We start from the raw sequence: 67,297 nt of genomic DNA on the forward strand, positions 1-67,297 counted from the left end.
TACAGCCGGCGGCGCTGCTGTGACGTCACAGGGGCTGTGAGGGGGCTCCGCTCCGGGAAGCGGCGCCGGAGGAACCGGGAGCGACCCCGGGGCGGCCCCGGATCCGCCCGCGCCCCCCCCTGGCTCTGAACCCCGGGCCGCTGGACCCGGACCCCCGCGCTCTACGCCCAGGTACGGCGGGCCCCTCCAGCGGCCGCTCTGATTCGTCCCTGGGCTGAGGAACTCTTGCCTCCGGGAGCGGCCCTGGGCTGCAGGAACGGCCCTTGCCTCCGGGAGCTGGACCAGGGCGTCCCAGAGGTCTCACGGCGGCTTTAGGAAGGTCAGAGGAGAGAGTCGCCGGTTGTGGGTGTCAGATCTCGGTTGAGGGACACGCCGTGGAAGAGGCTGGTGCTGTGCTGGTGCCGGGGGTGTTTTCCAAGCTGGCTCTGGTTGAGGCAGCTGCGGTCCTGTTCGTGTCCCAGAGCTGCAGGCAGCAGGAGAAGGGCAGAAACCCGGTCACAAATGCTCTGTAAAGGAAGAGTTGGAGGTGGTCAAGAGAAGGAACTGCTCCAGACTGTGCTTTATCCATGATGGGCTTCCCCAAACCCTGCTCTGCTGCTGGCTGGCAGCTGCTGGCACACCCCCCACACTTCCCAGCATGGAGAGGAGGAATCTGCAGCCCTTGCCCTGAGCTGGGGTGAATTCTGTGCTGATTTACAGCCGGATGCACCCTGAGGGTTAAGACAGACCCTCTGGTTGGCATACAGATCTCAACACGCTCATTAGCAGCTCTGTGCAAGCAGCACTTGCCCTGTGCAATCCTGGCAGCTTTTCAGGAGGATTCTGCAGCCTTGAAAGCAGGAGATAAGACAGGAGTGTTGCAGGAAGGGAGGGTGGTTGAGGCTGGGGACACGGCAGAGGCACACACAGCTTTCCAAGCAGAGCTGGGATAGAAGGGAATCTCTGTGTGCTGACAGAGGCTCCCTCTGACAAGGTGTCTTGGTTTGGAGAGACAGGAGTCTGCTGAGGAAGGCAGGAAAATATAAATGAAATGGAAAATGTAAACCCCCTCCCTCCAAATTGCTATAAATTTTAAATTAAGGGGCTCTCCGGCAAAAAATATAGGAGCAGGAATGACAGTTCTTTAATAGGGAAGAAAATAAAAGGATAAAATAAATAATGCAGTACACTAGAACAACACTGACAGAGTCAGAACCCAACCTGACACCCTGTGGGTCAGGGTGCTGGCAGCAGTCCCATTGGAATTGTGGCTCAGCCCTCCTGCAGTGCCAGGGGTGGTTCTGATGGAGCAGGGATCCTGCAGAAAGGTGCAGTCTCTGCCTCTGGAGATCCAGGGGAAGAGGCAGCTGCTGTTCCTGTGGGCAATCCAGTGCAGGAGCCGTGCTGGTGTTCCAGAATCTCCAGATTATATCCAGGCAGGAATGCTTGGCTCCTCCCTCTGGGCTCACATCTCCAATGGGATGCTGTAGTTCTTATCAGCCATGCAGGGACATTCAATAGCTGTTATCAGCAGGTGTCCCCTGAGAGAGGAGTGGCTGTGGAAGAGATAAGGTGTCAGGGTCTCTCGCTGCTCACAGTGACCCTGAGATGTGTTAGAAAGTCTCTTTTCCCAGCCTGGCGCTCAAAGGAGGAGTCAGGGCTCTTCATTTCTCGGTCTCAATGTTGTTTATTGTATCTTATCTATAAAATTCTTTCTCCTGTCCAGCTGAGGTCCGTCCAGCAGGACAGACAGATGCACTCTGCCTGCCCCTGGGCAGTGTTATCTTTTTATACTACAAATTACCTGTACAATGTTTACAATGACTTCCCAATACCTATCACCTGTGTTAGACAGTGAGCTTCTACTCTAAACCAATCCAAAAGTGCCAACATCACAGCAGAAGATGGAGGCCAGGAAGAAGAAGGAGAAAGGCTGCACATGCCCAGATTCCTCCATCTTGCCCCCTGAACCCCCATTCTAAAAACCCCAAAAATCTATTTTTCACCCCGTGATAAATTCACTATCATTCTACTTAAACTTTCGTGGCTTGTAATTCTTCGTATAAGGTTGGTAATTGTTTTTTCCAAGGGCTAAATCAAAGGCACAGGGGTCTGGGGCTCTGTGCCGAGGTCTCTGAGCCCCCTGGGCAGGGGCTCGAGTCCTCCAGGGCAGCCAGAGGGATTTCCTGGGTTCCAACAATAAGGAAAACTGCCCCCTGAACAGAAGACAACTGCCATAGATACAATTTGTTTGACAATCCAGGACACAAGGCACCTGCCTCTGATCATCCCTGCTCCCCTCCTTTCCCCTGCACACACAGGGCAGACATGGCCAGCTGGAAGGGGAGCACAGAGCCTGTGGAGCAGCAGAGCAGCTCTGTGACAGCCACCACAGTGTCCTTAGGGAGTGCCACCCTGGGGCAGTGGGACGTGTCCCTGCCCATGTCAGGGGCAGAGCTGGATGAGCTTCAAGGTCCTTCCAACCCAAACCAGTCTGGGATTCAGTAATTAATGACTTTGTGCTAATTACCCACAGCAGCACTGACACAAAGACTTCAGGCCCTCAGCTCACCTCACCTCCTTCAGAGGATTTTGCTGATTTTTTGGGGTGTTGGAAGGACTGAGTGCTGCACACAGGGCACTGCTGCCCTGCATTTAAATAACATTTATTGATCCCCTGCACTCAGGGTGGGCCAAGGAGACAAAGGAAGGCCTGGCTGGTGACTTCTCCTGGTTCAGAATTGCCCAGAGCTCTAAAGGTGCCTCATTTCCCTGGGCACGGACAGGCGGGAGCACTGATGGCCCTTCGTGGCTGTGTGAAACACCTTCCTGCCCGTTTTGTGGCTCTCCGTTCCCTAAAACCAATGGAAATGTTCAGTGTGTGAAGAAAACCCTTCAGAGAAGGCAGGGAGAGCCTTGGAACGTTTGCTGAGCCCTGAGTACAGCTTTGGTCAGAGCAGCGAACCCCAGGCTGCCTTTTGTGCACATTTTACACAAAATGTTTCAGTCTTCAGGTTTTGGCAGCTCAGTTTCGGGTTTTTCTCCTTGACAGTAACGATTCTGTGGGGTCACTGGTTTATTTCAGAGCACTCCTGAATTAAACAATGCCTGCTGGTGAAGCTATTTTTGTCTTGTGGGCTGAATTTATAAATTGGGATATTTTTGGGAGTGAGCACAGCTTCCTGCCTGCTTTCCTGTGCTGCTGCTAAAGATGAAGGGCATGCTGGTGCCTTTATCTTTGTATCTCTGTGCCAACAGCCCAAAATCCCAAATCCAGGGCAGTCTGTCAAGGAAGGAGCTGAGCCCCACCTCCTTCAGCTCTTTGTGGTCTGCCAGAGTCACAAAAGCAGGAGTTTGAAGTGCTTGTGCTCAGTGCTTGTGCAGTTGGCTCCTGGAGTGAGGGGTTATCTCTGCACAGCCCCTGAGCTGCACTTTTTACAGCTTTTGGGTTGTTCTGTGAAAATTTGGCCGATAAAACTTCAAAAATTAACAAGTTGAGTGTAGAGGATCTGTGAGCAGAAGGCTCGTGCTGAACAAGGACAGCTCAGAGCAGCTGCTGGCAGCAAGTGAATGTTGTCATTGTGCAGCTCGGTTAGAAACTGAGTTCCAAAATTGGAGACAACTTGTTCTCCTGCAAGAACATCAGGGAATTAGACAGATTTTATCAGAATATTCTGACTTTGGACCACTTTCTTCAAAACTCTGCTTTAAAAATAGAGGAGAGGTCCAGAAGGAAGGGGGGTGGGAGAGAAAAAAAACCATTTTAATCTCTTTCCCCTTTCACAGCTAATCAAACTTGGATTTTTTTTTTCTGTTTAATTGGGATATCTGAGAGTTCAGCAAGAAGAACAAAGAGGTAAAATGGCTCCAAATCCTCGTGGACCTTGGCACAGTTTTAGGGGACACAAAGTTACTGTCACAGCTTCTCCTGGGAATTGTTTTGCATGAATATAAAACGAACACACCCAGAGTCAGACAAAACTCTGCAATTAGGGCTTCAGGGTCTGACAAGGATATTTGAAATGTAAATAGAAAACACTTGTTAAAATCCAGTGCAAGAAGGAAGGGAGGTGGGTGTTTTCCTGACATATTTCCTGGTTTTAAAGGAGAAATCCAAACCCATTTTTATGTCTATGTTTGCTTTAAAAACTTTAAGGAATGGGGGGGAGAGGGGAAAAAGCTTCAAAAAGCTTCAGAACCTGGAATCCTATGGGACCAGCACTGCCTTTCCCACCCATCGAACAGTTCAAGGTTTGCCAGGGTGGAATTTCCTTGGAGCTGCCTGAAAGTGCCCGGTGCCAAGGGAGGGAGGCACTGAGGGGACACTTTCAGGATGGCTTTCAGGAGACACCCGAGGTGACTGATGGCTCTGGGAGGGGACACAGTGAAAAACACCAATCACTTGTTTTTAAAATTTAAAAAGTTTAATAGTAATAAAATGGTTCGAAAAATAGCAATATAATTAGAGTAATAAAAATTTGGATAATTAGGATTTAGGACAATATGAGACAATAAAAACAAAGAGTTTAGGACAGTCCAGGTATCTCTTTCTGGGCAAAATAAGCCCAAAAAAGGACCCACGTTACAGAGGATTAACCCTTAAATACAACAGCCTGTTGCATATTCATACACTTCATACCTGATGCATAAATTCCATTCAAACACAGGATTCTGTCCTGGCAGTGTCAGCTTCTTCCTCTGAATCCTAACAGCATCTTCAGGGCTGAGTGAGGTGGGAAGAAGTTCATTTCTTCTGATAATGGAGCAATAAATTCTCTTTCTCTGAAAGATTTAGGAGTCCTGTGGCTGCTCTCTCACTGCGAGTCCTTTTTTTAAAAAAAGTATCCTACATAGCATAGTTTCTATTTTAACATTATGTTATAACTTAAAACTGTATTTAACACACTACTTAAGAAAATTAATACAGCATAACTTTCCGACATAACACATATAATATTCATTTTAATATTTGCAAAAAGCCAGTCATAAAATATGCATTTTTCACAGACACCCAAGGTGATGGCCCCGGGTCCGTGGCAGCAGCAGCTCCCAGGATCTCTGGAAGCCAGGAAAGCCCAGCAGATCTCTGAGTCCACAGGTCTGAGGGAGCTGCCAGGAGTCCCTTCAGCAATAAACACATATAAATCTATATATCATATGTCGATTTCTATGTATGTGTCTTCAGCACAATTCTATTTGCCGTGAGGAAGTCAGGGTGGTTTAAAACACACCGTGGGACACAAGCAGGAATTTTCTTGCTTGCGAAAAAAAGAGAGAAAAGGCCAATTAACAGCATGTTAATTAGCTGGGGGCTCTATGCTCCAATGCACTTGAACGTTTAAATAGGTATGAGCCTGTGTTTGCAGCGGCAAAGCTGCTTCCTACGGCTTCAGGGGGCTCCTGGCGCCGAGAAATTTTGCCGCAAAGGTGCAAAAATCCAAGTCCCGAAGCAGTTTTGGGGGAGAACGTGCAGAAAATTGGAAAGGAGGGGGGAATGTTTCCCCATCCGACAGGAAAAATTGAAGCTTCCCATACCGGGAGTCGAACCCGGGCCGCCTGGGTGAAAACCAGGAATCCTAACCGCTAGACCATATGGGAGGCGTTGAGAAACGTTGCACCCGCGCGCCCCAAAAGTCTACTGCCCTCCCCGCTGACCGCCATAGGCAGTTTCGCCGGGCGCCGCTTTGCCGTTCCATGGGAGACACCGGGAGTCACCGGGAATTACCGAGACTCATCGGGACCCCCCAGTAAGCGCCCCCGCCTTGCCAGAGAGACGCTGCCCTCAACCAACATGGCGGCCGGGGCTTCGGCTGCCCCGCGCCCGCATCACGTGACAACAGGGGCGCGCGCGTGCGCGGGGCGGGGGGGGTGAGCGCTCACGTGACCGGCGGCGGCCGCCGAGCGCTGGGTCCCGTGAGCGGGGGGGGAGGGCGGTGGGACCGGGGCACCGCCACAGCCCCGGCACCGCACCGGGCACCGCCACAGCCCCGGCACCGCACCGGGCACCGCCACAGCCCCGGGCACCGCCTCCGGCCCGCCGGGCACCGCACCGGCCACCGCCTGCGGCCCGCCGAGCCCCGCACCGGGCACCGCACCGGGCACCGGCCCACACCGCCCGACCTGCCGGCGCTCACACCGGCAGCGCCCCCCGAGCCGGCCCCGAGCCGCCCATCGCCGCCGGAGGTACCGAGGCGCGGCCCGGCCCGGGGAGCGCGGGCACTGCGGGGAATCCCGGGGGAATCGCGGGGATGGGGCTGCGGGGAATCCCGGGGGAAGGGAAGGACGTGCCGGGAGAGGGGGCTGCGGGGATCCTGAGGAAGGGGCTGCGGGGATCCTGAGAGAAGGGGCTGCGGGGATCCTGAGGGAAGGGGCTGCGGGAATCCTGAGGGAAGCGGCTGCGGGAATCGTGAGGGAAAGGAAGGGGCTGCGGGAATCCTTAGGGAAAGGAAGGGGCTGCGGGAATCGTGAGGGAAGCGGCTGCGAGGCACCGCCGGCCCGGCCGCAGCCATCCCAGCCGGGCCGGGGGTTTCGGGAGCGCCGGAGGTTTCCCGGCAGCAGCGGGAGTTCCCCATGGGCCGGAGCAGGGGGAGGGGAGCCGGGGCTGTGTCAGCGCTTCCCCAGTACCGGGGGTGGGAGCGGCACTGGGATCGGCATTGGCATCGGGATTGGGATTGGCATTGATATTGGGATTGGCGAGCGGAGTGTGTGCGTGTGGGAAGCAGTGATCCAAGGTGGGCTTCTCTCTGCAGGTGTGTGATGCCAAGCACAGCCATGAAGAAAAAGGTAAGGACAGGGAGGAGAATCCTGTGTTTCCCTTCCCCATCCCCATCCATGAGCACTGTTTGTTGTCTCCATCCCTTGGCTGGGGCTCTGGTGCTTCTCAGGGTCAGCACTGCATCCTCTGCTGGAGGTGCCAGGCGTTAAACCCGGCTTTAATCCTGGCCTGGATGGGCTGGGTTAAACCCGGCTTTAATCCTGGCCTGGATGGGCTGGGTTAAACCCGGCTTTAATCCTGGCCTGGATGGGCTGGGTTAAACCCGGCTTTAAACCTGGCCTGGATGGGCTGGGTTAAACCCGGCTTTAATCCTGGCCTGGATGGGCTGGGTTAAACCCGGCTTTAATCCTGGCCTGGATGGGCTGGGTTAAACCCGGCTTTAATCCTGGCCTGGATGGGCTGGGTTAAACCCGGCTTTAATCCTGGCCTGGATGGGCTGGGTTCCTGCAGAGCCTTCCCCGGCAGTTGCTGTTCCCCGAGTGCTGCTGGGGCTGTTGCAAAACCCTCTGCAAAACCCTGTGCTCAGGGAGGAGGATCTGCTCCTGTCCCTTCCCTGTCCCTGCCACCCTCCCGAGGTGTCCCAGGAGCCCCAATCCCCTTAGGGCTCCAGGAGGATGAAATGTAACACGTGGGGAAGGAGCAGCAGCTCTGGGCATGGCAGGGGTGGGTGTATCCCAGCAGGAGCACATCCAGAGCTGTTAAAGGAATATCTGGCTGCTTTTCCATGCTGAGGTGGGGTTGGGTTCCCTGCCTGGCTCTCCGTGCTGCTGTCTGACCCCTTTGCAACCTCTGCAGCCTAAACTTTGGGAATTGGGGCTGGTTTGGGCTGTGCCTCAGTGGGATCGAGTTTCTGCCTGGGATTTTGTGCTGGTGCTGTGAAATAAGAGCTTGGCTGTTCCCTGGGATCAGCTCAGGGGACAGGACAGGACAGGACAGCATCTGGGGGGCCTGCCCAGCCCTCCTGGGTGTGGAACAGCCAGGAACACTCCTTGTTGCCAAATCCTGGAGCCTGTGGGCAGCTTCCCTGTGGCCAGGGTGCTCCCAGCCCCGAGCTGCTGCAGGGATGAGCTGAGCACACAGCCCTGGGGAGCTGTGCCTTGCTTCTGTGCCCAGCTCCTGCCCTGCTGTCCAGGCTGGGCAGCACCCACTGGGCTGCTCTCCTGAAATCCCTCCTGGATGGCAGACTGGCAGGGCTGCTGCCAGGAGCTGCATTTGGCTTTGTGACTGGAACTTGTTTAACAGCTGGGTTTTGTGAGCAGGGCTGTGTTGGCTGCCACTGATGGGTTTGTTTTGTTTAATTTTTATTTTTAGATCACAGTGTAAAGCCTTGCCTGATGTGACTGTCTCTGGTGTGACTGTCTCCCCTCATCCCCACCCCCAGCAGCATTCCCTACTTTTTGGTGCCTCTCCTTTCCCCTGGGCTCTGCAGGGATGGGACATCATGGAGCCAAGAGTCTCCTCTGGAGGGGCATCACTGGAGCCACAAAGGGTCTCCCCTGCTCTGGGGATGCTGACCTGGCTTGTCTCATCTGCTTTTCCCTTTTTTTTTTTTGGTCTTCTGGCACCTGAAAGTGGGAATGTCCCTGGTATTTAGGGAAAAGAAAACCAGTCATGTTGTGGGAAGAGCAGTATTAGGAGGTCTTTAAGGTTCCTCTCAACCCTGTCTGGTTAGGACCGAGTGTTTGGGGTGGAAAACCAGGAGCTGAGGGGTTGTTTTTGGTCTGGAGGAGTTGAGACAAAACTGTTCCTCATCTTTAAAGTCCTTTGGTGCCACCAAAGCCATCAGGTGGGAGTGGCTGGGAATGGGGAGGCAGCTCCTGCTTTTCCCAAGTCCTGTCCACGTTTTTGGAGAAAAGTGACCAAGGCCAGCAGGGAGGTGGGATGACCATGGCCAGCAGGGAGGTGTGATGACCATGGCCCAGGGACCAAGGCCAGCAGGGAGGTGGGATGACCATGGCCCAGGGACCAAGGCCAGCAGGGAGGTGGGATGACCATGGCCAGCAGGGAGGTGGGATGACCATGGCCCAGGGACCAAGGCCAGCAGGGAGGTGGGATGACCATGGCCCAGGGACCACCCAGGAGTGGCTGGGATGTCTGTCCTGCTCCCCACGTGCTGCTCTCTGTCTCTCTCCTGGTGCATTCGCAGCTGGACTGTGCTGTGCTGTGTTCAGTGCCTTTGGCAGTGAGATGTCAGCTCGAGGGAGCTGGGGGGGACTCAGTGCTCTGTGGGAGCTCATTTTTCCTTCTTTCCCTGTGTGCAGGTGCTGCTGATGGGTAAAAGTGGGTCTGGCAAGACCAGCATGAGATCCATTATCTTTGCCAACTACATCGCCCGGGACACGCGGCGCCTGGGGGCCACGAGTAAGGAACTGCCCCATTCCCGCAGCTCCAGCCCTCATCAGGGGGTGGGGCCGTTCCCTGCAGCCATCCCCGGGTCCCTTGGGTGTGTCCCTGCAGCTGCCACATCCCGCTGGGAGCTTCGGGATCAGCCGGGGACAGGCAGGAAGAGGAGGGAAGGGAGAGGCAGCACTGGGATCGGCTTGGCTGCTCTGTTGTTCAACTTTCATCCTTAACTCCCTGTTTTGGGATCAGGAGGCAGCCTTTGCTGCTTTATTGTTCAACTTTTATCCTTAACTTCCTTTTTTGGAAGCAGCCTTTGGTGCAGCTACACCTGCCAGAGCCTCCTCTGTGTTGATGGAATGTTCCTGCTCCTGCAGGGATCTCCAGCACAGGGATCCTGCAATGCCTCCATGGTTTTGGCAGGATGATGCACTGGGCTTAGTGAATGCCTTTCCTTTTTCCCTTTCCAAAGCCTTTGTTGGGAAAGAGCAAGAAGTGATTCCTCTGGGAGAGGTGGATGAGTGTTGGGATCTGGTGCTTCTCACTGGGAGGGGCCTGTGTGGATTTAATGTCAGGGATTGGTGTAAATTTCCTCTTTGCCATGAATTTGGCCTCTTCCTGAAGTTTACATTCCCAGTGTTCCTGGTTTATTTTGTCAGGGATGGCTTAAAGCCCTGCACAGTCATTCCTACAGTATCCCAGGGATCAGGGAATGTGTGAGTGAACAGGAACGCTCACTGCACTTCTCAGGAGAGCAGTGGGCAGGGAGGCCTGAGTTCTTCTGGGAAATGGGGTTTTGGTGGGATTTAACAAACGGGGGCTGCTTTGTGAGGAATGCCCATCCCTGGAAGTGTCCAGGGCCAGGCTGGATGGGGCTTGGAGCAGCCTGGGATAGTGGAAGGTGGCAGGGGCTGGAATGAGGGCTTTAATCCCTTCCAGCCCAAACCATTCCATGATTTGGTGCTGATTTCCATGATTTTTGGCTGCCCAAGCTCTGCCTGGGTGTGTGGTGCAGTCAGTGAGCTCCTGCTGTCTCTTTGCAGTTGATGTGGAGCATTCCCATGTCAGATTCCTGGGAAACCTGGTGTTGAACCTGTGGGACTGCGGAGGGTAGGTACTGATTATTCCTGGCCCAGCCTTTGGGGGAGGCTCTGGGGAATCAGGGTGGGTGGAGCAGGGTGGATTCTCCTCCCCCTGGGATGAGGTGGTGCCGAGGGAATGCTCCTTCTCCTGCTGTCCTGAGGTGCTGGAGTTGCTCACTCCAGTTCCATCCAGGTGGGATTTGTGCAGAGAGGCCATGCTGGAGGTTGATCCTGTGGCTCCTGGAAGCAGCTGTTCTCAAGGAATGCTGTCCCCTCCTCAGCTCCATGGCCTCTGGACCATCTCAGTCATGTTCAGCCAGAGTTAAAGGAGATTTAATCCTGGGATTTAAGGCTGAACTGATGCTTTGGGTCACGTTTCACCTGTTCCTGCTGCTGTGGGCTTTCACAAAGAGCTCCTGAAAGCCAGCCTGGGGCCAGAAGCAGCAGCACATGAGGGAAGCTTTGGTTTCCTGTGGGACTGGGGTGGCTGGTGCTCTCCAGGAGCATCCAGCTTTCCTTGGGAATGCCCAGGGCACGCAGCTCCAGCCTGGCCTCCCCAGTGGGGGCTGCAGCTCCAAATCCCAGCCTGGCCCTCCTGGCAGGAGGAGCTTCCCACAAACCCAGCATGCCAGGCAGGAGCTGCCCTAAGGGAGTGTCCTGCTCTGCCCCCTCAGCCAGGACACCTTCATGGAGAACTACTTCACCAGCCAGAGGGACAACATCTTCCGCAATGTGGAGGTGCTGATCTACGTGTTCGACGTGGAGAGCAGGGAGCTGGAGAAGGACATGCACTACTACCAGTCCTGCCTGGAGGCCATCCTGCAGAACTCCCCCGATGCCAAGATCTTCTGCCTGGTGCACAAGATGGACTTGGTGCAGGAGGACCAGCGGGATCTGGTGAGGAGCTGGCGGTTGCCATGGAAATGCATCCCTCATGCCCTGCGGGTCACACCTCAAAGGCAGCCCCTCGGGGCTGTTCCTCGAAGGCTTTCTCAGATCTCCTCAGAGCTTTTCCTGCCTTCTTTTAAAGTGTGTCATCCTGGAATCCAGTGGAGAGCAGCAGTGCTGGTTTTTAGGGACAAGAAAAGCCTTTCCTGCCTGGTTCCAGAGCTCCCAGCACACCTTGGTTCCTTCCAACCCAAACGATTTTGGGATTCTCCAGCAAGACATCCCTGGCCCTGCTGCTCCCTGGGAGGGTTCCTGGCCACTCTTCCCTGCAGTGTCCCAGAGATCCATGTGAAATTCATCCCATAAATCCATACAGCAGCCACAGCACAGGCAGGAACATTTCACTCAATCCCTCAACTCTCTTTGCTCCCCAGATTTTTAAGGAGCGCGAGGAAGACCTGAAGCGCCTTTCCCGGCCCTTGGAATGTGTTTGTTTCAGAACTTCCATCTGGGATGAGACCCTTTACAAGGTTGGTGCAGCTTCCTCTCCACATCTGCCTTCCCACTGGGAGCAGAGCAGGAGGAGGATCCCTGGAGCTGCTGCTGGTGTGTTCAGCTCTGCAGCTGCTTCTGCGGGGTGTCAGTGAAACCCAAATGAATCCTGGGTTTATTAATTAATTTTTAAAAGTCAGGAGTGTGTGTTAAATATCAGGAACTTGGCAGACAGGCATCTAAATATCCCCCTGGCTCTGGGAAGGATGAGTTTGCCACTGCCCCACACCTGGGTCAGCAGCTGGGCAGGGAGGGGAGGCTGAACTTGGAAAATCTGAGTGTGGATGAGCACAGATGTTGATCCCAACATCCCCCAGCCCCTCCTGTGCTTGTTCCTGGCCTGTTGGGATAAGGTGGAACTTTGTTTGGGTCAGGGATGAGCTGCCAAGTGTCCATCTGCGTGCTGACCTTGCTCAGGATTAAAAATCTCTGTGAACTCGAGTGGGAGAAGGAGACAGAAGCATTCCCAACTTAAAGCAGGGATGATTTTAGTCTGTTCAGCAGCACTGTAGTTGCTCTGCCTGCTGGAGAAGAACTGGAGCCAGGGAAGGGTCTCCTCAGGTCTGGGCTCCCTCTGGGACCTGGGCATGGAGGGTGGAGAAGCTTCTCAGCCTTGCCCAGGCTGTCAGCACCCAGAAGTGCCAAAAATCCCTCTGGGAGCACATTTCTCACAAGGGGCTGAGGAGAGGAGCTGGTGGGACGTTTCTGTGTCTCCCTGTGCAGGCCTGGTCCAGCATTGTCTATCAGCTGATCCCCAACGTGCAGCAGCTGGAGATGAACCTGAGGAACTTTGCTCAGATCATCGAGGCAGATGAGGTGCTGCTGTTTGAGAGAGCCACATTCCTGGTGAGTTCCTGGCATGGATTCCCTGGATGGAGCTTCCCTTTCCCTCCCCTCTGCTCTGGAGCCAGGCAGGAAGAGCTGGGGGTGCTCACCTGGAGAGGAGAAGCTCCAGGGAGAGCTCAGAGCCCTGCCAGGGCCTGAAGGGGCTCCAGGAGAGCTGGAGAGGGACTGGGGACAAGGCATGGAGGGACAGGACACAGGGAATGGCTCCCAGTGCCAGAGGGCAGGGATGGATGGGATATTGGGAATAGGGAATTGTTCCCTGTGAGGGTGGGCAGGCCCTGGCACAGGGTGCCCAGAGCAGCTGGGGCTGCCCCTGGATCCCTGGCAATGCCCAAGGCCAGGCTGGAGCACCTGGGACAGTGGGAGGTGTCAGGTTGGAACTGGATGAGCTTTGAGGTCCTTCCAAGCCAAGCCATTGTGGGATTCCATGGAAGTTGGGAGGTGCCAGCCCCAGTGCAGAGTGCCCTGATCCAGGCCTTGGGATTCTGAAAGCAGCTGCTGGGACCCTGTGGCCCATGGGAGCATCCCAAAATTCCCCCTGCAGCAGCTGAGTTGAGCTTTGGTTGGGGTTTCCTCTTGCAGGCTCTGGGAGTGTTTCATGTCCCCGTTGTGGTGGGACTGCTCTGAGAATCCCCCTCTGCACAGGGCAGGAACCTTTTGTAGCTTCACAACCAAACCTTTTCACTTCCTCCTGCTGGGGCATTTGAGCTGGACCTGATTTCTTTTGGTTTTTGATGTTCTGCAAATCCAGAGCATGGATGGGGGGTCAGCCATGGGATTGTGATGCTTTTCCAGGTCCCTGTGCTCCCAATCCCTCTGCAAAGGTGCTGGATAAAACCCCTCTTGGTGCTTGGCTATATTCCTGATTGCTGGGCTGGGCTCTTCACACTTTGCACCAAACTCTTGCTGAGCTGAAGGAAATACTTGAATTATTTGGAGTGTTTTCCTTGCTGGTGATTTGGAAATGATGGAGGGAATTTGGGAAAGGAGCCATGACTTTTTTTTCCTCCTTAAACTATCAGAAACAAACACTTGCCATGCCTGGCAAGTTCTGCTTTTTTGACCTTCTGGAGATAATGAATAGTTCCACCTTAGGGTGTGTGACAGTGTGATTGTTACAAGGACATTTTTAACTGAAAGAAATTATCTTTGCTTCAAAAATTGTGTGCTTAATTTAAGTGCAATGGTGACTTCTTAAAAACCTCCTCCCTTTTTTTTCATATACTTAAACATTCTCAGGGCTCTCTTCTCTTGAAGGGAAATCTTCCTGTGAAAATCTCTTTGGGAAATCTTATTTTGAAAACTTTATTTTGAAATTGTGTTTAAATTGTAGTGAAAAAACCTCATCTGGGAAGTCTAGGAAGGAAATTGAACACTGGGAACTGCAAGTCTTGAATGTGGCTAAAACTGTGCTTGTGGGAATAATTATGCAAGTTTAAAAAGTGATGGGTTTAAGGTGGTTAAGGGAAAAAAAGAGGGAAAAAACCCTAAATGTGACTCCCTGAATAGAGCAGTTTCAGATCCCTGTGCAAGGGCTCCTGTCATGTCCAGTGAGCTGATTTGGGGATTGTGAAGAGTTCAAAGCAGCTGGCCTAAGGTTTTGAAGAGGTTCCTGTCAGGTTTGCTGTGGGGATGGAGCTGTGTGGGCAGGAAATGCAGCTCTCACTCCATGTGGCTGAGCAATAAAGGGCTGGGGCCACCAGCTCGGTGGGAATGTTTATGGAGATGTTTTCAAGGGTTCCTAAAGCCCTTCAGACCCTCTGGGTGTTGGCATCAGGGCTGCTCCCTCTGCTCTGCCTGGAGTCTTGGAGAAGGAATTCCCAAGGACCCAGCTACCTTTGAGCTGCTTCTCTTGGGGAGGAGCAGCTTGGTTTGGCTTTGGGATCACTGCCTGTGCAGAATGGGAGGGAAAATCCATCCCAGCACTCAGCCCATTCCTGAGGTGATGGACACATTTTTTACTCTGTTTCCACCTATTTTGGGACCAAGATGTGAAGCCCTCAGGGGACAGTGGTGTCACCTGGCAGGTCTGTGCCATCCTTTGTGTGCTGATCCTGTCACTGAGCTTCTCCACCAAAGCACCAAAGAATTTCTGTAAAACTGCCAAGACCAGTCAGCCAAAGGCAGAGGGGATCCTCCCTGCTGCCCAGGCATTCCCAGAGCTGCTGTGGGAGGGCTGGGCTGGAATCCTGACTGGCTCTGCCTGTGCCCCTCTCCAGGTGATCTCCCACTATCAGTGCAAGGAGCAGCGGGACGTGCACAGGTTTGAGAAGATCAGCAACATCATCAAACAGTTCAAGCTGAGCTGCAGGTGAGCTGCTCCCATCAGCACTGGGGACGTCAGGGCTATTCCAGCTCTTTCCAGAGAATCCCAGTTTGACTCCTCAGCAGCTGGAATGCCAGGGTGGAATATTGCTGGAGCACAAATCATTTAAATGTTAATTTAATGCTCGTGGTGGGAGAGCTTTGGTGCTGTTTTGTTCCAGGTCTCCTCCTTCTGGATCAAGGCAGGGGAATTCCAGGGCTGAAGTGATCAGAAGTGTTTCTCTTGGAAACTGGGAATGGAGAGCTCTGCTCCAGCCCAGGCCCACAGGGCTGCCTGGGGAGAATGGGGCTTGCAGGCACTGTTTATCCCTGTTCTCAGTGGAAAAGTGGGAACCTTGGCTTTGCACAGCCCTCAGGCTCCACTGCCAGGTTAATTGTGAGGGTGTGTGGAGCTGGACAGAATGGAGAAGTTTCTGGGGGGGGTTTACAGATGTTCAGATATCTCCAGATATTCCCATTTTATGCTGATTTCTGCTGCTCATCCAGAGTGTCCAGCTGGGAATGGCTGAGCCCTGGTATCCATGGGGAGCAGGCCTGGTCAGGGGGGTTGTGTCTGGAATTTCCTTCATTCAGTGCACAAGCAGCTGATATTGTTCTCATTTGGCCCCAAACTGAGGAATTTGCCTTTAAAACCAAGCCCAGCCAAGGCCCTGCTGTAGCCACACCTTACCAAGTGGGAATTCCAGCTCCTCCTTGTTCCCAACAGCTCAGATCAGGGATTTTGGCCATGTGGGCACAAAAGCACTTCATTCACTCTTTTTCTCCCCTTTATTTCCTTGTTTTTCAGTAAGCTGGCAGCTTCTTTCCAGAGCATGGAGGTCAGGAACTCCAACTTTGCTGCTTTCATTGACATCTTCACATCCAACACCTACGTGATGGTGGTCATGTCAGACCCCTCCATACGTAAGTCAGAGCCAAGAGAAACCTGCTTGGGGCAAAAAAAAACCCAAAAAAACCCTCAAAAAAGGTGGAATGAGTCCAGTTTAAACAGTGTTTCTCTTGGAAAATGAGTTAAGAGGGAGGGATTGAGTGTGAGCAGGACCCTGCAGAGGTGGTGGTGGCACAGCTGAGCTGCTGCTGCTGTCACAGGGAGCCACCAAACCAGACCTGGCTGAGCAGGTCGTGCCTAAAGCCTATTTTGGGCAGTTGGGAGCTGGCAGCCTCGGTGATTTTTGGGGAGGAAGCAGAGCTGGCTCATGTTTGGGTGTTGCTGGGCTGTCTTGGGTGGACAGGCTCTAATTTTAGCAGCCTCTATTTATCCCAAGGAGGAGCTGCAGCAGTGCCAGCCCGCAGCCCCTGGGAGCAGATCCCTGTTTACACAGCTCTTGGAATTCCTGCTGGGAGCTCAGGGGCTCCAGGGACACTGCCCAGCACTGTCCAGGCCTGCTGCTGTGCTTTCCCTGCCCTCCTCCCTTGGGGAATTAGGGACACTGTGGGATCCCTGGGCATTGCTGGGCTGGGGAGCAGCTCTGGGAGGAGCAGCTGTCCCTGGGAGAGGCTTTTCCTCATGTTCTTCTGGGATCAGCCCTGACCATCCCACGTTAAATTTGCCCAGACCATCCCACACTAAACTTTGCCCAGACCTTCCCATATTAAATTTCGCTCAGACCATTCCATGCTGAATTTTGCCTAGACCTTCCCATGCTTAATTTTTACCCATCCCACATGAAATTTTGCCCAGACCTTCCCACGTTAAATTTTCCCCAAGCCATCCCAGATCAAATTTTGCCCAGATCTTCCCCCATTGAATTCTACCCAGATCATCCCACCTTAAACCTTGCCCAGACCATCTCACATTAAATTTTTCCCTGCCCAAAATCCCCCTGTGGATTTTGCCTGGCTTGGGAGCAGACAGCCCCTGCAGACAGAGCTGTTGGAGCCAGGCAGCCCTGAGGCCATGGTGACTCTCACCCTTTTAAACTTCTTTTTATCTCCCCTGTCCCTTTTCCTTCGCAGCTTCCGCGGCCACGCTGATCAACATCCGGAACGCCAGGAAACACTTTGAGAAGCTGGAGAGGGTGGATGGACCAAAGCACAGCCTGCTCATGCGCTGATCCCAGGCACCGGGGCTTTGGGGGGAGAAAAAACAGACCGGGACTACTTTTTAGGAGAATCTAACACTGTCCATGTCTTTGTTGGGCTTTGAAATGAGTGTGCTGCTTGTTTTTTCTCCTCATCACGTTGGACACTAGAGCTGGGGGCTGGCCGGATCCGCCGCGGACCTTCCCGGATTCCCTGGCACGGGAGGGTGGGGAAGGAGGCAGGAGGGTGAAGTGCCCGCAGGGGGTGTGGCAGAGCCCTCCTGGATGCGCGGCTGCCGGCTGATGGGATATTTACTGTTTCCTTGGATGGTTGCTAGAATAAGTTTATAAATTTCTCCTCATCTTTGGTCATGGAAATAAACTTTTGCTACCAGGGATTTCAGATCTGAAAGCTTTGCAAAGTGGGTTTGATTTCTCCCGAATCCCGAGGCAGCTTTGGCAAGCAGGAGCTGTAGGGGCTGGGTGACTCCTTTTGTGGTTTTGGGGGGATTTGGCTGCAAGCCGTTCCAGAGTTTCACTGGGAATCGCTTGGCAGCATCTCCCTCCCTTTATTCTCTCTTGCTGCATCAAATTACTGTGTAAAAAAGGGTGTGGTGCCTCCGTGCCTGGCTCTTCCCTGTATCCCTGCCCACACACCCGCTGGGAGGGGACAAATCCTCCGGGCCGAGTCCGGGAGTGGCAACGAGGAGCTAAAAGGGCCGGAGGACCTGAGTCCAGGGGAGAAATCCACCGGGGCGAGTCCAGGAGTGGGAATGAGGAGCTAAAAGGGTTGGAGAACCTGAGGGCTCCGCACAAGAGCTCCCAGCCCCGCTCCACGCTCCGGGAATTCCACACCCGCGTCTCGCACCGCCCACCCGGCAGCTGCCGGGCCTCGGGCTGGGGGAGTTCATGGGAATCGTCCCCGAGGGAGAGGAGCTGCTCCAAGGGAGGCCCTGGGGAGCTGTGAATGGCCGGGCAGTGGCTGACGTTGAGTTCCCCGGGGTGCAGGTGTGGCATACCTGGAGTGGGAATCGTGGAACAGCCCTGACACAGCTGCTGTTCCCCCTTGGAGCTGCCCCGTGCCTGGGATCAGCCCCTGCTGGGAATGTCACAGCTTCCCACACTCCAGCCTGCCCCGGAGCAAGAGGATGATGCTGTGTTGGAGCCTCTGGAATATCCCATCCCACTGGGAAGGGCTTCGGGAGAGGCGGTGGTTGCAGGAGCTTTGGGCACCTGCTGGGAGCTGTGGGAATGCTGCTCATTGCCATGGTGACAGGGGTGCCGCTGGGTTTCCTTAGGGCATGAAGCACAGCAGCACATGGAAGTGGGATGGTGTCAAAGGGGAGTGTGGAGTGGGGAGCAGGTGACACAGAGCTGTGAGGGACAAATGGCCGGAGCTGTCAGGAGCCAAATCCTGGCCAGGCTGGAGCTCCTGGGACAGTCCCCCAGTGGGCTTGGAGTAAAGTTCTGCTGTTCTCCCACTCCAAATCCCTTTTCCTGAAGTGCACGGATCTGGGGGCTCTGTGGGAATCAGCCTGGTCCTTTTGCTGTGGCTGAGGTGCCACTGTGCTCATCGAGTGACAGCCTGTGACAAACACGGGTGGCTGTGTCACAGCCCCTGCCCTGCCTGCTCCCATGGCACCGAGGTGTGTCCTTTGTCCCTTCCCAAGGCAGATCCCAGGCCTTTTTGGGAGCCTGGGGTCGGTAGCTGCTCTGGCTCCTTCCATTCTGAGCAGGGAGATTTGGGAGATCAGGCTCAGCACCCTCTTCCCACTTTCTCTGGCAGCTCCTGCCCTCAGAAAAAATAAAAATTGATGCCTGCTCCAGATGTTTCTCACACAAACATCCCAAACCTGGATGAGGTGGCCGTGATCCTGCCTTTTCCTTCAGCACTTGACCTTGTAATGAGGAGAAACCTGATGCCATGTGTCACTGAGATCCTGAATAAATCCCCCCTTGGCCCAGTTCCTTTTCCCAGGAGCTGCTCTGGGGCCCAGGATGAGTTCTCTGGGACAGGCTCTGCTCCCTGGGGCTGCCTTGGAGCAAATTCCAGATTTTTTGACCATTTCTTTCTTGCCTTGGAGCATGGATGGCTCCAGTGGGGTCAGGCCCAGGCTGTTTCCCCCAGGATGAGCTGTGTAGGGTCAACAGTTCCTGAGGGTCTCCCTGGGGATGCTTCCACTTGTTTTTCCTCCTTAGTGGCACAGAATTGTCCCCAGGAGCTGCTGGGGGGGTGGACATGGGGCTGTGGTGGCCACACTCTGCTGCCCAGCTGGAACCAGCTCCTCCAACCCATCCAGGGGTCACGGAGTCTCCAAAGTCACCCTGAACTGTCCCTGCTGAACTGTGCCTTGGGCACCTCGTGAGGAGCATCTGCACCATTCCCTGCCCCTCCTGCCCAAATCCATCCCTGGGGAGCAGGAGAGGGGGCCTTGGGGGCAACCCCTGCCCTGCTCCCCCATTTCTTCTGTGCTTTTTGGGAGGTCACCTGTGCCTGCTGCTGGTCCTTCAGCTCGGTGACACTGGGCTCGGGGTGCTTTGGGTGCAGGGCCCCCAAAAGCTCCCCAGGGAAAGTTGGCCGAGGGAGGGTCCCTACCTGAGCCTGTCCTGGGGCCTCCCTGGTGTTTCCTGAGGAGGGAGAGGGTTTTTTTTGCCAAAACGAGGTCGGTTTGGTGCTGGTTGCGTATGGTGTGGTGGCTTGGCAGAAGTGGGGGTCACGGGGGTCCCTCCTCACCCTGGATGAGCTCTGTGTGTGCCAAGGTCACCGCCTTGGTGGCCATGACCTGCTCCTGGAGTCACCCCTGGCAGGGACATCGTGAGTAGGGGACACCTGGCTGAGTCCCCATCCGCAGGATTTCCCATCCCTGGGGATGAGCTGGGTCAGGGCTGGGGGCAGGGGGTCCTGGATTTGGGGGGTTATGGGGGTGATTAACCCAGCCTGGCAAACTCAGAGCAGGGTGGGGACATCTCAAGGCTGGGGACACCGCGAGGCTGGAGACACAGCGATGGGAGGAGCCATGTCCCTTGGGACCAGGGCTGGAAAACCAGGGGGGTCCAGGGAGCGTGGGGGTGGATTCCCACTGGCAGTTCCACCCCAGACCCCCCCAGGAAGGGGCCAGGGGACCCCCAGAGCCCCCCACGGCTGCAGCCCCTGGAGAGGCTCCCCCAGCTCTGCCGGGACCCTGCCACCCTGGGAGACCCCCCCGGGGTGCTGAGGGGGTGCCCCACACACCTGGGGGGCTTGGGAGGCAGGGACGGGGGCAGTGCAGGCAGCGCCCCCAGGGCACTGTGGGTGCTCGCGTTTGGGGGTGCTCCAGCGCCTGTGGGTGGAGGTGCAGGAGAGCCCCAGACCCCCAGTGGGGGGGCTGTGCTCCCCCTCATCAGCGCCACGAGCTCCCCCGGGCTGAGGCCTCCAGCACCGCCCCCCCCCCGATTTTGGGGCGCACTCCGTGTGGGGGGGTGGGAACAAGTTGGGGTCCAACCCCCCTCCCCCAAATCCTGCGCGTTCCCATGGCAACGCCGGATGCGAGGGGAGCCGCCCATTGGCTGCCGATGATGTCATCTCAAGGGCGGGGCACCCCCACCCCAAAAAAAAGAGGGTGGGGGAGGGGAGCTCCGCCCCACGCGGCCCCTCCCCGCCCGTGGGGGCCCCACCCCGCCCCACCCGGCACCGCCCCGGGGGCAGCGGCGGCGGCGGCGGCCGGGGATGCGCTCGGAGGAGGCGCGGGGGACGGTGCGTGGGGCCGGGGGCGCGGGGGGCGCGCGTGGGGGCCTGAGGGGGCCGGGGGGGGGGATGGGAGCGCGGGGTCGGACGGGGGGAGGGGACAGGGGAGGGAGGGAGGGGAGGGATGGGGGGGAGGGCCCCGCCCCCCGCGCCCCTCAGGCCTCCCCTCCCCCCTCGCCCCTCACGCGGGGGTCGCGCGTGGGGTGCCCCCCCCACCCCGTGCGCCGCGCGCGCTTCCGGGCAGGGCGCCCCCCCGCGGCCGGGAGGTCACAGCGGCCCCGCCCTGCCCTCCCCTCCCACGCCCTTTGCTCTTAAAGGGACAGGCCCCGCTCGGGCTCCAGCCCCCCCGTGCCCCCTCACCCCACGGGGGTCCCCGCTCCGTGTTCCCTCCGTGCCCCCCCCACCGTGTCCCCAGCCGCCGCCGGCGGAGGGTGGAGCGCGGAGGAAATTCCACGGGGGGGTGTGGCGGCGGCGGCGGGGTGTGACCCCCCCACGCCCACGGGTGGGGGACACGCAGCGGGGGGAGGGGCTGGGGACACGGAGGGGACAAAGCGGTGGGGGGGGGGGCTGTGGAGGGCGTGTTCCCACGCTCACCCCCCCGCCCAAGGTCACCCGAAATGCCTCCTTAAGCTGGTTAGGCTAAAAACGGGGAGCACCAATTATTGCCTTGGAGTGAGGGACACAAAGTGTTGGGAGGGGTGCACAGCACCCCCAGACATGTGGGTTTGAGGGGGGGGCCCGAGCGCCCACCCCGCACCCCTGGCTGGCTTTGGGGTGCACCGGGCTGAGGACGGAGGAATTCAGTTCACCCATAAAGGGGGGGAGGGTCAGCAGTGGTGGAATTTGGGGGGCAACGAGCCCCCCCCGCCCACTCAGCTGCCCCATCCCGCACCCCCTACCCCCGCGGGGCTTTGGGGTGCAATGGACCCCCAAATTTGGGTAAGGGAGGGTCCCCCAGGGGAGGACGGGGTGTCCCTTTTGCACCCCCCCTCAATGAGCCTGTTTGTGGGGACCCCCCGGGTGTGAGGAGCCGGTCCTGGGGGGCTCTGGGGGGACACTGCGGTCCCCAGGTGCGGGGGGCAGTTGTGTGTCTGTGTGGGGGTGTCCCCTGGTGTGTTTTTGGGGGGGGTCTGGCTGGAGGGGGTGCTTTGAGGACCTGGGGATGTGTTGGAGGGGGTCCCTGACAGAGCGAGGGGTGTTCGACGGGTGTCTCTCCTTGTTGGGGAGGGTTTTGGGGGTCCCTGGGTTTGGGGGGGGGTCTATGGGGGTCCCTGCCTGAGAGTGGAGGTTTTTTGGGGGGCGCTGGTAGTTTGTGAGCGTGTGAGGGGGGTGTTTTGGGGGTCCTTGGCTGAGTGTTTGTGTTGGGGGGGTCGCCCCAATATGTGGGTCCTGGGGGGTCTCTGTCTGTGTTTGGGGGTGTTTGGGTCTATACCGTGTGTTTGGAGGGGCTCTGTGCGTTGGGGGGTCCCCAGGTGACGAGGTGGGTTCTGGGGGGGGGGCGATGTCTCTGGCTCTTTTTGGGGTGTGTTTGGGGGGCTCCCGGCTGTACCTGCGGGTGATTCGCGGGGGGCTCTGTTTGGGGGTTCCGTGGCTCTGTCCGTCTGTTGCGGGGGTCCCTGGCTGGGTGCGGGGGTTCGCGGGGGATCCCGGCCCTGAGTGTGGGGGTGCTTTGGGGGAACCCGGTTTTATGGGGACGGTGAATTCGGGGCTCCGTGTGTGAGCGGGGGCTCGGTGCCGGTAATGGGGGGGTTCGGTGCCGGTGCCGAGGACCCTGTGGTGGCGCCGGGGGGTTCGGTGCCGGTGCTTGGGCTCGGTGCCGGTGCCGGGGGTTCGGTGCCGGTGCTTGGGCTCGGTGCCGGTATCGGGGGGGTTCGTTGCCGGTACTTTGGGCTCGGTGCCGGTATCGGGGGTTCGGTGCCGGGGGCTCGGTGCCGGTGCCGGGGGGGTGTGCGGGCTCGGGCGTAGGGGGTTGTTGCCGGTACTTTGGGCTCGGTGGGTATGGGGGTTCGGTGCCGGGGGCTCGGTGCCGGTGCCGGGGGGGGTGCCGGTGCCGGGGGGTTCGGTGCCGGTACTTTGGGCTCGGTGCCGGTATCGGGGGTTCGGTGCCGGGGGCTCGGTGCCGGTGCCGGGGGTTCGGTGCCGGTACTTTGGGCTCGGTGCCGGTGCCGGGGGGGTTCGGTGCCGGGGCTCGGTGCCGGTGCCGGTGGCGGGGGTGCGCTGTAGCCGCCGCCCCCCCCGGGCGGGGCCGGGCGTGTTCTGCGGGGGCGCGGCGCTGGGTGTGGCGGGGCCGGGGCCGCCGCGCGAGGCCGGTGCGTGGGGGCTCCGCGGGCGGGGACGGTCCCTGCGTGGGCAGGTACGTGCGGGGGCCGGGGGCAGCGCCGGGGGTCCCGGGGCAGCGCGGGGGTGACGAGGAGCTCGTTCGGCCGGGGGTTCCCCGCACCGCTTGTCCCCACGCGTGCCCCGGGACCCAGCGCGGGGTGCGGTGCGGCCGGGGGTCCCGCTCGTCCCTCGGTGGTGTCGCGGTCCCGCGGGGGCCCAGCGCCGGCCGTGCCGCGGGTGGGGCCGTGCCCGGTGCCTCCCGCGGGGGCCGGGCCGGGCCCTTTAAGAAGCTCCACCCGCGGCCGAGCCCAGGTGGAGCCGCGGGGCCGTTCGCACCTCGGGCGGCGCGGCCCGGGAGATGGTGCTGCGGGCGGCGGGGGGGAGCTGCGGGCGCGGCGGACACGCGTGGGAGCCCCGCGGGTCAGTGCGTGAGTGACCCCGGGCGGGGGCGCGCGGGCCGGGGGGCGCGGCCCCTTTAAGGCGCGGGGGAAGGAGCGGGGCGGGGCCGCCACCGCCCCGCGCGCGGGACACGCCCCCCGCCCCGCCTCGCCCGTGGGGGCGGGGCCGTCCCGGCACAAAGGCGCGGGCGGGGGGGCGGGGCCTGCGGTTCCCGCCCTCGGCGCGCGCGGCCGCCGCCGTGAGGGGCCGGGCGGGTCCGTGAGGGACGGGCGGGCCCGGCCCTGCCTCAGAGCACGGGCGGGCCCCGCCATGCCCGGCCTGGCGACCCCCGGGTGGCCCCACGCCCCGCCGGAGCCGCCCCGAGGCGCCGCCCCGGTCGGTTGGTTGGTGAGAGCCCGTTAAAAAAACCCCTTCGCCCCCGCCCCGTGCCTCAGTTTCCCTGGCTCCTCACGGACTGCGGGTCTCTTGCAGGGCCAGGGGAAGGCGACGCCCGCCATGAGCTCGTCGGCGCTGCTGGCTGAGGGCCCCCTCGACCCCCCGGTGCTGCTGGCCGACATCAAGACGGAGCCCCCCGAGGAGCTGCTGGCCAGCGACTGCAGCCAGCCCCAGGCCGAGCCCGTCGATCTCTCCCTCAATAAATCCAAGGTGGCTCCAGCCTCGGCCCCGCCGCCACCGCCCTCCACCTCGGTCCAGTCTTCCCCCATGCTGGTGGCTCCCCCGCTTCCCGCTCCCAGCACCGTGTCCATCCCGCCCTCCGGTCTCAGCTCCACCTCGGCCATCCCGGCTGTCCTCTCACCCGGCTCCATCCTGGCCTCCACGCAGGGCAGCGGCGGGCAGCAGATCCTCCACGTCATCCACACCATCCCCTCCGTCAACCTGCCCAGCAAGATGGGCAACCTGCAGACCATCCCCGTGGTGGTGCAGTCCCTCCCCGTCGTCTACACCACCGTGCCCACGGACGGCGTCACCGCCATTACCGTGCCCCTCATCGGGGGGGACGGCAAGAACGCTGGGTCTGGTAAGGGCACCTGGGCGGAACGCTGGAATCTGGGGGGTGGAGGGTGTCTGTCCTGCCTCGTGGAGGGGCAGCCTCGAGGGGGATCTCATTTTTCACTGTGGAGTGTCCCTGCCACTGCTGTGTGCCACTTTCATACAAAGCCTCTCAGCCCCCAGCCTGTGCCCCCCAGGGGACATGGGGAGGGCAGGGACACACAGGGCATGGCACTGCCTGTTCTCCACCCATCCTGCTGCTGGCAGCCTGCCCTGCCCTTCCCACTGGCTGCCTGCTGCCAGCAGCTCTGGTTTCAGCCCAGCTGCTCTCTGTGCCCCCCACAATCCCCTTTCCCAGGACATTCCCAGCTTCCCACCTTATCCAGGATGGGGGACCTGGATCTGCCCTGCTCTGGGCAGGGGCAGGCAGCCAAAAGTGGTGCCCCCAAGTTGTTTTCTCCCTTTGGGGGTTCTCCATCTACCCAGTTGGATTTTATTCTCTGTAGGGACAGGCTGTGCCAGGAGCACTGCAGGAGCAGGGGGAAGGCTGCACCCTGATGTGGGGTGGATGTTTTGGGGATGTCTCTGTTCTGTGCTCACCCCTCGCCTCTCTGTGCCCTAAAGCTTTTCTTTCCCGGACCCCTCCAGTGAAAATGGACCCTGGCTCCGTGTACCCCATGGACATGAACAGCGACAGCGAGGACAGCGCCTCCGAGAGCGGCCCGGCGCCCTTCCAGGACCTGCCGAGAGAGTGAGTGTCCTCCTGCCTGTGCCTCCCCTCCCTTTATGGCCCTGAGCCCCCCCTGAGCCCCCCTGAGCCCCCGTGGGCTGTGGGCCGTGGCTCAGCTCTCCCTGCTCCCGGCAGGCCGGCGGCGCGGGGGCCCAGGGCCGACTCCCCGGACCTGAAGAAGCGGCGCATCCACCAGTGCGACTTCGAGGGCTGCAATAAGGTCTACACCAAAAGCTCCCACCTCAAAGCCCACCGGAGGATACACACAGGTAGGGCTGGGATTGGTGTCCCTGCATTCCCCATGGGATGGTGCTGTGGCCCTGGGTGGCCCTTTGGGAGTGCTGGGTGGGGGTGCCGAGGGATTCCCCGTTGGGAATTCCTGTGAAGGCTTTGGGGGCTCGTTGTGGCGGTGCTGACCCCTCGGTGCTCCCCTGCACAGGCGAGAAGCCCTACAAATGCACGTGGGAAGGCTGCACCTGGAAGTTCGCCCGCTCGGACGAGCTCACCCGGCACTTCCGCAAGCACACGGGCATCAAACCCTTCCGCTGCTCGGACTGCGACCGCAGCTTCTCCCGCTCCGACCACCTGGCCCTGCACCGCCGGCGGCACGTCATGATGTGAGCGGTGCCCGCCGCGCTGGGAGCGGGCAGCGCCTCCCTCCCTCCATCCATCCGCACCCCGCGGCTCCTGCGGGGCGGGGCGGGGACTGCGGGAGCGCCGGGGCCGGGCCGTGCCCGCTGCAGGAGCCCCGCCGGCACGGCACGGGACACGGGACGGCAAACAATGGATTCTGGACTGCTGCCCCTTCTCTCTTGACCCCAGCTGTTTTTATTCCTGGGTTTGTCCTCGCCTGGAGGCTCCTTGACTCCTCACCTGGAATTCACCCAGCAGCTGCCTCCGGCTCTTCAGCCTCCTGCCCGTTGTTGTGCCCCATGTGCTCCCTGCCCCTCCCAGTGCCTGGGAGCCGTGGCAAGGACGGGGGGCAGGGGGTGATGGGCGCCCCTGGAGGAGCTGATGGCCAGTCCTGCTCCATCCCCAGACTGTCCCAGCAGGAGAAGGGACATCACCTCTCTGTGTGTCCCTGAGCACGTGCTGGGCTTCATGGGAAGTGCTGGATGTGCAGAGAACCAGGAGGAAAAGAGGAATCAAGAAAGGGGGAAACAACCCAACAGTGACCCACAAACAAGACCACCATCACCACCACACAAATGGAAACTTTGTGGAACATGGAACTTTTCTTTTATGGAATTCTACAAGGGGGTGGGACAGGGTGGGGGGGACGAGGGCCAGCAGCTCTCGGGTTTTTTGGAAGACTCTGGGCCACTTGAAGTGTTTCTAAGTTAAACCAGCGGCTGTGGCCACATGCTTTGCTTTTTAATAATGGTTTTTGAGGAGTGTTTCTTCATCATCCCCAGCCAACCCCCCTGGTTGCTGGGAGGGTGTCAGGATTTGGGGTTGGATGCTCTGAGCTGTTGGGTGATGGGGACCATGACACCTCCCATGCTCAGGGCAGTCTCTGTGTGGAGCTCCCAGACTCCCTCTGAGCTGGTGCTTTGCCCTGGCTGTGTGGGGATGGGGGAACTGGTGTGAGGAGGGGCTGGGGGAGCACTTCAGGGACCTGTGACCCCTGAAAACAACTCACAGCTGCTTGGGAAAGTGCTTTTCCTCAGCTTCCCATCCACCAGCCAGATGTGCCATGGGCAGAGCTTGTCCCTGGCCTGAGGTGGTCCCTGACCCCATGGCCTGAGGGAGAGTCTGGCTGGGCACAGGTGAAGGGCTGGGACTGCCCCTGGCACAGCCACCCCACCCTGCAGGCCTGGGCAGGAAAGCTGCCAGGTGGGAAATGCCTGTTCAAACCTATTAATGGCAAGAGGCACTGTAGGAATAGCATGGATTGGCCTGGGTGGGTGAGGATGTCACCTCCCACAGGGGACAGGGACAAGGCAGAGCTGTTCAAGGCATTCTGTGTCCAGAGGATGGACCAAGGGAGTCCCAGTGCCCTGAGCTGGACGAGCAGGACTGCAGGAATGATCTTGAATGAACTTGTGCAGGATCTCCTGCTCCAGCTGGATCCCTCCAAATCCCTATGGGACCTGGTGGGATTCATCTGAGAATCCTCCAAGAGTTGCTGATGCCATCACAAAGCTTCTCTTGATGATTTTGAATGGTCTTGGGACTCCAGGAGGTCCCAGCTGGCTGGAAACTGGGGACTGTTGTCCTGATTTTCCAGAAGCGCAAGAAGGAGGACCCTGGAACCCAGAGGCCTGTCAGTCTCACTTCAGTGCCCAGTAAAATCATGGAAAAGATGATTCTGGGAAGTATTGGAAGACACCTGGAGAACAACCCAGTCATTGGTCACAGCTCCATGAGGGAAAAGTGCTGCTTGTCCAGCCTGATTTCCTTCCACAACAGGGTATCCCCAGCAAAGCTTTGATCCTGTCTCTCCCAGGGTCCTTCTGGACAAAATTGTCCAGGCTGCAGCTGGATAAACACATGGGATGGGCAGCAGCTGGCTCCTGGGTTGGGCACAGAGGATGACAGAGTGGGGTGACACCAGCCTGGCACCTGTCATTACTGGCGTGCCACAAGGCTCCAGCCTCATCCCAGTTCTCTTCATCATCCTGATGAACAACCCAGATATAGAACTCTAAGGAATATTAAGGAAAAAAAAATATCTAAATTCCTCAGTTGAAGCTTTTTGGGGATTTTGCATGAAAGATGTCCCATTCCAGGGAGAAAAATTACAAAGAAAAGATAAAAAATACTCCTTACAGAAATGAAAAAATCCTACTTTTGGAGGATTTGGGAATTTTGTCACCATTTGAAAAGCCCCGTGGCGCCACCTGGGCTCGGCCGAGGGTGGAGCTTCTTAAAGGGCCCGGCCCGGCCCCGCCCGCAGCACGGCCAGCGGGACCGAGGGACAGCCGAGGGACAAGGGGGACCCCGAACCCCACCCGGGACACGCGTGGGGCTCCCGGCATGAGGTGCCACGGGGACCCCCTGCCCAAACCGGCTCCTCGTCACCCCCGGCACTGCCCCGGGACCCCGGGGCTCCCCTGCACGCACCTGTGGGCACCCTCGGGGGTGTCACTGGGGGTGCTGTGGGCACCCTCAGCCAGAGACTGGGGGTCCCTTGGGGGCACAGGGTGCTAGCAGTGTGTGTCAGGGTTTCCTCTGGGGGCACGGGGGGGCTCTCGGGAGGTGCCCTTTAGGGGGACAGGGCGCTCTTTGGGGGTGCTGTCACCCTGTGTTAAGGTGCAGGGTGGCACTTTGGGGCATCAGGCTCTGTGCTCGCCTTTTTTGGGGTGCTGGTAGGCAAAGCCATGCTCGGGGGGACCCTCCCGTCCTTCATTGCCCAGGTTGGTCATGGGGTGCCCCCCCCATCCTGAGCACCCCCGGCGCCCCGCAGTCCGTGTGTGGGGCTGGGACCCCGGCAGTGCCCGGGGGCTGGGTGGGCGCTGCTCGTACCCCAAACCCGGCCGGGCGCGCTGCTGGGAGCCGGTGGCAGCGCTCGGGCACCCGGTGGCGCCAGCGGCCCGCGCTGAGCCACGGCCGGAGGAGGAGCCGAGGGATCCCCGTTCTGCGGGAGCGTCCCCGAGCGCCCGGGGGCCGCCGTGGCACCGCTGAACCCCCGGTGCTCTCCTCGCACGGGTGAGGAGCCCCAAAAATGCCCGTGGGAAGGCTGCACCTCGGAGTTCTGCAGGCACGGGGACATCAAACCCTTCCGGTGCTCGGGCTGCAGCTCCTCCGCTCCGAGTGCCATGGCAGGGATTGCTGGCACAGGGGGAATGGGGGGACAGCCCCCAGATCTCGGGAGGAGCTGCAGAGGTCTGGGGGTCACACAGGGTCCTGTGCCAAACACCCGTGACAAAGGGACAGCGTGTGTGGGTCCTGCCACACAGGAGCAGGTGCCCACCCCTCCCCAGGGGCTGGCCCTGCCATCCCGGGGATCCAGGCTGTGCTTCTTCCCGGCCTCCTCCTGGGTGAGGCCCTGAGGGCTTTCAATTGCTCTGAGCAGCCCCACTTGAGATCCCCACCCACACCCCTGGGCCCATTTAAGCTCAGCCTGGGGCCTCCCGCTGCTCTCTGTGCTGTCCTGGAGCTCTCTGAGGCACTTTCCCCGCTGGCTGTCTCACCGTGACCTGCCCCATCCCTGTCACCTGGGCCTGTCCTGCAGCACGTGCCCAGGGCAGGGTGACCCCCAGGGAGGGCTGTGCCACCCCTGTCTGGGCACAGGTGGTCCCTGAGCCTCAGCAAAGCCCCTCTGGCAGTGGCTGCCAGACCCTGTGGCGTGAGTGGCACATCCAGCTCCACATCCCCTGGGAATTGGTGGAGCCCAGAAAACCCTTCTGGTTGTTTTCCAGGCTTGGCAAAGGTCCAAGGCTGGGGTTTGGGGGGAAAAAAGGCCGATTTCATCTCCCTCCTTGGCGCCCTGAATTTTTGTCCTGGAGACTCAGCTCAGCCTCAGGCCTTTCCATTTCCTCACCTCCCTCCTCCTCTCCCAGGAACTCCTGGAGCAGCTGCTCCATCTCCCTGCCTCCCAGTGCTCCCCCACTGCCTGACTGCGGCTACTGGGGGCTTTCCCATCTCCTCTGGGCTCTTTCCCCACGCCCTGCCTGCACTTTTCCATGGCTGGCAGTAGAATTTAGCAACCCCCGAACCGCTTCCCTGCCGAAGGAGCAGTGACTGGGAGGGGTTCTGCAGCCTGCTGGGGGGTTCCTGCCGGCTGGTGGCCCCCCCGTGTCCCTTGGGGACAGTGGGGTGGTGGTGCCCTGGCTCTGGGATCCCCGCGGTCCCTGCGGACGGCTCCTTGTCCCTGTCCCTGTCCCTGTCCCTGTCGGGGGTGCCGGGGCCTCTCCGCCCGCCCGCCCGGCACTGCTCAGACTGGTTTAGCAAGTGGATGGGACGGGGCGGCCGCTTTTCCTTTGAAGGGCTCCCGGGAAGCATTTGATGGCTGGAAACCTCCCGAGGAGGAGAAAGGAAAAGACAAAAATAGGTGGTTTTGGGTTTCGGTGGGGGAGCGGGGGAGGCGCGGGGCTGCTCCGGCAGCTTTGCAGAGCTTTGTGTGCCGGCCGTGGGGACAGGCGAGCGGGGCCTGGCCACGGCAACCCGCGCTCGGCCCAGGGAGGCACAGCCAGAGCGGGCTGGGGATGTCCACCACGGCCCCGAGACAGGTGGGTGCTCCGGCCTGGGGGGGTTCGTGCAGGGAGGGAAGAGCTGCTGCGGGAGGGAAAATGGGCCAGGGACCCCCAGGCAGGGCCGGGCCCCTTCCCCAGCCCCCCCTCCTGGGTGGGACCTCAGTGGGGGCTCTGGGGGTCCCTTGGGAGCCAGCCCAGTGCTGAGGTGTGAGGGTGGCTGTGGGGATGCTGGGGACAGGCTGGAGCTGCCTCTGCCTGTGCCTGGGGTCATGTGGGGAGTGGGAGCTGAGGTTTGCGTCCCAGCCTGATCCAGGTTTCCTCAAAATTCGGTGCCTTTCTTGCCTTTTAGCTGAAGTCTCTGTAATCCGGGGCTTCACCTGCCTCCTGCTCCCTTGTGAGAGGAAGGAGGGTCTGGCTGTCCTTCCTCACCATTCCCATGGATCCCGGGGTGCCGGGATCCGGGATCAGGGGTTGGCTCCCCAGTTCTCCCCAGCAGCCCCAGCCCCTGGGTTGGGACCCCCTCTCTGCTCAATCCCTCCCTGCACAGGATCTCCCTTCCCAAACCCCCTCCAGCCTCTCGGTGTCGGCTTTTCAGAGGGGAATTCTGCGTGCGAGGAGGGAGGAAAACGTGAACAATGTCGGGAGGGAGCGCGCTGGTGGCCGGGTCACGGGGAGCCGCCCTTATCTCTGCGCCATCGCGGGTGGCACGTGGGGACACAACGGGACCGGCGGCGCCCCCGGGCAAAGGGCCGGGACAGAGAGGGACCCAAGGCCGCTCTCCCGGGGCAGATAAGGGCACTGCCTGCCTTTGGCCCATCCCTGCCAGGAAGGGCAGCTCCGCCTTGGGAAATCGTGGATTGCTCCCTGCTGGGCAGGAGCAGCCTGCAGTGAGCCCTGCTCCTGGGATTCACCTGGCTGGGCATGGGATGGAGAGAAAGAGAACACTTTTGGTTTTTATAATGGAATCATGGAGTGGTTTAGGCTGGCAGGACTTTAAAGCTCATCCCATCCCACCCCTGCCATGGCAGGGACACCTTCCACTGTCCCACTTAAGCTCCTTCAACCAATTTTCAAGCCCATCCTTCCTAGGAATCCCACTAATTCTCATTTCAATAACATTCCCAGCTCTCTTACTACCCTCCCTAGACAATCGATGAATTACTAACTGACTCAACCCTCCAGCTATGATTTATCAACCTAGTCACAAAACAACTCATAATACCCCTAGACAAAAAAAGGACACAAATGAGCCTTAATTTTAACATCCCTCATAATCATCCTGCTCCAAACCTCAATGTCCAGCCTGGCCTTGGGCACTGCCAGGGATCCCGGGGCAGCCCCAGCTGCTCTGGAGCACCCTCACCACCGTCACCACAAAGTTCCTCCTGTCCCCGTGTGGTCCTGCAGGGCTGGTGACACGTCCCCCTGTCCCTGGCATCCCCTGGGAGCCCTGGTGAGAGTTCCAGCAGCAGCACAGCTTCCCTGAAAACAAAACCCTGCAAGGCCAGAGCTGTTCCCGTGCTTGCTCTCCCAAGGGCTCACAAGCTCTGCTCTCTGGGGTGCTCAGCCCCCCCAGCCGATGGCTCTGGTCCCTGGTGTGGGGTGGCAGCTGTGACACCAAACCTCTGCTGTGGCTCCTGCTCTGAGCAGTCACAGGCCCCATGTGAGGGCCCTGGAGTGGCAGGAGTGCCATGGAACAGGCACTGCCCTGCCCTGGCAGCACTGCACTGCTCTCCCTTTGCCCAGGGGGTAGAGCAGCCTCAGCCCCCCCACTTTCTTCCCCTGCTCCTGTGGTCCCCTGGAGCTGCTGGGATGTCCCCAAGGTGGTGACAGCAGCATCCCTGACTGTGTGGGATCCTGCCTGGGACACACAGGGAAGTGGGGAACCTGGGGCTGATTTGGGATGGGTGAACACAGAGAGGGGGAGGATCCAGGCTCTTCTTTGGGGAGGGGCTGGGGACCATCAGGGCTGGATTGTCTGGAGCAAAATGGCTTTTTTTTTTTTTTTTTTTTCCCCAGTTCTTTGCCAGAAAGGTAATTTTTATTCCCTTTATCTCTGGATCTTTACACTCCTTCCTTTCCAGAAGTGAAACCCAAACACAGTTGCCTGGTGTCTCCATAGAACCCTGTGCCCTCCTACCTGTCTGTGCTTTTCCAGCTGTCGCTTTTATTTTCCTTTAGGGTTTGTCCCTTTTATTTTTGATCCTTCTCCTTTATTTTTGATCCTTCACTTTTTCTCCCTGGGAATGAGAAGTGTGAGCAAACAGGAATTTCCTCTCAAAATTAGTTTTGATACAAAATTGACCCATTCATGCAAAAATGGCATCTTCCTATTGAAAAGTACCCATGTCTGTAAAAAACTGGAATATCCCCCTTGTTTCAGTGCAGGGGACTCAGTCTGGGGACAATGGCCCAGCTGGGGGGTGTTCCAGGCCTTGGGGTTGGGCTGATCCCTCCATCCTGATGGTGGTGGAGCTGGGGGCGCCCTGGAATGAGGCCCTGGAAGGGCTCAGGGATTTGGTTTGGGATTGGGATTGATCCTGGAGTGCTGGAACTTCCTGGGCTCTCTGTGGGAGCAGGGCTGGTGACAGAGTTCAGGGTTGGGATCAGGGATCAGATCCTGGGGTATGGGATTATCCTGAGATCCGTGTGGGAGGCTGGTGACAGAGCTCCTGGCCACCCACTTGGGGATGGAATTGGGGTTAAATCCTGGGGTTTCCTGACCACTCTGTTGGAGCATGGCTGGTGATGGAGCTTGGGTTTGTGTTGTAGTGTGTTTTTTATTTGGCAAGTTTACTGCGACAGGTTTGGAAATGGGCATCAAATCCTGGAGTGCTGAAACTTCCTGAGCTCTCTGTGGGAGCACTGCTGGTGCCAGAGTTCGGGGTTGGGATCAAGGATCAAATCCTGGGGTGTGGGATTGTCCTGAGCTCTGTGTGGGATCATGGCTGGTGCCCGAGTTTGGGGTTGGACTCGGGATCAAATCCCGGGGTGTGGGATTGTCCTGAGCTCCGTGTGGGAGCACGGCTGGTGCCAGAGTTTGGGACTGTGGATCAAGTCCTGGGGTGTGGGATTGTCCTGAGCGCCCTGTGGGATCATGGCTGGTGACAGAGTTCCTGGCCACCCACTTGCAGTTGGGATTGAATCCCGGGGTGTGGGATTGTCCTGAGCTCCATGTCGGAGCATGGCTGGTGACAGAGCTTGAGATTTGAATCCTGGGGCGCTGGAACTTCCCAAGCACGTTGTGGGGTCACGGCTGCTGACAGAGCTCCCGGCCACCTGCTCAGGGTTGGCATTGGCATTGAATCCCGGGGTGTGGGATCGTCCTGAGGTCCCTGTCGGAGCCCGGCCGGTGGCAGAGCTCGCGGGCTGTGTTTGGGGTGCTGCAGCGGCCCGGGCTCGCTGCCGGGGCTCCTCTCGCCCTTTTATGAGCGGTGTCCCAGGCGCCGGGAGCCTGATTGGCTCCGCACCACCGCCCGCTCCCGGGGCCGCTTCCTCCTCCCGCGGCCAGGTAGAGCCTTCCCGCGGCCAGGTACAGCCTTCCCGGCCTCCCACCCGCGCAGCTCGCTCCGCCTCGCCTCAGGGGGATTTTTCCCCTTCCCCTCCCTTGTTTCTCCCCCTTTTTTCCCTTTTCCCCGTTTCCCGGGCCTGTTTCCCTGTCCCGTGCGGGGCGCGGGGGGATGAGCAGCGGGCTGGTGGACGCGGCGGTGTTGGCACCGCTCAAACCCGTCAGCATGTCCGGGGAGCCCAGCGAGGACAGCCCGGTCTTCGAGGACATCAAAGGCCCCTCGCGGCCCCTGGAGACCCCTCCCGAGCTGGCGCAGGTAAGCGCAGGGAAGGGGCCGCTCCCGCCCGCTCAGGTGCCCCTGGGTTTGGGCTGAATTCTGCTTTGTTTCTCCCGTCGTGGCTGCGACACCTCCGTGGCTCTGTGGGCTCCCGCTTCCCCCTGAGCTGGCTTTTCTCCTGGGCGTGTTGGGTTTCGTTCGGGAATTTTGGTTTGGGTTTTTTGCTTCCTCTCTGCCTTCAAAACTCCCCGGCGTCCCCCGTGTGGGCTCTGCTCCCGCTCCAGGGTTCAGTCCCTGTCCCCTGGGCTTGGCAGGCCAGGGGTGTTCAGGGGCTCTCCCACCGGGAAAGGTTTTGGGGTCGGGATTGCTGTGCCTGCGTGTGCTGGACAGGACACAGGACCTTATTTTCCATTTTGTTTGATTCTCTGTACTTTTCCACTACCGCCATGGGGAAGGCATGCTCCTCGAGATTCCCTGGCAGCATTGCCCCCAGATAAAGGCCGGGATGAGGCTCTGGGGTGTTCCCGCGGGCCCCCCCCTCTCCGCCCACCCCATGTGGGGGAGCAGGCTCCGTGTGCCACCCCCAGAGCCTCCGGCCGCTCTTCCTGCTGCAGGGAGGGTGAGGCGGGCCGGGCCCCACCCTGGAGCCGAGGTTTCCCCTCTTCCCGCTCCGTGGGGCGCGGGGTGCCCGGGGTAATGATTAACCCCAACCCCACGGCCCCAGCGCCATTTTGAGCGGGGCGGGAGTGCTGCGGGCCCGACTCCAGGGCCACGCAGGGCCCCCCACCCGGCCTCTGCTCCTCCAGAGACCCCCGGGAGGCCACCCCAGCCTGGGTGGCACCAGCCAGGCTTGGGGCCACGTCCCCAGTGCCCCTGCTCTGCTCCCCACGTCGCCGGAGTGCCCAGGGCCATTTTGGGCCTGTGTCCCACAGAGGGAGGTGAAGGCCGTGGCTCCATCCCTGGATTTCCTGGAGCTCCAGGATCCACAGGGGCTGTCAGTGGTGCTCGTGGCTGTGGGGTCAAACAGGGGAGCCATTCCTCCCTCCCCTGTGTGGTTTCTGCCCCTCCGTGTGTGGTTTGGGGATCACCTGGATCAGAGACGGGTGGTGGCTCTTGGAAAGCTGGGATTGTCCCCAGGGCCTGTCCTGGGGGAAAGCTGTCAGCTCCCTCCAAACCCCCTAAAATGGGCTGGAGGAGGGTGAGCTTGGCTTCTTGCCTTTTTCTGTCCGGGTGGGATGAGGCAGTGTGGCCTTGGCTGGCCATGAGCGACCTCCTGTCCCCCTCATGGGGACACCCATGGTTTGGGACACCCGTGGTTGGGGACACCCTCACCCCACCCCATCCCTGCTGCCCTTCCAGGGGAAAGGTGCAATTTCTCCTCCCAGTTTGGTCCCACTTTTCTCTGGGGCAGTGGCAGCTGAGGGGTGGCCTTGGAGGTGTCACCCTTTGCCAGTGACCCTCCTGTGTCCCTCCTGGGCAGTGGGATCCTGGCACAGCAGCTGTGGAGCCGGCCAGGTCCCATGGATGCCATGGATCCCCAAAGCCACGCAGGGAGCAGGGCTGTGCTGGGACACCCCGAGAGCCCCGGCTGGAGCCCACAGCCCCTGGGCAGGAGTTTCCATGGCCTGGCCCCTTTCTCCCAGAGGCTGTGGTGCTGTGGGAGCCCTGCCTGGAGGCTGGAGGAGCTGGAAGCTGCAGGGCTGGGGAGCCTTTGCTCCAGAGGGTTTTTATCAGCTTGACAAGGCAGGTGCCAAAGGCTGTGACCTGTCAGGCTCCAGCTCGGGGCAGTTCCTGTGCTCTGGCTGCCCGAGCTTAGGAAGAGGCAGGAGCAAATCATCCCTGTGATTTCAAAGTCCCACTGCCATATATCCCCCTCAAATTGCTTTTCAGGTGGGAGCTCTTTGCTGTCAAAAATTTTATTGGATTCAGCTCAGGTGGAAACAGATCCTTTGTGGAATTTCCAATCAAATTTTCCCTTTCCTTGGCTTTTCCAACCAAAAAAAAAAAACAGAGAAAAGAGGAGGGAAAAGGGCTTGTGAGAGGAAAGGACTGTTCATTCCTGATTTGGGTCAGATCAGCCAGAAAAAGCATTTTCCTCTTTAAATCTCCAGTGGCTGATACTCGAGGGAATAAATAATAATAATAATAATAATAATAATAATAATAATAATAAATAATAATAATAATAATAATAATAATAAAGTAATGTCCAGGGAACATTCCAGGAGAGGAGGAGCTGATCCCTTTGTGTGGCTGTCAGGTTCCCTGGATGAGTGAGGGGCCTGGGGGTTTATCCTTGCTCCCACCTGGCTGCCACAGCATTCCTGGGCCCCTGGGGCTGGAGAAGCATCCTGGGATCACCCGGGGCCGGCAGGGGCAGGGCAGGAATTGGCTCCTCCAGGCTCCCCTGTGGCTGTGGGGAGGTGGCTCTGCCACCTGCTGTCCTTGAGGGTTTGGGAAGGCAGTCCCTGTGTCCCCTGGGAATTCTGGTGTTGGGGTCCAGAGCTGTTGAGAGAGGGCAGGAGCTGCTGGGAAGAGACAGAAGGACAAACCCCCGACCCTGTCTCTCGGTTTAACCCCTTCCTGCCTGTGCCAGGCCCCAGGGCAGTTGTGGTGGGGCTGGTGAGCTCCTGGTGGGGCTGAGGCTGTGGTGGGAAACAAGGAAGATGCTGATGAGTGTGGAAAGGGATTTTACTTGGCTGCAGGCTGAGGAACAGCAGCAAAGGGCTCCCTTTGTGTCCCCTGGTCCCAGTTCCTGCCCCACAGGCACTTCCCCGCCCTGTCCTTGGCTCTCTCTGGGCTGAGGGGGGGCTCAGGAGGAGTAAAACATCTCCAGCATCTGGGGGGTGCTTGGACACATGAGATGGGATGAGGAAAGTGCTGTTCCCTGCTTTTCCTGGCACTTCACCTCCTCAGCGCTGGGAGTGGCACTGCCAGACCCTTCCAGCAGCATGAATCAACTGTGGAACAGGGTGCAAGTGCTGTGCTGCTCCTCTGACTTCATCTTGGCAGGGCTTTTGCTCCTGGATCACAGGAGCAGCTGGATCCAGCATTTTTAGGAATGCTCCAGCTTTCAGGAGCTGTTTCACTCCTGCCCTGTCCCTGTGCCACGTCCTGCACCTCCTTCAGTGCATCCTTGTCCTGAATGTGGCTGTGGTGGCTTGAGGGTGGCTGTCCCTTGGAGCAGGGGTGGCTTTCCCTGCTTCTTGGTGCTCCAGTGCCTGGGAACCAGGGTGATGGTCAGGGCCAGGAGATCCTGCCTCCCATAAATAAAGCTCCTTTACTTTTTAGGAGAGATGTTGGAGTGCCCAGCACAGCTCCCAGGGGATGATTCATTTCCTTGGAATCTCAGGAGCTGCAGGCAGGGAATAAATTTGGCTTTTCTGCAGGGAAAGGGGAGATGGCTGCTTTGGAATTTTGCTGTGGATCTGGAATGAGATGCCTGGAGAGAATTCCCTCCCTTGAGGATCCTCCTGGCTTTGGAGAAGTGTTCAGAAATTCCATGCAAAATCCATTTCCAAAGGGTGCTGGCTCCAGGGAGTGCAGGAATGGGGTGGGAGAGATGGGAAGTTAAATCTTGCCAAGGAGGAATGGGAACACCTGATCCCTCTGGCATGAGGATGGGTTTGGGAGCTGGTGGAGCCTTGCATGAGGGATCTCCAGAGGGAGGGATCCTTCCCTCTGTTTTGCTTTGGGATCAGCTGATCCCAATGTTTTTGGGACCAGCCTGTGGATTTACAAGTCTGATGGGCTTTGTGCCTGGCAGGTGTCTGCAGGGCGACAAGGAGCTGGGACAGATTCCCAGAAATGATCCATTTATCCCTCTGATTTTGGTGGAAGACCCTCAGGAGAATCCCCTGCCTAGGAGTGTGCCAGGGGCTGGTCCCACAGCAGAGCAGCTCCAGAGCCTGCAGGAAGCTCTGGGTAGGACCAGTGAGCCCAAACCCAGCCCATGCCAGGGCTTCATCCACAATGTTCATTATTGGAGTTTTCTGGAGGCCCCAAACCCCACCAAGCTCCCTGGGCAGGAGCAGGAGGGAGTGAGGAGCAGGATGGAAGGAGGGGATGGATGGAAGGAGAGGTAGGATGGAAGGAGAGGCAGGATGGAAGGAGAGGAAGGATGGAAGGAGCAGGAGGATGGAAGGGGCAGCAGCATGGAAGGAGCAGCAGGATGGAAGGAGCAGGATGGAAGGAGCAGCAGGATGGAAGGAGCAGCTCCATGGAGCAGCACAGCCGAACTCTGAGCCGCGGAGCTGCGGCTCTGTCCCGGTGGGACAAAGGCTGATTGTTCTGCTCGGGAAGGGGACGAGGATTCCAGGTGTGCCGTGCTCATCCTCCTCCCTGCGACCTGCCAACCGCTCGGATTAGCTGGGAAAGCGCCTGGTGGTTGGTGTTTTTTTCCTTTTTGGAAAGCTGGGAAAGGAGGGAACGAACGGGGAGCTCCGGATTTCCCTCCAGCTCCTCCTGAGCGCTGTGCGGGAGGCAAATCCCGTCAGCTGAACTCCCTGCCCAGCTTTGGGGAATGCATTTCTGGCCCGTGTATCACCGCCCGGGAGTTTTCCCCCTCTCAAACCTGTTCGGTCACCTCCCGGCGCTGTTTTGTTCTCCTTCCCTGCTCCAGTGAGTTCTTTTATCCAACCCATCCACTGCAAATAATCGCACTTACGAGCGTCTTGTGAGCTCGATTACAGTGTTTGCTTTCCTCGTGCTCCATTGGCGAATTCCCGCAGTCACAGGGGCCGCCCGGGCTCCGCGGATTGGAGAACTCGTGTTTACAATTCAGATGTTCTCAGAACTTGAGCTAGCATGAAAACCCTCCAAAAAAACCCCCATGGGCTGTTTACCACATCAAAGAGCTTCTGCCCCGTTCAAGCTCGGCTTGAAACTCAAACAAAGAATCTTTCATTGAGTTCAGAAATGCTGCTAGAATTCTTGGAAAATTATTGTTTTCTCAGCGTGATGGGGAGGGACCTTCAAGTTCCCACCCAGAGCAGGATTTGTGAGTATTAAAATGCATTTCAGGACCTCGCTCTTTGTAGGATTTTCAGTGCAAGCAGGAGAAGGGAACAGCACAGAATTCATTGCCGTGTAGCTGCTCTGAAAGCACAGGTTTATCCCCAAAAGCCGGGTATTATCCATCCCTTATCAGATCCCTCACACCTGAGGTGATTTATCTCATGGATCTGAACCCATCGTGGAGAGGCCAGAGGATGTGGGTGTTCTCCAGCCCATCTAACCATGGGGTTTTTGGTTGTATATTTATTTACCCCAAATATTTTAATGTTGTCTCTACAAAATCGTAATTTTTGCTGCTCCTTGGGGACATTTCAGGGAGCTAAACCCAGGAATGGCTGGATATAGTAAAATTCCTCACAATGAACAGGTTTGATGTTCTCTAAGCTGTGGAAAAGCCCCAGATTTGTTGGGAAAATCAGGGCATCTCCCCAGGTGCTCATCCAAAACATTTCTGAACGTTTTGTTCTGGGAAGCTTCCAATATTTGGGTTTTTTGTGGTTCTGTGGTGTGGGAGGAGCTCAACTCCATTAATTTGGGGTTTGCCATCCCCTGGGGGATGCCAGGAATGTCCCAGGGCTGGCAGTGCCCAGGCTCCCAAATGCTCCCCTGGAGCTTCTCCAGGGCTCAGAGCTTCCTCTGGGAGCTGTTATTGGCCTGTGCCATAATCAGCTTCCCTTAATTAACAGCAGCTGGGGATTCCTTTATACAGGGAAAGTGTGGAAAGGGAGGGTTTGGGTGGAGGGCCCTGGATATCTGGAGGAAACTCCAGATTTCTGCTGCCAGCACCACACCAGAAGCACAGAGGTCCCTGCTGGTGGCAGGGGGTGGAATCAGGTGATGGTTGAGGTCCCTTCCAACCAAAACCATTCCAGGATTCCATGGAATAGCACAGGGCACGTGGCAGGAGTGGACGTGCTCCAGTGTCCCCCTCAGTCCCTGTTCTGGCAGATCTCCTTGGCCTGGAGATGTTCAGCCTTGGAGGAAGGGTTGGCCCAACCCAAGGCTGCCTCAGGGTTTGTTTTGTTTTCCAACTGCTCTGGGAGGAAGTTGGGGCTGCAGGGATGGGGGGATTTGCTGTCTGCACGTGAAACCTGACCTTGCCCGGGGTCTGCCCTGTGGTTTGCCTGGTAAGAAGGGAATTTGTGGCCTCTTTGATGGGATCTGGGTGCCAGGAGGGCTCCACAAGCCCCAGCAAGCAGCCAGTGACTCATTCCATTGTCAGCCCTGGGAGCTGCCTTGGACAGGAGAGTGAGCTGCCACAGGGGCTGGGGGAAGCAGAGTCAATCCCACCAGCTTTCCCTGGAGCTCCAAACCTCTCCCACAGCACCTTCAGGACCTGGGGCAGGGATGTGGAACTGGGGGAACTGGAAGGTCAAAGACAATCCCAGTGTCTTGTTGGCAGGGACAGGTGGATAAATCTGTCCAGGTAATCCTGGGGATTGTGGCCTCCAGGAGTCAGGGAGAGGCAGTTCTGGGATGGAGCAGAAAAGAGGAATCCTGGGGATTGTGGCCTCCAGGAGTCAGGGAGAGGCAGTTCTGGGCTGGAGCTGAGTCCAGAAGGAGCAGTGGAGCTGCAGGGGGCCCCTGCTCCTGGCTAATTCCAAATCCAGAGCTGATTTGTGCCCATGTAGCCCAGGGTTCCTTGAGTGTTTTGGCTGAGGCTGGAGCAGCTCCAAGCCTCTCGATCTTCCAGGAGTTGAAATGACATTAAATTATTTCACTTTTCCCAAAAAACCTTCCAAGGGGCTGTAGCAGCTCACACCAGGGATCAGCCCAGACCGACCTCCAGGAGCTTTGGTGGAAAACCTCCATTGCCTTCAGGGGCTTCCCCTCAGCCTTTGCTGAGCAGGAGCAGCTCAGAAATCGTGGAATGGGAATATCCCGAAAGCTGTGGAGGTCCAGCTCCCTTAAACCCTCATGTCCTCCCTTCCCACACTTGGAGAGTTGTCCTCACATGGGCTGGAGCAGTGGGAGAGGCCATCCCTGATTCCCACCTCCCTTCCAGCTCCGTCCAGGGCTGAGGTGGCTCTCAGTGGTCCTGCAGAAGTGGGATCTACCCCAAAAATGTGGATCCACCCCAAAGTCACCATGGCACCCCCTCCACCCCCACATCTGGAGATGCTCCTGTGTCATTCCCTTCCCGCTCCGTGTCTCCAAGGTTTTGTTATTTTTCACTCCATTTATGGCTCTGTTTTTGGAAAGGTTTCTGCTTGCTGCTGGAGCCTGGCTCTTCCCAGCTGCTCCTCCTGCAGCCCCTTGACCTTGGAGTTGGATGAGGCTGTTTTCCCTGGCTCCCTTGGCCTTTGGGATTGTGGCATGATCCCAGTGACAAATTCCTGAGCTGGATTGCCTTTGAGGGAGCCTTTATCAGCTGCTGGAGGGAAGGAACTGCAAACACAGCCAGCAGGTCTGGGAGTGGGGCTGCCTGGATGGAGATTCCCAGCTTCCCTGGTTCCTGGGAACTCATCATCTGCTCAGGGAGTTCCAACACGAGGGCAGGAAAGAGCACTGGGATAACCCTCCCCATCTCCTGGGCCAGCCATGGGCACAAACCTGGAGAATGAATGAAATTCCATGAATGGTTTGGGAGCAGCACCTCATCCTGGAGTGCTCTGAACACCCAGCTTGGGGCAGGATGGGGTCTGACATCCTTTGTCTGGCAGGAACTGGGGCAGGAAAAGCGGAAATGTCTGGGGTGGATGATGTCAGCCTTGGGCTTGGTCACCTTGGAGGTGTTTTCCAACCCAAATAATCCACGAGTGCCTCGAGGGCAGCCCCTCACCCTGGAGTGCTCGGAGCCCATCCAGGGCCTCCCTGGGCCCAGCACATTCCCACAGATTCCATCTGGGACAGGCTTTGTTGTTTACAGCAGCAAACGTTGGGCACTTGAAAGGAAGAGTCCCGGGGCTTTCTTTGCTAATCCCGTTTTACAGAGAGTTCCAGGAGACGTGAGGAACAAACAGAAAATAACGTCGATCCAGGTCGGTATCAAACCCAAATGATCAGAGGATCAAATATTTACCCAGGTCAATATTTAACCAGGAGACAATAAATGCTGATATTGAACCAAATCTGGATATAAATACAGGCTATTTATAAAGTGAGCCTGCAAAGGGGCACTGCCAGGGCCGTGCCAGGGGGGTTGATTGATGATTATCCTGCCCATTGTTTGCTGATTCCCTTGGAGGCTGCAGTTTCGTGCAGGTGCACAGAGGAGAAAGAGCCGGGGCTGGGTTGTGGCACCACGGCCGTTGTGCCACACCCGTGCCCAGGTCCCTCATCCTGGGACAGCCCCCTCTTCCTGCTGGAGCCACCTGCTGCTGCTCCCCCATTCCTTGAGCCCCCAGGTCCGGGAATCATCAGTCAGGGACTGGTTTGTGCTGGGGGGACATTGCAGATCACCCAGCCTGACACCTTCCTCTGTCCCAGGGTGCTCCAAATCCCAATGTCCAGCCTGGCCTTGGGCACTGCCGGGGATCCAGGGTGGGCACCTGTGCCAGGGCCTGCCCACCCTGCCAGGGAACAATTCCCAATTCCCAATATCCCATCCAGCCCTGCCCTCTGGCAGTGGGAGCCATTCCCTGTGTCCTGTCCCTCCATCCCTTGTCCCCAGTCCCTCTGCAGCTCTCCTGGAGCCCCTTCAGGCCCTGCCAGGGCTCTGAGCTCTCCCTGGAGCTTCTCCTCTCCAGGTGAGCACCCCCAGCTCTCCCTGCCTGGCTCCAGCCCTGGAGCAGCTCCCTGGCCTCCTCTGGATTTCCTCCAGCAGTTCCACATCCCTGTGGTGCTGGGCCTCAGGGCTGGGTGCTCCTGATGCCCAGCATGGACACAGGTGACATTTCTCTTGCCTCCTGTCCCCAGAGCTCTTTGCAGCCCCCCACGCTGGGGCTGGCTGTGAGCAGGAGCCTGGATCCAGCTGGGAGGGACTCTCCCACCTGGGAGAAGGGCTGGGAGCTGTGCCCAGGCAGGAGTGGGCCCAGGGCTGGTGAAATACCCCCAGGTCCCCCCCTGTGCCACCCTCAGAGCTCTGGTGCCTGTTTAGCAAACACTGATTTCCCTCCTGTCCCCTGGTGCTCCCGGGAGGTGACAACACCTGATGTTCCTCCTGGGGCCGTTTGTCATTTATCACCTGCAGATTAGGAGATGTTTAATCAGGGGACAGCCAGTCCCACCCCAGCCCCAGCCCAGCTCTCCGTGCTCGTGGTTAATCCGGGTTTATCTGGGGCCTGCCAAGAAATGTTTGTGTTGGACTCTGCTTGAATCGATCTCTGTGCTGATAACAGCTCCCCCAGGCTGGGACATCTGATCCAGGCATAAATCCCAGGCTCCTGCAGGATTTATGGGAACTGCCAGGGCTGGAGGGGCTCATGTCCACCCCTATGAACCACTGGAAAATCCTGCTCCTGGAAAACCCCCTCTGGACTGGTGGGATGGCGTTGCTCTCCTCACTGAGCAACTGGTTTTACTGGGGCTGGGGGATTCACACCCTGCAGCTCTCCCAGGGGCTGCTCCTGAGGTTATCCCATCCTCCAGGGAATTTTGGCCACCAGGTTTGGGTGTGCTGAGTGTAACAGTGCTAGTCCAGAGACACAAACTGCTGTCCTGTGGCCTTTCTGGAGTGGACAAAGTGCTGCTTTGTGCCTTCTCCATGTTTTTATTTTGGTTTTCTTTCTCTGACAAGTTGGGGAGATGATTCTCCAGGGTCAAACTTGGGTGACTTTTGAGGGAAAATCCCCTCAGAATTCAGTGCTTTGGCTGTAAGAGGAGTTTCTTGTTGGCTTTCCCTTCCTGAACAGCTGCAAATCAAAGAGGGTGGGTTGAGGTGGGATTTTGGGAAGGAATTCCTGGCTGGGAGGGTGGGCAGGCCCTGGATCTCTAGCAGTGCCCAAGGCCAGGCTGGACAGGGCTTGGAGCAGCCTGGGACAGTGGAATGGGATGAGCCTCGAGGTCCCTTCCAGCTCAGCCATTGTGGGGCTCTGGGAAGGATCCCAGTCCCTCTGGCCTCCCAGAGGGTTTGTTGGTGTTTCCCCTTTCCCTGACTCGTGGTGGCTGCTGGAGCTGTGGCCATGCAGTCAGGGCTCTCTGGTGCCTCCTGCCCTCATCCTGGTCCCCAGGGCTGGCCTGGCCATGACTGTGAGGGAAACTGGGCCCATAACCCCACTGAAAACCTGCTGGCTCTTCATCTGCAAGGCTCTGAGGCCTTTCCCCATGAGCCCACATTTGTGCACTGCTGGGATGAGCTGAGCACCCTGTGTGTGGGATCAATTCAGTCCTGCCCAAAAGAGCCAGGAAATGGCTCCTTCCTGCAGGGGGGATGGGCTGAGCATCCCAGGTCACTGCTGTCCATGGAAGGGGACAGGCAGAGGAGGTGAGGTCTCCAGCTCTGAGATCTGAAACTCCTGGCAGTGAGCAGGAGAACGGTGTGGGATGAGAAGGAGCCCACAGGAGCCTGGCAAATACTGGTTTGGGATTTGGAGGAATCCCAGATCTCTTCCCCTCTTCTTGGTGCTGCAGGGCTGGGGCCTGTTTGGAGCACTGACCTTGGAGAAAGGATCTGGGTCTGAGGGATCTGGGAAGAGCCCTGAGCCCTCTGTGGGAATCTGGGAGAGGCAGAGGCAGCAGAGGGAGAGATGCAGGACGTTGGTGAGCTCACTGTCATCTGTGTGGGGGTGATAAAGGGATTTAAGGTGCTGTGCCTCCTCAGGAGAGCTTGGTACTTCCCATTTGTCTCTTCTTTCCAAAGAGGCTTCCCTGTTCCTCCTTGGACAGGCTCCAACCATGGTGGGCAACCATCAGCCCGTGGTGGGCAACCATCAACCCGTGGTGGGCAACCATCAACCCATGGTGGGCAACCACCAGCTGCTTCCATGGTGTGGGGCGGCAGGAGACACCATTGGCAAGGGGGACACCTGGAGACCTGGGAGGCTTTGGGAGGCTCTGGGGGTGCTGCCCTCGTTGGCCAGGGGAATTTGAGGGGTCTTTGGGGTGGCCAAGGCAAGGAGGACACCCCACTAACCCAGCTCTGCCTCCCACAGCTGCACCCCATGAGGATGGACCAGCGGATGCCGCCGCTCATCCTGGAGGTGAGCACCTTCCCTCATTCCTTCCCCTGCATCCTCCTGCTCCTGCTGGGAAGAGGGAGCTCGGGAGTGCCCAAGGGACTGAGCTGGGACATTCCTCACTCCCTGTTCCTACTCCCCCCTTCCATCCCCACTTCCAGCTGGGACACGTCCCTCCCTCTCTGCCAGTCCCCTGTGTGTGTGTCGCTGTCACCTCCATGGCCTGTGTGTCCCCACGGGCTGTGGGGCACAGCAGTGACAGCCAGGAGCACCTGAGTGCTTGAGTGGCGCTTGGTCACCTCAGTTGTGCTGGTCTGAGCTGAGGACTTTGTAGGATCACAGAATTGCTTAATTTGGAGAAGCCCTCTCAGACCATCAGGTCCAACCATTCCCCAGCACTGCCCAGGCCACCACTGACCCGTGTCCCCAAGTGTCACACCATTTGTCCTTGGTGCCCAGCTGGAGCAGGAATTGTTTTGTCTCCCTGCTCTGTGCACAGAGCTCACCATCCCCTCATGTGAAGCCCAGACCCCACACTAAAGCAGTACAAAATGTGAAAAATAGAAAAGCTAAACCTGAGGCATCACCCTCCATGGAAATTCGGGTCCTCCATGGAATCCTTTAGTTTGGAAAGGCCCTTTGAGCTCCACACTTTTCCCCATTTTCTCCTGCCTGTGGTAGGAGGACCTTCCCTTGGGAACTGGAGGTGAGAAAGTGAAATGCCAGAGATAAGGGAAGTGTGAAGGAAATGGCAGCCAGCACTCACCCTGCCCTGCTCCTGCCAAGTGGGGCCGTTCATGGCTCAGGAATGTGTGGCATCCCGAGCTGCCCGGGGCGAGCTGATTCCCAAGGGAACCTGGCCCGTGCCAGCCCGGGTGCCAGGAGTGCCCAGGGCTGGGCTCCAAGGCTGGGCCGTGGTTCTCCCGAGGGAGGAACCCGCCCAGCCCCAGCAGGGAGGGGTTGGAGCTCTCCATGGGGATGGAGTGGAGCTGCAGCCCTCCCAGCCTTCCCTGCTGATGCCTCGGGGTAAAGAGGGAGGGCAGGCACCAGGGACAGGGCCCAGGGAATGGCTAGAGCTGTGCCAGGTGGATAGCAGGGAAAGGTTCCTTATCCAGAGGGTGCTGGACACCAACCAGGTTCCCCAGGGAATGGAGCTCCAGGAATGTTTGGTCAATCAGGGTGAGGTTGTTGGGGTGCCATGTGCGGGACCAGGGGCTGGACTGGATGATCCCTGTGGATCCCTTCAATCCTTGGGATATCCCATGAGTTCACAAGCAGCTTTAGGCTCTGCCTGAGCCAGGGTTCCTTCTCCAGAGGGGCTTTGGAGCTTCCTTTAACCAGGACAGGAACTTGCAGCACCTCCACGTTTGATGAGGACAGCGGTGTCATGGTTGATGCCCATAGAGGTGTTTTCCACACGTGACAATTCCCTGGTTCTGCAGGATTCCCAGCTGTGTGTGTACACACAGCACCCTGGCCCTGCCCTGCCCGGCCTCCCGAGCTCCTTCCCGAGTGGCCCAGGGTGCCCTGGTGGCTGTCCCCTGCCTGGGTGACAGCCAGCTCAGCCATGTGTTGCCAGCAGGGCTCCCTAAGGTGCAAAGGCTCTGAGTGAGCTGCAAGCTCCGTGATCCTTTCCCTGGAAAGGGCCAGGAAATCTCTTGGCTCCCACCCAGCTTTGTTAAGAGCCCTGAGGTGGCAGCAGGGCTGACTTTGGCCCATGGCACCGTGGTGACACAGTTCAGGGCTGGAAGTGGCTCAGGGCGTGGGCTGAGCTCAGCTCCTGCTCCTGGAGTGTGCTCCAGGCTCTGCCAGGGAAACCTGGGCCTTTTCCAGCTGCTCTCCGTGGGAATGAGGGCTCTGACACTTGGGAACCACGCAGTGAAGGGCTGGAGCTCCACACGAGAGCTTGAGTGCTGGGATCTGCAGCCACAGCGGGCAGAACTGAGTCACCCAGTGCCAGAGGATGGATTTCCTCGAGGATTGCTCCATCAGGGTGCTGGGTTGTTGGGCCTGGATCCAGTGGGATGCCCCAGCAGGCAGGAAGCAGGAGGGGAAGGAGCCCAGAGGTTCTGGTAGCTTGGAGGAGCCAGGCTTGTAAAAACAGCTCTGTAAAACCAGAACTAACCCAAAGGTTAGGCCAGGGCTGAGTCACTGCCCAGGTGAGGCAGGAAGGCAGGAACTGTTCCCATTTCAGGCTCAGAACACGCTGGATTAGTGGCAACATCACTTAGATTTCTAGGCCTGAATTATTCCCAATTAATTAAAGGTGTTGTCCTAGAATTCCTCAGTTCATTAAAGATACTGTTCCAAAATAAAGCGCTCCTCAGGCTGCTGAGTTTAAAGGAGACCAGAGCCAGCATGTCCAGGGTGGGCTGCAGATCCAGTGTGCCTGAGGTGTGATCCTGGCTGGATTCATCCCATCCCTAGTGCTCACTGCTGCTGCTTGCGTGGCCAAAGCTTTGTACCCAAAGCTTGCTTCCCTTTATCAGGTTTGATTTCTGTCCTACCTGCATCCTCTCCAGGCTGCCCGGTGTTATCAGGGAGATAGGGAGGGGGGAAGTGGGGCAGAGGACGCTGATTCAGCCCTGGGGAGTCTGGCTGAGTCAGACCCGGAGCTAAATCACCTCAGCTCGGGTTCCTGGGCCGTCGCCACCGCTCCCTCCATTTCCTGCTGGCTCAAACCGCCGCGGGCCGTGTTCCTCCCCCCGCTGGCAGTCAGGGTCAGCGTTCCCAGCCCCGTGTCCGTGTTTTTGCCGCAGGCACGCTCAGAGATGGACAAGTACCTGTCCAGCGAGGTGCCGCCCGTGCCCATGCTCCCAGACAAGAAGTACCGCCGCGAGAGCGCCTCGGTGGTGGACGAGTTCTTCTCCACGGAGAAGCCCAGCTCGGCGCCCTACAGTGTGAACATCAACGTCATCCTGCCCGACACCACCCACCTGCGCACGGGGCTCTACCGGCCCCCCAAGCCCGTGGCCCCCTTCCCGCAGATCAAATCCGAGCCTGGCAGCGCCTTCTCCCAGCCCTGCTCGTCCTCCTCCGGCCCCACGCAGACCCTGCCCGACTTCACCAGCGTGTTCAGCATGCCCCAGTCGGTGGCGGTCAACAACATCTTCATCAAGCAGGAGATGCCCGCGGAGATCCCGCTGTCAGCCCACCCGCAGCAATCCCAGCTCTTCCAGCTGCCCCTGGGCGCCGCCAGCGCCGACATTCCCACCCTGGCCTCCTCCTCCAGCAGCACCACGGCCATCAGCTGCCTCAGTGGGGTCACCATGTCCACGGGCTCGGTGGCCAGCGTGGCACACAGAGCCGTGCAGCCAGCGGGGCCCCTCAAGCAGTACCCGCACGTGGCCCAGGGACAGGGCAGCTTTGGGAACATCTCCGGGCAGTTCTATCCCGCCCCGGGGGTGACTCTGCCCCCCTCGCCCCCCAACTCGCAGCCCGGCAGCCCCGAGAACCAGCCCGAGCTCATCAACACCATCTCTCCGCCGCCCTCCTACGAGGCCACCTTTGGACTGAAGCTGGTGCAGTCGGCCCAGGTGCCCCCAGGGCCCACCGGCGTCGGGGGCCTCTCCCAGGGCCACGTGGTGATGCAGCCCCCCAAGTACAACCGGCGCAACAACCCCGAGCTGGAGAAGAGGAGGATCCACCACTGTGACTACCCAGGTGTGCTCACAGGGCCTCTGGGGGCTCTTGGTACCCTGAGGGTGGGTGGGAGACTCCAGGGAGGATAATCTGAGATCCTTTTGGGGTGAAGCTGTGGATGGAGCCCCAGGGAAGTGGGAGGGAGTAGAAGAGATTAATCCCACCAGCACAATGTGTCTCCTTCCCTCTCCCTTTACACTCTGGCAAAAGTGACTCAGCAAAGCTCCTAAGGCAGGGATGCTCCTGGGAATCTGCTCCTGGGAATCTGCACTTGGGAATCTGCTCCTGAGCTGTTGCTTTGCTCTAGTCCTTCCCAACCCCAAGCAGCCACTGAAGCCACTCTGCCATTCCCATTCCCCCTTCCTTTCCCTCTCTCTCTCACAGTGGGTGGAAAACCAGCAAGGAATTCCCACCTGCTGGACTCTGAGAGTTCTGATCTTCCAAAGAGGCAATGAACTGAACATCCCTGTGCCATCCTTCATGGCTCCACGTGCTGCAGCAGGAGCTGTGCAAGGGCATTCATGGAGTGCCTTGGGTTGGAAGGGATGTTTAAAGGGATGTCATCCCACCTCCTGCCATGCACAGGGACAGCTTCCTGTCCCAGCTTGCTCCAAGTCCTCAAGCTGGGGATCGGCCCAGAGCAGCTGTGGCTGCCCCTGGATCCCTGGAAGTGTCCCAGGCCAGGCTGGACAGGGCTTGGAGCAGCCTGGGACGTTGGGAGGTGTCCCTGCCCTTGGCAGAGGGTGGAACTTGAGTGAGCTTTCATTCCAACCCAAACCAGTCTGGGATTCCATGGCACACACCAGGGAAGCAAATGCCATTGAGAGCCACTCCCGGGCTCAGGACACACCTCCCACTTCCTGGGCTGATCCCCAGGGCTGAGCAGCTGTGGGTTAGCAAACAGCTTTCCCGTGGGGGTGTGTGAGTGAGGAAAGTCACTTCCTAACTGCCTCGGGGAGATTTACTGACCCTTTCCCTGGCATGGGAGTGGCTGAGGCCAGCCCAGAGGCTCTGCCTGCTCCAGATCCCATCTCCAGCCATGATGCCAGGAGCTGCATAAGAACAGGAGAGGCTGAGAGAGATCTTTCTGTGCTTACACCTTCCCACTCTCTGGCACCCTGTGGATCAGGGACTTTCTGAGCCACAAGCTGCCAGTGGTTGATGGTTTGTGCTGAATTTTTTATCTTCTGCTGGTATCAGGCACATTCCTCGTGTCTGACTGCTCAGAGGCTCATCCTGCAGGATTTGCACCAAGGCAAAGCTGCTCTTAGCAGGATTTTGGTCTGTGGTGCAAAAAAAAAAAAAACAACCAAAAATACCCCCCAATCTATGCTGAATAAATCCTGGGTCTGTATATGCAGAGATGGAGCAGAGATCCATGTGATCCCTCCCTCAAAGGTTCAGCTGGAGGTGACTCCAGTCAGGAAAAATGGTGAGGGATTCTCACCAACCTGGTCTCTGTGAGGAATGAGAGGGGCTTGGAGACTTCACACCTGGAACCAGATGGACATGAGAGAGCTGTTGGTAAAGTCCCCATCCAGAACCTTGCAGGGGCTGAAGGGGCTCCAGGAGAGCTGGAGAGGGACTGGGGACAAGGGATGGAGGGACAGCACCCAGGGAATGGCTCCCAGTGCCAGAGGGCAGGGATAGATGGGATATTGGGAATTGGGAATTGTTCCCTGGCAGGGTGGGCAGGCCCTGGCACAGGTGCCCAGAGCAGCTGGGGCTGCCCCTGGATCCCTGACAGTGCCCAAGGCCGGGCTGGACACTGGGGCTGGGAGCAGTGGGAGGTGTCCCTGCCCATGGAATGGTAAAAGCTTTGAGCTCCCTTCCAACCCAAGCCATTCCTCCATTCCATGATCTCTCTCCCAAATTTGAGGGGCTGCTGAAGCTTCAGAGCCCCAGAAGCAAAACTGAACAGGGTCACCACCTCTTGTCCCTCCTGCCTAGGAGGAGAAAAGCAGCTCCTGCCCCACCTGAGCAGGACAGGACCAAGGGCTGATCCTGAGCAGGAGGCTCCTCTGGGCTGGCTGGAAACACTGGGAGGAAAAATATCCCTGTGCTGCTTGTGGAGATCATAAAAATGCAAATTCATATTTGAATGTCCTCATCAAAACACAAAGCAGCAGGGCCAGAAAGGGCAGCAGAGGCTTCCTTAAGCTTTATCCAACTTAAACTTCAGAGGAGTTAAACTGACTCCTTTTGAGATACCTGCTGTTGGAACTGTTCCCCAGCCATGGTGTTTCTGTTAAACACTGTCTTTGATGAAACCTGTTCATGCTGGTCTTGTGAAAACACTTCCCCCTGGCCCTGCTCTGGGACCTGGAAGCCAAGTTGTGACTGTCCCTGGCTGTTTCCTGCTTCCTGGAACATTGGTACCACGTCTGCTGGGCCAGGACTGTTACAAAACCCGGCCTTGCAAAGTCCTGTCAGCTCTGAGTGGGGCCCAGAGAGACAGGGCAGCACAGAGCCAGGAACGTGGGGGAATCAGGGCTTTTCATCCTGGTGCTGGAAGGGGGGTTTGAACCTCTGTGCTGGGCTGTCCCCCCCTAATTCCCAGCACAATTCCCATGTGGCAGGAGGAGGTGTTAAAGTCTCTCTGCCTAAGAGCAAATGCTCCTGGAGCCCAAGCCAGGCTTGTTTGCATGGCCCAGCTCTGTCCCTCCCCTCAAATATCAGAGTTTGTTTGAGCAAGGGCCCCTTTCTCACAGGGAAATTGTGCTTTTTTTCTGTCCTTGCAGGTTGCTCAAAGGTTTACACCAAGAGCTCCCACCTGAAGGCACATCAGAGGACTCACACAGGTAAGAGCAGCTCCAGGAAATGCTGCCAGCCTCAGGTACCAAACCCCCACAAAAAGGGCAAGGTTAGGTGGGATATTGGGAAGGAATTCCTGGCTGGGAGGGTGGGCAGGCCCTGGCACAGGTGCCCAGAGCAGCTGTGGCTGCCCCTTGGGCAGTGCCCAAGGCCAGGTGGGACACTGGGGCTGGGAGCAGCCTGGGACAGTGGAAGTTACCGTGGTTCAAGATGGGCTTTAAGGTCCCTCCCAACCCGATCTGTTCTTTGAATCTTTGATTTTTTTGTCACTCTGAGCTCTTCCCTTGAGATGTCCCAAATCCTACCCAGGGTTGATCCTGCTGATCCTGCAGGAGGGCTGCATAAGGCCTGTGCTGCACCTTTAGGATCTCTGAGGAGACCAGGGCATCTCATCTGTGTCAAACCCCCGCACCAGGGCTCCCAGGGAAGGGGAGGAGCCCCTCGTGTCTCCCTGAGTTCCATTCCCTCTGAACCCACCCAGGGATGGGCTCCAGTCCATGAGGGGATGGACTGAGGGTGCCACAGGGAGCCCAGCAGGGAGCAGCTCCCAGCACAGCTCCCCTGGGCTGGTCCCAGCTCCGTGACACTCTGCATTCAAGCCCTGGTGCCCTCATTAAGGCATTTATTATACCTGAAACATTATCAGATCCCCAGGTAGTCCAGGAACCATCAGTGCCCTCATAAATCTCTTTTATAGGAGGGCTGATCTTTACTGAGAGCAATTAAGCCAGGCCCAGAGTTCACTTCTGTTTTTTATGAACAACGACCAAAGCCTGTTCTGTGGCTGGGAATTGCTCCTTGCTCTTGGCTCCGTTCCTTGCCCCCCTTATCAGCCCTTCAAACAAAGAATTTCATCTTGTGCCTGAGCCACGGTGGTTCTTTGGCAGGGGCTGGGCACGAGGGGCTGGAAAACAGCACGGAAGGGCTGGAAGAAAGGGAACAGGAAGGATGTTGTCCCAGAGCTGGGTGCTGATAGGGGTTTATCACAGTCTGGAATCAAGCCTTTAAAATTAAATTAAATATCTCTTGTCCCTTCTGGTGGGAGCTCTGTGCCCGGGACAGGATCCATGAGTTGGGTGCCTCCTTACCTATCACATATAAAGATGTACCCAGGAAAACCTGGGTGGGTTTGAAATCCAGGAAAATTCTGTGGTTTTCCAGATTTCCCAGTAATTATGCAGGAAATCCAAGTGGCTTTGCCTCCTTTCTTTCCCCTGCTCTTAGAGGAAAGGGTGGAGAGGTGAGGGAGGGTGTGAGCTGAGCAGTCAGGACCACTGGTGGTGGTGTGGGATGAGCAAAAAGCAGGGAATCCAATCCAGAACCATCCTACAGTCCTGGCCCAGCTTCTCTGCATCCAATGTTTTTAAGCCTTGTGTTTTGCTTTGGAGGCCTTAGCTGTGCTGAGCTCCTCACCAGAGCTGCAAGAGCCAGGGCTCACCCCAAATCCCGCCTCAGCTCCACCACCCAAAGAGTTAAAAATGTCCCTTCTCCCATTCCCTGCCTGACAAGTGCCTGGTCTGGGAGCTCTTTCCTTGTGGTTTCCGTTGCCATGGCCGGCTGTTTTCCTCTGCTGGAGCCACCATTCATTTCCTGGGTGCCATTGTGAGGTTAAACATAAACCCCCGGGGCGGGAATGCCACCCTGGATCCTTTGTTTGAGCCCGCCCTGCCGTGCTGTCCCGGGAGAGGCAGCCAGCTCCCGGGACAATGGGGAACCTTGGGATTGTGTCCTGGACATCCACCTGGCATTGTTTGAAAGCAAAGGGCTTGACCCAGCCAGGTGACCTGCAGGGGACAAGGTCTGGGCTGCAAGGGACAAATCCTGCCTTGGGGAAAATCCTTCTTTTGGGAAAATCCTGCTTTGAGGAAATCCTACTTTGGGGAAAATCTTACCTTGGGGCAAATCCTAACTTTGGGAAAATCCTGCCTTTGGGCAAATCCTGCCATTTTGGGGCAAATCCTGCCTTGGGGCAAATCCTGCCTTTGGAAAATCCTGCTTTGGGGAAATCCTGCTTTGGGGAAAATCCTGCCTTAGGGAAAATTCTGCTATTTTGGGGCAAATCCTGCCTTGGGGAAAATCCTGCTTTGGGGAAAATCCTACTTTGGGGAAAATCTTGCCTTTGGGAAAATCCTACCTTGGGGAAAATCCTACCCTGGGGCAAATCCTGCCTTTGGGAAAATCCTGCTTTTGAGAGGATCCTCCTTTGGGGAAAATCCTATTCTGGGGCAAACCCTGCCTTTGGGCAAACCCTGCCTTTGGGAAAATCTTACCTTTGTCTTGGCATGTCCCAAGTCCCATAAAACCTCCACCAACTCCTTGTAAATCCTCTGCAAGTGCTGTGTTTACCTGAGCCATAAAAAGCCCTCTCCCTTTCCCATGGAGCAGCATCCAGGGGTTTTTGGAGGAGTGGGATGTGCTCTTGCTGCTCTACCTCCTCCAGGTCCATGTACCCATGGTTTTGTGTTTTATCCACTGCAGGCAAGGCACTGGAGACCTTGCTGGGGCTGATTTCACTTCCCTGGCCAAACGTGGCATTCCCAGCCCTGGAATTGTTCAAGGCCAGGTTGGATAGGACTTGGATCTAGTGGAAGGTGGAACGTGGTCTAGTAGAACCTGGTCTGGGGAAGATGGGCTTTAAGGTCCCTTCCAAGACAAGGCATTCCAGGATTCCCTGGCTCTGTGGGAGGAAGGTCTCCCTGGGAGCACGGAGAGGAAGGAATCCCTAGAAGTCACTGTAGGAATCCCTGGAAGTTGGTGGAACCTGGTCCGGGCAGGGTGGAACACGAACGGTTTTACGTCCTTCCCAAGCTGAGCTGTTCCAGGATTCCCTGGTTTCATGGAGCAGCCTGTGGGAGGAAGGGCTCCCTGGAAGCACGGGAAGGTCTCCCTGGAAGCCTGGGGAGGAAGGAATCCCTGGAAGCACGGCAGGGCAGGGCACACATGCCCGTGCACGCGTGCTGCGTGCGGACGTGCGCTCCCGCCGCCGCTGCGCCCGGCAGTTGGCCCCGGGAAGGGTAAATATTTGAGGTCGGGAATGTCAGCACATTCCCTGAACCCTGCCTGCCTGTTCAAGCTGTTAAGAGGAGCACTAATATTTGAGAGCACCACGCCCTGCGTGGGGACAGGGCTGCAGCCAGGGCTCAGCCCCGTGGCCCGGCGGGAAGCGGCTGCCCCAGCGCAGTTCCCAGCTGGCTGGGAAGGTGCTGTGCTTGAATGGATTTCGGTTGGGAATGGGTGTGTTTGGGAGGGAGGGGGAGAGGGCACGGGGGTGACATCACCTGAATGCACTGAGGGAAACACAATGGGTTGTGTACAGAGCTGCTGGCAGGGGAACTCGGAGGTGTGGAGCATTAGGTCATGGAATCCTGGAATGGTTGGCTTTGGGAGGGGTCTTTAAAGGCTGTCTGATCCTTTAGAGATGTCTTCCACTAGACCAGGTTACTCCAAACCCCATCCTACCTGGCCTTGAGCACTTCCAGGGATTGGGCAGCCACCAACATTGGATGGTGGTTTCAAAAAAATTTAGATTTTTCGGATTGAAATTTAGATTTAGAGCCCTGTCTTCCTCCTGGTGCCTCCCACCACTCACAGCTTCCTTAGGAATTTCTGACTTTTTATTTGAAAAAAACCAACCTAATTCACAAGTTGTTTTCTGCCAGGAATGCTCCAAAATCCAGCAGGAACTTGAAGAGCACCAGAAGGCAAAGTGGGAGGGGGTGAAGAGGGGCAGGACCTGGCTGGTGCAGCTCAGTCCCTCGGTGGTGCTGGGCTGTGTGCAGCCCTGGCAGTGCCAAGGAAATTGGGTGTCTCCCAGGGGCTTGGGGGTGTTTTTGGGAGGCTGGGCAGGGGGTGGAGAGGGACAAGCAGCTCAACCCGCGCTCCCTCAGCAGGGCTGTGCACACCAGGGAGCCCTGGCAGTGCCACTGATGGGGGCATCTCCAGAGGCCAGGGGTGGGGGTTTTGGGGGGGCTGGGCACACGTGTGACCTGTGGCTGTCACCGGGCAGGTGAGAAGCCCTACAAGTGCACGTGGGAGGGCTGTGACTGGCGCTTCGCCCGCTCGGACGAGCTCACCCGGCACTACCGCAAGCACACGGGCGCCAAGCCCTTCAAGTGCCTGGCGTGCGGCCGCTGCTTCTCCCGCTCTGACCACCTGGCCCTGCACATGAAGAGGCACCAGAATTAGGAGCTGCCTCCCTTCCCACTTCTCCGAGAGCAGCTCAAACTCTTCCCTTCTCCCAGGGAAGGACCTGTACATAGGCACGGCCCAGGCGGCAGGAGAGCCCTGCCAGCCCGGCCCCGACGCTGTCTGGTCTTACCAGAGACTGGAACCCCCAGCTCACCTCAAACCAGCCCTGACTGCAGACTGAGCTCCTGACAAGGCTCCTGGTGGCACTGGGGTGCTGGAGCTTGGATACCCAAGGGCTTTCTTCTGGCAATCCTGCTATCTGTTCATCACTCAGGAGCAACTTGGTGTCTCAAGGCCCTTTGGGATGGGTTTTGCCCCTTTGGTGAAGCCCAGGAGGATGTGACAGCTTGGCTGTGACAGCTCGCACTTGGACTCTCTAGGACAGTCCCATGGCATAGCCATGGATGTGACCATGGACGTGGCACCTTATCCTGTGGTGTGACCATGGGTGTGGTACTGGTGCCATGGTGTGGTCATGGATGTGGCACCTATTCCATGGCATGGCTGTGGATGTGACACTGTCCCCATGGTGTGACCATGGATGTGACCCTGTCCCCCATGGTGTGACCATGGATGTGACACCAGTGCCAGGGTGTGACCATGGGTGTGGCACTGGTGACATTGTGTGGTCGTGGATGTGGCACGTGTCCCATGGCATAGCTGTGGATGTGACACTGTCCCCCATGGTGTGACCATGGATGTGACACTGGTGCCGTGGTGTGACCATGGATGTGGCCCTGTCCCCCATGGTGTGACCATGGATGTGGCACTGGTGCTGTGGTGTGACCATGGATGTGGCCCTGTCCCCCATGGTGTGACCATGGATGTGGCACCAGTGCCAGGGTGTGACCATGGATGTGGCCCTGTCCCCCATGGTGTGACCATGGATGTGGCACTGGTTCTGGGGTGTGACCATGGATGTGGCACCAGTGCCAGGGTGTGACCATGGATGTGGCCCTGTCCCCCATGGTGTGACCATGGATGTGGCACTGGTTCTGGGGTGTGACCATGGATGTGGCACCAGTGCCAGGGTGTGACCATGGATGTGGCCCTGTCCCCCATGGTGTGACCATGGATGTGGCACCAGTGCTGTGCCAGAACAGGAGCTGTGCCCAGGACTGTTGGCTGTGACAATCCCAGTCTCTGTGGGGGCACAGAAGAACAGACCTGTGACAAACTCACCCTTCAAACAAGGGGCAGCACAAAAGCAGGTGACAAAAGCATCACCTGTGTCCCACTGAGCCCATTCCTGGCAGCCAGCTTGGGACTGTGAGCACCTGCCCTGCCTGGCCAGGTTTTTATGGTTGTGTCCTTAGCATTTCTGCTTCCAAGAGGAATTTAAATGTTAGGTGTCTCTGGGAGGACCAGCGTGGGTTTGAAGCCACCTGGGGGACAGCAGAAGAGCCACTGCTGAAGGTCTGGTGTCCCAGAATCCACTAGTGGTGTCCTTCTCCAAAATCTCACGAGGACTTGGTGGCTGCTGGTCCCACCAGGCCTGTGCTGCTGCCATTCCAGCAGATGGAAAAAAAAACAGGGAAAAAAGCATCTTGGAAACAAATTCCAATAAATCCTGCTGTTCAGAGTGGAATCACATGACTACCTCACAGGTTCACCTTCTCTGGCTCCCTAAGCTCCTTCCCCCATCCCATGGGATGAACATCCCTGTTCTCCAAAGCCTTCCAGGGGTTACATTTGGGCACAACAAGAGCCAGTTCCAAGACCAGCTGTGAGCTTTGTAAATGAATCAGGACCAAATAATGGGTCTGCTGTGTCCAGCAGAACATTGATTTGTTCCCCACCCTCCTCCTCCTCCTCCTCTCTTGTTTCTCCATGGATAAATTCGGGTGACTCACAGATTGATGTGTGGGATGAGGGGCCAGGCTGGACCACGGCACGGTCAGTTGGAATTTGGAGGCCATTCCATGGCACGGTCAGTTGGAATTTGGAGGCCATTCCATGGCATCATGGTCAGCTGGAATTTGGAGGCCACTCCTCTCTGCTGCTGCCAGAGCCACTGCTTGGTTCTTGCTTGGCCTTGGATAAACAGGAGCAATCCCATGGCTCTGTTTGAGAGCAGAGGAGGGCAGGAAGGATTTGGGGTCCATGCTGTGTGTTGGCTTTGGGATGGACACTGCTCCAGCTCTCTGCTGACCCTTCCCTGTGGCTCCTCAGCCAGGAGCCCCCTGTTCCACCAGGGAGGATGGGAATGCAGGGGGAAAGGCCATGGAATTGCTTTCCCAACAGTGGGAACAGTTTTCCAGCCCTCAGCACCAACCTCCACACTCCAAGATGTTTTTTGGTGCATCTTTTGTGGTTGGACCTCCCCAGTGCAGGAGCCAAACCCCAGGGCACAGGGTCCCCACGTGTGTCACCATCTGCCCCACCTGTGGCCCTCTCAGAGGGGTCTCTTCACCCCCCTCTGCCTTTGGAGAAGGAAACCTCCTCTTCCCATCCCTAATTCCCCTCTTCCCCACCCTGTGATGCTGATGGAGCCCAAAACCTGTTTGCTAAAACCCAGCACAAAGCCAAACCCACCAACAGGCAGCTTGAAATCCGAGGGGAATTGGACATAATTTTCCTGCTAATCTTGGGAATCTTTTTCCCTACAGCCTCTGCTTGTCCTCCCCTGGACTCTGTGTGTGTAAATATATAAATATATAAATATTGGTTTTTTTTCTATCTGATGAGGGGCAGCAGTGTTTTAGCACCCACACACTGCTCAGTATGCAAACTCCTCACATGCAAATGCTTCTCTATGCAACAATTTTTTGTTTTTAAAAATGAAAACCACAGCAAATCCCCAGCTTTTGTTCCTTTATTTTTCTATGGACAGAGTGGACAGCTCTGGGTTTGTATTCATGGCCAAGGGCAGCTGTTTTTGGGGAGAAAGCTGGGGAGAGGGAGTGGTGGAGCCACGTGGCTGTGACAAATGAAGGTCCCTCCATCCCGGTCCCCTGGGACATTTTGGAGATGTCCACCACTTTGCAAGGAGTGGATCAAACGCTGGAATGTGGGTGCCTCATATCTGTTTGATAACGGGGAGAAAATCGCTGTAAATAGGCCAAAAATGCTGTGTGACTTTGTGGGTTCTCCCAGGTGATCCTTTATTATCCAAGATGAACACAATGGGGAAGAAATTGGGACCTGGAGAATGTGGGGGGGAAGATTTCTTTTCCTGGGATGCTGTGTTGGTCACAGAACCCCTCTCCCCCACTGAACTCCCCCAGGAATATTGATCCATCTCCTATTTTGTAATAAAATTTTATCACCTGCAGACCTGGTCTGGCTTCTGGTCCTTCCTGCTCCAAGAGCTTTTCTTGCCTTTCCAGGCATAAGGAAGGGGGGAGTAAAGTTTTTTTATTGGGGAAGTGAGTGTCCAGGCAGGGAAGGGTCCGTAGACGGTGTGAGCCTGGAGTTGTCCCTGTCCCAGTGCCATGAGAAGGGATGGGAGGAGCACAATCCTTGTTTTTGATCCCCTCACCTTTATGTGCTCCCATTCTTTATCCTGAGAAGGGAAATAGGACATCCACAGACCCTGGAAGGAGCTGGAGCAGAGCCAGGAGTGGGAGAGAGACAATCCAGGGACAATCCAGGGACAGTCCAGGGACAAGGCACCTGAACATTCCGTGACCCCCTCCTGTCCTTGGGGACACTGCAGTGCCCCAGGCTGTTCCTGGAGAAGTCACCAGGACAGTGGATATCGGGGATGTCAGGGAGGTTTGGAGCGTGGCTGATTGCTTGAGAGCCTGAAGGGTCCTCCCACAGTGGGGAAACCTCAGAGAGGGCCCCATGCAGAGGTGTCACTCCTGGCTGGGGTCCCTCTGGCCAGCTCCTCCCTGGAACCTCCTCTTTGAGCGGTGCCAAACCTGGGACAGGGCTCAGATGGAAGTTCAGGCTCACCCCTCAGCGGGGTCTCAGCAGAGCAGGATCCCAGGAAGCCCTGCTCCCTTTCCCACCCCATGGCTGTCCCTCCCTGCAGTGTCCCCTGTCACCTTCCCGGCCTTGTTTGTGTGATGGTGAAGCAAAGGCTGTAAGGGCTGGGCTGTGCACAGGCTGTTCCTGCCGGGCTGTTAAAGCTCCAGGAATGCCAAGATCCCGCTGCTCAAGGACAGGAAGGGGAGCAGGAGGGAGAGGGAGGGGTAAAACCCTGGGGGAAGCCTGGAGGGGGCCACACAGGGCACGGCTGGAGGTGACAGCACCAACGGGAGACTCCTCCCGGCTTTCTTCTTGGAATGCAGAAGGAATCGATGCTGATGGCACCACACCGTGCCCAGGACCTGGAAAACACAAGGAAGGAGGGTGGGGATGGGAAATCCCCTGGGGGAAGCTCTGTCCTTCCTCAGCCCTGGGGTGATTCCAGAGGGAGGAGCTGGAAGGTCCCACGGGACAGCCAAGGTCCTGCTCAGTGTCACCCTGTGCCCAATGTCTGCTGGGATGTGGGGGGACAAACCCAGCCCAGCATCCCTGGGGATCTGGAAGGGCCCTGGAGATGCCCCTCCAGCCTGGCAGTGACTTTGAGAGTGGCTCTAATGTTGAACTTTGCTGTCCCAACATCTACCCCGGCAGACGTGGGCTGTTCTGTTTGATGTGCCCGGGCTGTAAAGTTATTTATTGACTCGGGAAAACACAATTCCAGCGGGAAGGAGCGGCCGGGCGGGTTCTCGGCAGAGGATGGTGGCATCGGGACACACCACAGCAGCGTGTGGCTGCGGCAAAGCCACCCGGGCTGCCACCTGCGGGACAAATCCCGGCTCCCACCACCCGCCCGAAAACCCCGGGAGAGCCCCAGCAGGGCGGATTTTGGGGAGGTGGCGCAGAATGTCCCCGTGACAGCGGCCACGAGCGCTGCCCTTCAAACCCTGCCCTTATCTCCCGTGTCCCAAGGACCATCAGCCCTCGAGGCTCCCGCTGCAGCCGAGCCATTAAAGTTAACGATTACCCCGAAGCGAGTGTTTATTTGGGATAATCCAGGCCCGGGGGAAAGTGAGGGACGGGGCAGGAAGGCTCTCGGCTCTTTTCTGCGAGATAGGGCCCGTCCTGCGGCGCTGAAGTGGTGCTTGAACAAGATGAATGCTCAAATAACACACGGCAAACAGCGCGGCCGGGAGAGCTCCGGCCACCGGGACACCCGGCATCCCTGTTCCTTGGGGACACCCGGCATTCCTGTTCCTTGGGGACACTCAGCATTCCCATTCCTCGGGGACATTTGGCATTCCCATTTTTTTTGGGACACTCAGCATTCCCACCCCTTGGGGACATTTGGCATTCCCATTCCTTGGGGACACTCAGCATTCCCATTCTCTGGGGACACTCAGCATTCCCATTCCATGGGGACATTGAGCATCCCCATTTTTTTGGGGGGGACACTCAGCATTCCCATCCCAAGGGCAGACTCCCCCTCTCATGGGGATTTTCGGTGCCCCCAGCCCTCAGAGGGCTTTGTCTCCTGCCAATGGTCTGTTCAAGCTTTCCCTGTTTTGGTTTTTTTTTGGTCACTTTTGGGGAGAAATCTTCCTTTTCCCCATGACTTTTCCACTCTGTATCTCCAGTCCTGCTGTATCCCCACCCTGTCCTGTTCCTGCTCCATCTGCAGAGGCAGCAGTGGGAGCCAGGACCGGGAATCTCCACATCCAGCCCCTTCCCTGGCTCCTGAAGGGGCCTCACCCTCCTGCAGCTCCAGAGGGATCCCAAATCCCAGCCACTGTCCCAGAGTAAAACTCCTCTTTTCCCACTCCCAGAATTTCTTTCCTCTCCCTGGAGGCGGGGAAGGGCAGGGACACCCCAAAGCTTTTCAACACCGGGATCTGAGCCCAAATGTGCCCCCAGCACTGGGACAAACCCTTCCCTCCCTGGTGGCGCCTGGTCCCTCCTGGGCTCGGAGCCTTCCCAGAGTGGGCCAGGCAGGAATTGTGCCCGGGGCCGTTCCCAGAGCCCCGGATCGCGTGCCGAGGGCTCACCTGAGCCTCACCTGAGCCCGCTAATCCCCTAATCCGTCACCAAGGAGACCCAGCGTTACCTGGCCCGTGCGAGCAGAGGGGCCCCGCGGAGGGAGAGCTGAATCCCTCCCGTGCCAAGTCCCTTTTGGCTCATCCCAGGTCCCTTTTGGCTCATCCCGGTGCTCCAGAGCTGCAGGGTGCAGCAGGGAACTCCCTCCTTGCCACACTCCCACCCCGGTCCCCCCAGCTCAGGCATTGGGGACCCCTGGGATTTATTTATCCATCCCTGCTCCCTGGGATTTATCCATCCCTGCTTCCCTGGGATTTACCCATCCCTGGCTCCCTGAGCATCCCCACCCCCGAGAGCGGGGGGTGTCCCCATGGCCCGTTTGGAGACAATGGGCACCCCGAACTGCTGCTGGGGGGACACTGGGGTGTGGCTGCGGGTGGGTTGGAGAGACACAGGGATGGGCACAAGCAAAGTGGGTAAAACTTCCATGGAAAATTCCCTTTCCGGCAGCAGGGAGAGTGTGAGGGCTCTAAGGCAGATGGAGAATTGTCCCAGCGCGGCTCCAATCTGTCCCAGGCCCCACAAAGATGGGGACAAATCCCGAGCGGGAGGGATCAGAAGGCACAGGACACGGGAGTGGGGAATGTTGGCGTTCCTACAAACACCTGGAGGGGCACGTGGAGACCTGGATGGTGGCCGAGGGTCCCTGCAGGGCCAGCAGGGGACAGTCCAAGCACTCGTGTCACCCTGGTCACCCTCTGAACACGCCGTCAGTGGGAAGGTGAGGAGAGCAAAGGGTTTCTGTGAGAAAGGCTGAATTCCCGCCGGGAACACCCTCCCTGCTCCCTGGAGATCTCCTGGAGCAGAGCTCAGGGCCCTGGGGTGCTTCAGGACTGGCTGTGGAGGCTCCCAGCGCCTCCCAGTGCCCCCCAGTCCGGCTGGGACCTCGCCACTCACGGCTCGGGGGTGAACGGGATTTTTCCAGCGGCGCCGCCGCCGGTCCGTGTCCGTGCCCGTGTCCATGTTCGTGCCCGTGTCCGTGTCGGTCCCTCCCGCAGCCCCCGGGAATCGTCCTGCCCGCCCCGAGCGCGGCCGGGGACACCGGGAATGCGGGGACATCCCTGTCCAGGGACGTCCCCGCTTCAGGACAGCCCCCACTCCAGGGACATCCCTGCTCCGTGGACATCTCTGTCCAAGGACATCCTCGGTCAAGGGACATCCCTGTCCAGGACCATCCCCGCTCCAGAGACATCCCTGTTCCAGGGACATCTCCGATCCAGGACCATCCGCGATCCAGAGCTGTGATCTCTGGGAGCACGGCTGTTCCTGGGGATGTCACCTCCTTCACCCAGGACAGAGGCTCTGAGCAGCCCGGTCTGGTGGGGAGGTGTCCCTGCCCATGGCCTTTTTGAGGTCGCTTCCAACCCTCAAAAATCCGGGATTCTACAAACTGTTTTCTCCTAAAAGCGACTCTGTGACTCTCTGACGGCTCAGGAGGAGCCGAAGCATCCGAGGGGGGACAATTGCTCCTTCCCACACCTCCACACAGCGCAGGGGTGAGGCAGACCTTCACCCGGATCCTTTGCTGTCCTGGAACTGCTCTGGCTCCATCCCATCTCTCCCAGCCCCTCCTGTGACCGTGTTCACAGGGGTCCGAGGATGAGGGAAGAGATGAGGATCTGACTCCATGTTTAGAAGGCTTGCTTTATTATTTTATGATCTATATTATATTAAAACTATACTAAAAGAATAGAAGAAAGGATTTCATCAGAAGGCTGGCTAAGAATAGAAGAGGAAAGAATGATAACAAAGGTTTGTGTCTCAGACAGAGAGTCTGAGCCAGCTGAGTGTGATTGGCCATTAATTAGAAACAACCACATGAGACCAATCACAGATGCACCTGTTGCATTCCACAGCAGCAGATAATCATTGGTTACATTTTGTTCCTGAGGCCTCTCAGCTTCTCAGGAGGAAAAATCCCGAGGAAAGGATTTTTCATAAAACATGTCTGTGACATCATCCCGTGTCTCTCCCATCCCAATCCCCATCCCCTCCCATCTCTCCCGCGCATCTCTTGGGGCAGCAGAGCCCGCGCTCGGCCGGAGCCCCGTCCTGCCCAGCTGAGCTTTGCCCGCCCAGGCTCAGCTGAATGTTGGGCTCTCCCACGCCGTTATCAGGCGTTTATCAGCCCCGGAGCGCCGGGAGATGTCCCCGCTTCCCGGCAGTGCCGAACCCCCCGGGATTGCCGTGCCCGGACCGCGTGTGGCCGCTGTGGCTCTTCCCGGCGCTCGCGGCTCCGGGATTTTTGGGCTGGAAGGATTTGTGTCCTCGCTCGGCGCTGGGAGGAGCCTTCCCCGGGCTGGCCCTGCTGTGATTGCCCCGATCCATCCGGAGCACGGACAGGATTCCTCGGGAAGCGCCGTTCCGTGGCGCTGCTCCTCGGGCTGTCCCCGCTGGAAGCAGCACCGCACTCACTGGCACCGACCCCGGGATGATCCGAGCTGGGGCAGCTCTCAGACCTTTCACCGCTCCCTGGCAGGGGAATGGAGCCCGATTTTCCTTGGAGAAGAGCTCCGGCGTTTGTCACCCCCCTGTGCCAGCACCAACATCCCACAAATTCAGAGCAGGGGTGTGGAACGGGATGATCCTTAACCCCTCCCATCCCAAACCAATCTCTGACCTTCCCAGTTTTTAAAGAAGGAGGAAATTTTGGAGGCAGGTTCACAGGTGCCCCTTGTCCTTCCCACCCCAGGGACACAAACTCTGCTCCCACCAATCCATTTTTTTATCCTTGGATGGATCATAAAAAACCCCAATCCCTGGAGTGCAGGGGATGAGCTGCAACAAATTCCCAGTGGCAGGAACTCTCCCCTGCTGGTTTTCACTAACACTGAAATATTAAAGCAATCTGGTTCTTATTTGGGAATTTTTATTGGATTTGTCAGGCTCGGGAAGCCACAGCGACAAACAAACCTGACAGAATCCTATTAGCCCCATTAATCACCATTAAGTGCTAATATCTGTGTTCTCCCTCCTTGCTGACATTAATTAGCACAACCAGAGAGGGGCAGAGCTCCAGCCCCGGCCCTGGAGGAGCTCTCAGCGTTCCTGGGAAGGGGCTGGGACTGCTCCAAGCTCCTCCTGACCGCCAGAAAATCTTCCACCAGCACCAGCCTAAAGCATCCTCCACTCTGGAAATCCCTCCCCGGATTCCAGAGGCAGCCCCTCCCGGTTCCCCTCCTTTCCTGCCTCCAGGGGCAGCTCCAGCAGCTGGAGTAGAGGCTGCCTCTCCCCAGGATTTGCTCTGCTGCCTGCAAACCCTCTGCAGCCCCCCAAGGTGTTTTGGGGTTGGGGTTTTTTGGGGTGTAGGGCTGGAATTCCCAGCCCAGGAAGATTTTCTCTCAGCATAGGGACAGAGCTGTTCCTGGGATTGGCAGGATCCTGGGAACTTAATCAGCGTGGATGTGGCACTTGGGGACATGGTGGCCTTGGCAGAGGCGGAGGAGAGGCTGCAGTTGATGATCCCAGGGGCCTTTTCCAGCTTCAATAATGCCAAGGTTTTATGAGATCCCTTGGAAGCTCTGAGCAGCTCCAGCTTCTCCCTGCAGAGGTTGGCACTGGGGAGAGGAGGCCCTGGAGGCTGCAGGGTTGGAGATCAAAGCCTTCCCAAACCTTCATCCCTGCAGGAGGGGGAGCAGGAGGGCACAGGGAGCAGCAGCAGCAGCTCTGGTGACCTTTGCATCCCGGGCAGGGAAATGCCAGCCCCACAGCAGGGATGGCATCCCAACATCCCTGTCCCTACCCCACAGCAGGGTTTCCATCCCAACCTTCCTGTGCCAGCCCCACAGGAGGGTTTCCATCCCAATTTTCCCAGTGCCAGCCCCACAGGAGGGTTTCCATCCCAATTTTCCCTGTCCCTACCCCACAGGAGGGTTTCCATCCCAACCTTCCCTGGCTCCTGCTGCTCCCCCAGCCTTGACCTGATCCCACTCTTGGCTTGGTTTTGATTTATTTTTGGATTTGTGCAGAGGGAGAGAGCAATAAATAAATAAATAAATAAATAAGCACATCAATCAATCAATAAATCACCTCCCACCCCCAGCATCCCAGCTCCTGCCAGCTCCACAGGGGGATGGAAATCAGCTCCAACCTTCCTGCTCCTCCTGCTTCTCCCTCTCCAGGCCGTCCATCACTCCCTGCCCCCGGGAACAGGAGCTGTGGGGGCAGAGCCAGCCCCTCCTTCCTCTTGTCCTGCTGATCCCAAACATCCCCGGGCTGGCTGGGGGGGAGCTCTGGTCCAGAGGGAGAGGGATCCACACCCCTGGCAGTGCCCAAGGCCGGCTTGGATGGGGCTTGGAGCAGCCTTGGGCAGTGGGAGGTGTCCCTGCCATGGCAGGGGTGGCACTGGATGAGCTTTAAGGTCCTTTCCAACCTAAACCAGTCTGGAATAAAGCATAAAAATTTTATGGAGCTGCTGGAATAAATCCAGAGGAGGCCACAGAGCTGCTCCAGGGCTGGAGCCAGGCAGGGAGAGCTGGGGGTGCTCACCTGGAGAGGAGAAGCTCCAGGGAGAGCTCAGAGCCCTGCCAGGGCCTGAAGGGGCTCCAGGAGAGCTGCAGAGGGACTGGGGACAAGGGATGGAGGGACAGGACACAGGGAATGGCTCCCACTGCCAGAGGGCAGGGATGGATGGGAGATTGGGAATTACGAATTGTTCCCTGGCAGGGTGGGCAGGCCCTGGCACAGGGTGCCCAGAGCAGCTGGGGCTGCCCCTGGATCCCTGGCAGTGCCCAAGGCCAGGCTGGACAGGGCTGGGAGCACCTGGGACAGTGGGAGGTGTTCCTGCCATGGCAAGGGGTGGGATGGGATGAGCTTTTCTGTCCTTTCCTTCCCTTCCCACCCAAACCATTCCAGGATCCAGCCCCAGAGGCTCCTGGCTCCAGCCCAGCACTGGTGCAGCTCCCCAGAGCATTGGAACCTTCCCTCTCCTGCCACCGAGTCCCAGCCCGGTCACTCCCTGGGAATTCATCACCCAGAACCCGCAGAGTGCACAGAAAACGCGGGGGAAAAACGGGAAATGCTGTCGGTGCTGGCTGGAGGGAAGCAGATGGTGAACATTGCAAGGCAAGATGTATTCTATTACCATCTGTACACCAGTTGTCTTTTGTCAAGTGGGCAGTTTGCCTTATCTCTCTCTGAGTGACCACGTCTGCTGATAACAGCTATTGAATGTCACTGCATGACTGATAAGAACTGTAACATCCCATTGGGAGATGCGAGCCCAGAGGGAGGAGCCAAGCATTCCTACCCAGATATAATCCAGGGGTTTTGAGACAACAGCACGGCTTTCTCCCCTGGATTCCCCAGAGGAACAGCAGCTCTCACTTCTTCCACTGGATCTTCAGAGGAAGAATACATCCTTCTCTACAGGATCCCTGCTCCAGCAGAACCACCCCTGACACTGCAGGAGGGCTGAGCCACAATTCCAATGGGACTGCTGCCAGCACCCTGACCCACAGGGTGTCAGGTTGGGTTCTGACTCTGTCAGTGTTGTTTTAGTTTACTGCATTGTTTATTTTATCCTTTTATTTTCTTTTCCCTATTAAAGAACTGTTATTTCCTGCTCCCATATTTTTTGCCTGAGAGCCCCTCAATTTTAAAATTTATGGCAATTCGGAGGGGTGGGAAGGGTTTACATTCTCCATTTCAGGGGAGGCTCCTGCCTTCCTTAGCAGACTCCTG

At 58.0% G+C, this 67,297-nt stretch overlaps 3 protein-coding genes and 1 non-coding gene across 11 annotated transcripts; 3 read left to right on the forward strand and 1 right to left on the reverse strand.

Moving 5' to 3' along the window:
• Positions 1 to 5,505: 5,505 nt before the first annotated feature.
• On the reverse strand, positions 5,506 to 5,577 carry TRNAE-UUC. The gene has a single exon. It is a non-coding gene; the product is annotated as a tRNA-Glu (tRNA).
• Positions 5,578 to 6,042: 465 nt separating this feature from the next.
• On the forward strand, positions 6,043 to 17,220 carry LOC115914767 (ras-related GTP-binding protein A). The gene is made up of 10 exons (XM_030967510.1): positions 6,043 to 6,162; positions 6,729 to 6,762; positions 9,016 to 9,115; positions 10,138 to 10,204; positions 10,851 to 11,073; positions 11,499 to 11,594; positions 12,340 to 12,462; positions 14,682 to 14,773; positions 15,575 to 15,690; positions 16,744 to 17,220. The coding sequence occupies exons 2-10, from the start codon at positions 6,736 to 6,738 to the stop codon at positions 16,839 to 16,841; spliced, it is 942 nt and encodes a 313-aa protein (XP_030823370.1). The 5' UTR covers positions 6,043 to 6,162; positions 6,729 to 6,735; the 3' UTR covers positions 16,842 to 17,220.
• A 3,270-nt stretch (positions 17,221 to 20,490) lies between these two features.
• LOC115914933 (Krueppel-like factor 8) lies at positions 20,491 to 26,348 on the forward strand. Of its 6 annotated transcripts, none has more exons than XM_030967814.1 (5): positions 20,491 to 20,541; positions 23,722 to 24,268; positions 24,865 to 24,991; positions 25,106 to 25,239; positions 25,410 to 26,348. In XM_030967814.1, exons 1-5 carry the CDS (start codon positions 20,515 to 20,517, stop codon positions 25,589 to 25,591), a joined length of 1,017 nt encoding a protein of 338 aa, XP_030823674.1. In that variant the 5' UTR covers positions 20,491 to 20,514; the 3' UTR covers positions 25,592 to 26,348. The 6 variants fall into 6 exon arrangements, with proteins under 6 accessions (XP_030823674.1, XP_030823675.1, XP_030823676.1 ...); XM_030967815.1 differs by lacking the exon at positions 20,491 to 20,541 and adding an exon at positions 22,816 to 22,885; XM_030967816.1 differs by lacking the exon at positions 20,491 to 20,541 and adding an exon at positions 23,179 to 23,271.
• Positions 26,349 to 29,998: 3,650 nt separating this feature from the next.
• LOC115914932 (Krueppel-like factor 5) lies at positions 29,999 to 56,155 on the forward strand. Of its 3 annotated transcripts, none has more exons than XM_030967810.1 (5): positions 29,999 to 30,144; positions 44,942 to 44,989; positions 47,725 to 48,628; positions 51,349 to 51,408; positions 55,428 to 56,155. In XM_030967810.1, exons 1-5 carry the CDS (start codon positions 30,121 to 30,123, stop codon positions 55,604 to 55,606), a joined length of 1,215 nt encoding a protein of 404 aa, XP_030823670.1. In that variant the 5' UTR covers positions 29,999 to 30,120; the 3' UTR covers positions 55,607 to 56,155. The 3 variants fall into 3 exon arrangements, with proteins under 3 accessions (XP_030823670.1, XP_030823669.1, XP_030823671.1); XM_030967809.1 differs by lacking the exon at positions 29,999 to 30,144 and adding an exon at positions 33,615 to 33,932; XM_030967811.1 differs by lacking the exon at positions 29,999 to 30,144 and adding an exon at positions 44,527 to 44,549.
• Positions 56,156 to 67,297: the final 11,142 nt, after the last annotated feature.

This window comes from Camarhynchus parvulus, chromosome 4A (genome assembly GCF_901933205.1).
Source record: "Camarhynchus parvulus chromosome 4A, STF_HiC, whole genome shotgun sequence".
NCBI lineage: Eukaryota > Metazoa > Chordata > Aves > Passeriformes > Thraupidae > Camarhynchus > Camarhynchus parvulus.

Bases quoted from the DNA above. Each gene is read 5' to 3' on its own strand.
- LOC115914767 (XM_030967510.1), top strand. From the start codon at position 6,736: ATGCCAAGCACAGCCATGAAGAAAAAG. The intron at 9,116-10,137 runs GTAAGGAACTGC...GTCTCTTTGCAG, and splicing joins GCGGCGCCTGGGGGCCACGA to TTGATGTGGAGCATTCCCAT. The intron at 15,691-16,743 runs GTAAGTCAGAGC...TTTCCTTCGCAG, and splicing joins CATGTCAGACCCCTCCATAC to CTTCCGCGGCCACGCTGATC.
- LOC115914932 (XM_030967809.1), top strand. From the start codon at position 33,789: ATGAGCAGCGGGCTGGTGGACGCGGCGGTGTTGGCACCGCTCAAACCC. The intron at 44,990-47,724 runs GTGAGCACCTTC...TTTTTGCCGCAG, and splicing joins TGCCGCCGCTCATCCTGGAG to GCACGCTCAGAGATGGACAA. The intron at 51,409-55,427 runs GTAAGAGCAGCT...GTCACCGGGCAG, and splicing joins ACATCAGAGGACTCACACAG to GTGAGAAGCCCTACAAGTGC.
- LOC115914933 (XM_030967812.1), top strand. From the start codon at position 23,560: ATGCCCGGCCTGGCGACCCCCGGGTGGCCCCACGCCCCGCCGGAGCCG. The intron at 24,269-24,864 runs GTAAGGGCACCT...TGTGCCCTAAAG, and splicing joins CGGCAAGAACGCTGGGTCTG to CTTTTCTTTCCCGGACCCCT. The intron at 24,992-25,105 runs GTGAGTGTCCTC...TGCTCCCGGCAG, and splicing joins TTCCAGGACCTGCCGAGAGA to GCCGGCGGCGCGGGGGCCCA.